General features: G+C 38.9%; 4 protein-coding genes across 7 annotated transcripts; 3 read left to right on the top strand and 1 right to left on the bottom strand.

Annotated features, from left to right (window-relative positions):
• Window positions 1-19,266: 19,266 nt before the first annotated feature.
• LOC104228916 (LOB domain-containing protein 20) lies at window positions 19,267-21,239 on the bottom strand. Its single transcript, XM_009781467.2, has 2 exons — window positions 20,780-21,239; window positions 19,267-19,767 (listed from the first exon to the last, which is right to left on the bottom strand). Exons 1-2 carry the CDS (start codon window positions 21,152-21,154, stop codon window positions 19,399-19,401), a joined length of 744 nt encoding a protein of 247 aa, XP_009779769.1. The 5' UTR covers window positions 21,155-21,239; the 3' UTR covers window positions 19,267-19,398.
• A 13,868-nt stretch (window positions 21,240-35,107) lies between these two features.
• Window positions 35,108-47,250, top strand: LOC104228917 (mitochondrial import inner membrane translocase subunit TIM44-2). The gene is made up of 14 exons (XM_009781469.2): window positions 35,108-35,308; window positions 35,434-35,555; window positions 37,870-37,953; window positions 38,090-38,165; window positions 39,306-39,350; window positions 39,443-39,880; window positions 39,975-40,043; window positions 40,272-40,336; window positions 40,424-40,492; window positions 40,574-40,646; window positions 44,723-44,827; window positions 45,695-45,766; window positions 45,960-46,022; window positions 46,752-47,250. The coding sequence occupies exons 1-14, from the start codon at window positions 35,231-35,233 to the stop codon at window positions 46,881-46,883; spliced, it is 1,491 nt and encodes a 496-aa protein (XP_009779771.1). The 5' UTR covers window positions 35,108-35,230; the 3' UTR covers window positions 46,884-47,250.
• Window positions 47,251-50,616: 3,366 nt separating this feature from the next.
• Window positions 50,617-52,900, top strand: LOC104228918 (spindle pole body component 110-like). Its single transcript, XM_070168612.1, has 2 exons — window positions 50,617-50,805; window positions 51,085-52,900. The coding sequence occupies exon 2, from the start codon at window positions 51,089-51,091 to the stop codon at window positions 52,898-52,900; it is 1,812 nt and encodes a 603-aa protein (XP_070024713.1). The 5' UTR covers window positions 50,617-50,805; window positions 51,085-51,088.
• Window positions 52,901-52,958: 58 nt separating this feature from the next.
• Window positions 52,959-62,677, top strand: LOC104228919 (FRIGIDA-like protein 5). Of its 4 annotated transcripts, XR_011405886.1 has the most exons (7): window positions 52,959-53,655; window positions 57,917-58,092; window positions 58,179-58,968; window positions 59,073-59,561; window positions 61,118-61,293; window positions 61,383-61,816; window positions 61,935-62,677. XR_011405886.1 is itself a non-coding variant. In XM_070168609.1 (6 exons), exons 1-6 carry the CDS (start codon window positions 52,959-52,961, stop codon window positions 61,725-61,727), a joined length of 2,652 nt encoding a protein of 883 aa, XP_070024710.1. In that variant the 3' UTR covers window positions 61,728-62,677. The 4 variants fall into 4 exon arrangements, 3 of the variants coding, with proteins under 3 accessions (XP_070024710.1, XP_009779775.1, XP_009779774.1); XM_070168609.1 differs by having other exon boundaries at window positions 58,200-58,968; window positions 61,383-62,677; XM_009781473.2 differs by having other exon boundaries at window positions 59,076-59,561; window positions 61,383-62,677.
• The last annotated feature ends 9,201 nt before the right edge of the window (window positions 62,678-71,878 follow it).

Here is a 71,878-nt window from a genome sequence, read left to right as displayed (position 1 = left end):
ATCCCAAAATTAACCTAACTCAACCCCCCGATCCCACGTCTTGGAATTTGATAAAATTTACATCAATAGAGTCCTTATCTCCCCACGAGTTCATGTATATCAAAAGTACTAAAATCCGACCACAAATGACAAAGGTCTCCAATCACAAGCCCTAGTTTTTCCAATTTTTAACCCTTAATTTCCATTAATGTTCAAGTCAAATCAGTGAAATAAAACCATAGAAATGAATTTGGGGTCCAAAATCCTTACCTCAATGAAATCCCCTTGAAATCCCTCTTCAAATAGCTCCCTCAAGCTCAAACCCGTATGAAAATGATGAAGAAATAGCTCAAAATCGCGAAGGAAATCTTTTATACCTTCTGGACCAAGCTTTTCGTACCAGCGGTCCATTTCTCGCTCCTACGCAATTGCTTATGTGGTCCCAAGCATCGCTTCTATGGCCACCACTTAAGTCACCTTCCGCACCTGCGACCCTACATCCGCATCTGCGGGCCCAAAGGTGCTTTTCACCTCTTGGATATGTGGTTTCACTCAGCTATGCCTTTGGCCGCATCTACAGCTCCAAACTCTCTTCTGCGAGACCGCACCTACGGTCCCGTAGCCGCAGGTGCAATTATGACAACAATGGGAAAAACTTCAGCTGCCAAAACCCAACTCAAATCTTCGCCAAACCATCCGAAATCACCCTCAGGTCCTCGGGACCTTAACCAAAAGCACAAACCAGCCATATAACACTACCCAAATTTATACCAATCTTCAAAACACCAAAAACAACATCAAATCAACCAAATCACATTGAATTCAAGCTTAAGGTTCCAAAATCTTCCAAATTCTGTTTTTGATCTAAAAGTCTATCAAACCACGTCCGAATAACCTGAAATTTTGCACACACATCCCAAATGATACAACGGAACTACTACAACTCCTAGAATTCCATTCCGACCCCTATATCAAAATCTCACCTATCAACCGGAAAACGTCAAAATACCAATTTCGCCAATTCAAGCCTAAACTCACTACGGACCAAAACACGTTCCGATCACACTCCTAAGTCCCAAATCATCTCCCGAAGCTATCCAAACCATTGAAATTCACATCCGAGCCCTTTTTCACACAGGTCAACATCCGGTTGACTTTTTCAACTTAAGCTTACTCAAAAGAGACTAAGTGTCTCAAACCTTACCAAAACCTTTTCGAACCCGAGCTAACCAACCCGATAACACATAATACCATTGAACAAGACAATAAGAAGCGGAAATGGGGAAAACGGAGTGGTAACTCATGAAACGATCGGCCGGGTCGTTACATTTAGGGCCAAGTGACACCGATTATGTTTTATGAGGGATCCATGAAGGCACTTGTGGGAACCACTCCGGCGCCGAGTCTTTGATTCACAAAATCATTAGAGTAGGGTACTATTAGGATAGCATGGAAAAAGACACTAAGGAGTTTGTTCGAAAATGTGATAAATGTCAAAGATTTGCACTGATGATCCATCATCCCGGGGAATAACTTCATTCAGTCCTATCCCTATGGCCATTCATGTAACGGGGGATGGATATCATCAGCCCTCTACCAATGGACCCAAGTAAAGCTAAATTCATTTTGTTTATGACGGACTACTTTTCTAAATGGGTGGAAGTTCGAGAAGGTTAGAGAAAAAGAAGTTATAGACTTCATTTAGGACCACATTGTGTGTCGATTAGGGATACCTACTGAAATCGTATGCGACAACGGAAAGTAATTCATCGGTAGCAAGGTAACGGAGTTCCTCGAGGAACATAAAATAAAAAGGATCTTATCGATAACGTATCACCGAAGTAGAAATGGACAAGCTGAATCGACGAACAAGACTATCATTCAAAACTTAAAGAAAAAGTTGAGCGATGCTAAGGGGAAATGGAGAGAAGTTCTACCCCGAAGTTCTTTGGGCGTATCGAACGACATCGAAGTCTAGCACGGGGGCAACCCCGTTATCCTTAGTATATGGCTATGAGGCCTTAATTCCAGTCAGGGAACCTTGCGCCAAATTTCGACATGCAACAAAGGAATCAAATCACGAGGCCATGAATACTAGCCTCAAACTATTAGATGAAAAACGAGAAGTTGTGCTTGTTCGGATGGCTGCACAAAAGCAAAGAATCGAGAGATATTACAATAGAATAGCGAACCTTTACCACTTCGGAATTGGGGACTTAGTTCTAAGGAAAGTCACCCTCAATACTCGACACCCAAACAAAGGGAAACTAGGCTCGAATTGGGAAGGACCATATTGAGTTATCGGTGTCATCGGAAAAGTATCTTACAAACTTGGAATGATAGAGGGCGAAAAATTGCCAAACAATTGAAATGTATCATTACTCAAACAATATTATTGCTGAGGTATGAATTTCTCCCTTTTCCATTTGTATTTGATACTAACTTATTGCAGGTGTTTGGTCGAGGCTTCAAGAAAACTCTTCAACACGAAGATCTTAGGTTTTAAAGCATGCGTTGCACTCTTTTTCCCTCAGATCGGTTTTTATCCCGAATGGGTTTTTTCGACGAGGTTTTTAATGAGGCAACAATTATGTTCTACCTGAGAAAAATTCAACAGTATCCAAGGTTTCTTTTCAATCAACCTCGAATACTAGGGGCATCACCTTGGGGGTTATATTTTCGAGGAAAATACTTCATGTCAAAGGGTCTCGATATGGAAACCTCATAATGGGCCAAACGGTTGAATGAACCGTGTCCAAATAGATTAGCCGAGTCCCGATGGAAAAACATGTACGCATGTATGAATTATTCAAAGAAGCATTCTTTCTATATCAAATGCTTTGTGTCTCAAAGAAATTTGCTACTATACGAGTTCCATACTTATGATTTTATAAGAAATGGCTCAAGGTCCAAATATAAATACACCTCGAACACTCAGGTATTGTCATCGACAGTCAACACATTCGAGTTATCTAAACTTGAATTCGTAAGACCTCAAAGAGACACCCCTTGACATAAAGGCCAAGGCCATTGTACTCGGGGACTGACATTTTGAACAAGTTCAAAATATTATCGGGAAATAAGTCCAAGAGGCATACCCTAAGGCTACGGCCAAAATAATGTGGCTCGAAGACGTCTGAATCCCGCAATAAACAACAAGCCTTCAAATACTTTGAAAAAATTGGTTAAAAGGTTATCCCCGACAAAACAATTTAAAAAGGGTTTCTCTCTACCCGACCTCTGCCCTGGGCTCAGCAAGCTTGACCTCGAGCTCGTCAATCCTTCTGTCCTAGGCCGATCTTTTCTCTTTAGCTCCCCAAAGTTGGGCCTCGGCCGATGCCAGTTTGGCCAAAGCAGCCTCTTTCTCTATAGCAAGGTAGTCCACATTCTCTTTTCACTGATCGCAATTGGCCTTTATTTGATCGACCTCCCCTCGAAGCATTTCAATCCTCTCCAGTTTTTGCTGCAGCTGAGACATTGAAGTATTAGCCTCCACAGTTGGGTTGAGTACACCGTACTCTTTCAATATGACAGTTACCTACTTATTTAGCTCGGCCTCATCCTTATGAGCCTTGGCCAAGTCGGCCCGAAGGTCCTTGAGCTCATCCTCTTTTTTACTGCAAAGGAGCTTCAAAGTGTTCCTTTCATCCGAGGTCTTTTGGAGCTCGGACTCGTATTGGATCAGGTCAGCCCTAAACTTGGTGAAAGCTACACAGAAGGAAGGATACAAGTTAGGGTAAAGGGAGAAGAAGAAAAAAATTGCAACGATAGGAATTAATGCTTACTCGATAGAAAAGGCATTGAGCCTCTTTGAAAAGGGTAGATTTGTCGTTGAAATCGGAGGAATCATCGATCCCGGTAAAGCAATCTCAGAAGAGATCCTCTTCATTGGGGACTCCACCCAAGTTAGTCATCTGCAGATCCCGAGCCTCCCTTATGGCCTTTTCAGAATAAGCCGGTAAAGAGGGAGAGTGACATATTGTCACGGCCCTGAACGAATCACTCGAGTCATTCTTCTCAGTACTGGGATCTCGGAAGCCGGCCCATCCAGTGTGTTTGTTGATGGCCGAGGCACAATCTCGACCACGGGCGATTCAAGGGTTTTGCCCGCATCTTTCTTCATAGCCTCTTCATTTCGAGGCAAATTTTCTGGCTCAAAGGGTTGCCAGCTTCAACCAGCCTCCTAGCTCGAACCACCATTGCCGAGTCTTGACCCTCGTCTTCTTCTTCATCATTCAACTGGTGGACTGAGTCAATATCCATAGGAATGAGATTCCTCCTGCGTCTTCGAGCTGGAGCCTTTTTTATCTTGGGTGTTTCAGGCTTCGAGACCCTTTTCCTCTTATTATATTTCCCCGATTTCGGAATCGGGGACTCGGTCTCTTTCCCAGGCAAAGTCTAACTCATTTCAGAGACGTCTCTAATGCCTGTGATGTTAGACTAGAAACTCGTGTTTTATCCATAGTATTACATTCCAATTACTGCATTTTTACGTATGTTTGAGCTTAAATGATAGTGAGTTACACTTAGTACGTGTTTTGTGCCTTGCAGGAAGTGATCCTGAGCTCAAAAGTTAATTTGGAGCTAAATTGATCAATCTGAAGATTTGAAGTCTGAGTAAAAGCCCAATACATTAAGCCGGGATCGTGTTCGGAGGTCGTGTACCAAGTCTGGATGTTAAAAGAGGGCAAAATAAGTTCACTCTCAGAAAATTACACTGCCGCGCCGCATGGGGCAGCGCAAAGCGCGGCGCAGTAGTGTAAAAGGCTGCCTGACAAGAAAAGTGGAGGCTGCAAATAAAGTCCACTAACGCGCCGCATGGTGCGGCGCAGCGTGCGGCTTAGCTGTACGTTTTTTACAGAGCCAAGTCCTATTTCATGCAGGAAAGGGTGTTTCATCTGGTCTCGACCCTACTTGGTATAAATACATATAAAAATGCTATTTTGAGGACTTTTGACATATCTTAGACCTAGGGAGACTATTTCGGAAGGGAGAATACATTTGGATCAATTTTCGGAGGAGATTGGCATCGAATTCTTCATTCCTTCTTCTTTGCTTTGCAATTTAAGTATGCAAATTATTTGGAAAATTGTTACTATGAGTATGAGTAGCTAAATTCCTAATCTAGGGTTGATGGAACCAATTGTTAGATGAAGTTTTGACTCAATTTTGTTATAATCGAGCCGAGGTTATTATATGATTGTTCAACTATGTATTGTATGGTGATTAAATGAATGGGCCCTCGATTAATCGTGTCTAATCACCTTGTGTTGCTTGAGAAAGAATACTAGGTTAGATTGTTGTTGAATAACACCACTTTTGGGTAATTGAAGAGATTCATTACTTGAATTTAAAAGTGGGGTTAGAAATAACGAAACTTTGGTGGGATAATTCGGAGCTGCATAAATTATCAGCTAGAATAGTTCGAGAGAATACTCTAGTAAATTATCGTATTTGATCAACAGATAATTGCGGTAACCCATAGCTCATAATCCTCATAGAGTATTACGGCGAGATTATAGCAAAAGAGTTAAAAATTAATCTAGCAATTGGGGAAATCAATACCCTAGATCTCTCTACCATTGAATTATCTTTAATTTGGAATATTATTAGCTTTAATATCATTTTACTTTAGTTAAACAAATCCCAATATTTATTGATAAAAATCTGCATCCGGGAATTGTTTGAACTTGCACTAGTATCACTAAGAGTTGTAATAGATAGGTTAGTTCCCTGAGGATTTGCCTCCGAACTTGTATACCGGATTATATTTGCAACGACCGTTTTGTCTTTGATAAGGCATAGTTGGGCATGATCAAATTTTGGCGTCGTTGCCGGGGAGCTAACGGTGTTATTTATTACAACTTAGAAGTAGTGCTAGAATTATTAGTTTAGATCAATTTGTACGGCGTTAAATAATTTTTCAATGAAATTCTCACGTTTGAACTCTTGTGTGATTCAGGTGTATGCCTAGAAATTCTTCGAGGACTGGTGAACTGCTTGAAGGACTCTCAGACGCCGAGAAAACATTCAGGGCATTAAACTGTGCCAACAAGAGGAACAAACAATCACAACAAACATACCAACTCGCAACTAAAATGAACAACAGGGAAAACATCAATGCAAATGATCGGGCACCTCTTGTGCCAAATGAAGGAGTGCCAAACGAAGCAGTGGTGGCACCTCTTGTGCAAGAATATGCACTCTATGATTGGGCACAGCCAACAGCTGACAACCTAGCCACCGGCATTGTTATGCCCCAAATTCAAGTGAAGACATTCCAGATCACCAACAACATGATGCTCTTCTGCATAATAAGGGATTGTTCTCTGGGTCACACATTGAAGACCCTCAACAACACCTAAAATATTTGTTGTCAATTTGTGTGACCAAAAGGCAGCCAATATATGACCCCAAAAGCCATCAAGCTATTACTGTTCCCATTCTCTGTGACTGGGGAAGCTCATACTTGGCTAAATTCGCTCCCAATAAATTCCATTGCCACTTGGGAAGAATTAGTCAATCAGTTCCTCAACAAGTTTTACCCGCCCAACAAGACTGCAAGACAGATTGATAAGATATTACAGTACAAACATAAGCCCACTAAGACCTTGCAAGAAACTTGGGAAAGATTCAAAGGGATGCTAATGAAGTGTCCCCACCATGGTATTCCAGACCAGATGCTCGGCCATAGATTCTATGTGGGGTTAGCAGACAATTTAAAAGCCAATGTAGATGTTTCAGCTGGGGTGCATTCCTGAGCAAGACATTCATAGAGTGTAAAATCCTTCTTGACATGATGGCCCAAAATTGATGACAAGAGGTACGACCCTGAAACCAATAGTGCATTCAGTTCCTCTTCACCCAAATAATTCACATGCAAAGAATATAGTCACACTCATGACTCAAATGAGTATATTGACAAAGAAGATTGATGAGATGGGTACAAAGCAAGTGCATATCGTTGACACAACAAATGGAGGACTGTGTATACCTTGCATTAATCAGTCTTATATGTGTTCATGGAGTGGAGAAGGTGACAACCAATGGTTAAAAGAGGATATGAATTATGTCAACAATTTTGCGGCCAGAGGCAAGGAGGACAACAATGAGGGCTAGCACCCAACCAGCAGTACAAATTGAACATGCCATAACCCGGAGGTATGCGGCCCCAAGGCCAAATGGTGCCATATCAGAGACAACTAGGCTATCAACAGCAGCACCAACAACAATTGACATATCAGCCACCTCATCAACAAAAGGACAACAATATGGTAGAAATCAGGGGTATGCTCCAACAACTCATTGGAACAAATGGTAAGATACAGGAAAAGTTAGCAACGCATGACTATGAAATTAAGGATATTGAAACTCAACTAGGGCAGCTGTCCATGGCCTTAAATAACCGCCCCTAGGGAACATTTCCAGCCAATACGAACATTAACCCCAAGGAGCAAAACCCGAATCAGCTGATGGCAGTAAGTCTCCACAATGGGATAGATTTAGACATGGAGCAAGAAGTTGCTCAATCTAGAAGAGAGACTACACCAGCCACTCCAGTTCTATTAGCGATAGATGAATCAACAGAACTTACTGAAGTGGTGGTTGAATAGGCTCAGGTTGATAAGGGTAAGGCTAAAGAAAGTGAACAAGTTGCAGAACAGGTGGTACCTTTTGTGCCACAAAATTCTAACAAAGAACAGCCAGCAAGCAATGGACAAAGAGCGATGCATGCATTATTCCCTCAAAGACTAGCAAAACAAAAGAAAAACGATCAATACAGGAAATTCATGGAGATGCTTCGTAGATTCAATTGAACATCCCTCTGATGGATACTTTGAGGGAAATGCCAGGCTATGCAAAAATGATGAAGGAACTGATGTCACAGAAATTTGACTTTCAGGACCTGTCCATAGTAACTCTAACACAGACATGCAATGCGGTAGTAACAAGATCCATGGCTCAAAAGATGTCTGATCCAGGTAGATTCATTATTTCGTGTACTATTGGGAGTTATGCTTTTGCAAAAGCATTGTATGACTTAGGAGCTAGCATAAACTTGATGTCTTTGGCAATATATATAAAACTGGATATTGGCAGAGCTAGACTGACTTTGATGCTGTTGTAATTGGCTGACCGCACAGTTAAAAGACCGACGGGGATTCTTGATGATGTGCTGGTACAATTGGGAAAGTTTGTATTCCCTGCAGACTTTGTTATTCTGGACTGCCAGGTAGATGAGGAGATACCCATCATTCTAGGGAGGCCATTTTTAGCCACTGGTAAAGTATTGATTGATTGTGAAACTAGGGAATTAAAAATGAGGTTGAACGATGAAGAAGTAATATTCAACGTTCAACAATCCATAAGGAGACCCAGTGAATATGCAAATTTCTCACTAGTGGAAGTTGTGGATGTGATCCTGTATGAAGAAGATGACACCCTGAATGCCAAAGATCCATTGGGAGCTTGCTTGACAAATTTAGAGGAGATGGATGGTGAAGGGTTGGCAGAGTGGGTCATGTCACTCGAAGGACAAGGATTCTGGAAGAAGGAACCTCAGTTCGAGCCCCTCAATCTAAAAGAGATAGCTACACCACCTACAAAACCATCAATAGAGGAACCACCACAGCTGGAGCTAAAACCGCTTCCACCCCACCTCAGGTATGCTTTCTTGGGTCCCAATTCTACTTTTCCTATTATTATATCATCTGGTTTGCTTGCTGTGCAGGTAGAACAATTACTGCAGGTGTTGCAAGAATGCAAAACCGCCATTGGTTGGACCATGGCAGACATAAAGAGTATTAGCCCAGGCTTCTGCATGCACAAGATTCGTCTAGAAGAAGGGCACAAACCTTCCAGGGAACATCAATAAAAGCTGAACCCGAATATGAAAGAGGTAGTGAAAAAGGAGGTAATCAAGTGGCTGGATGCGGGCAACATCTTTCGCACCTCTGGTAGCAATTGGGTAAGCCCCGACCAGTGTGTACCGAAAAAGGTGGAATGACAGTTGTACAAAATGAGAAGAACGAGTTGATCTCAACTCGTACAGTCACAGGGTGGAGGATTTGCATGGATTACAGGAAATTAAACGTAGCCACCCGAAAAGACCATTTCCCCTTGCCCTTAATTGACCAGATGTTGGACAGGTTAGCTGGGTGATCCCATTTTGTTTCTTGGACGGATACTCGGGGTATAATCAGATCTCAATAGCCCCGGAAGATAGAGAGAAAACATCATTCACATGTCTGTATGGCATCTTTACCTTTCGGAGAATGCCCTTTGGACTTTACAATGCACCAGCCACGTTCCAGCGGTGTATGTTAGCCATTTTCACCGACATGGTCGAAGACATCATAGAGGTGTTTATGGATGATTTCTCTGTGGTAGGGGATTCATTCAAAGATTATCTTCACAACCTTAAAAGAGTGATCAAACAATGTGTGGAGACAAATTTGGTGCTAAACTGGGAGAAATGCTATTTTATGGTACAAGAAGGCATAGTGTTGGGGCATAGAGTGTCCAAAAAGGGGATTGAAGTAGACCATGCAAAAGTTGATGTGATTGAGAAGCTCCCAGCACCCACTTCAGTGAAAGTAGTGAGAAGTTTCCTTGGACACGCCGGATTTTACAGGCGGTTCATCAAGGATTTTTCAAAAATTGCTAATCCCTTATGTAAGCTGCTTGGAAAAGGCCAGCACTTTATGTTTTCTGATGATTGCAGGTTAGCATTTGAGGAGTTGAAGAAGAGATTGGTGACTGCACCCATCATTATTGCACCCAACTGGGAGCAACCATTCGAGCTGATGTACGATGCCAGTGATTACGTTATAGGAGCGATTTTGGGGCAGCGCAAGGAGAAAATTATGCACCCAATTTACTATGCAAGTCAGACGCTTAGTGGTGCATAACTGAACTACACAGTCACGGAAAAGGAAATTCTCGTTGTAGTATTTGCCTTCGACAAATTCAGGTTATACCTGATTGGCTCGAAAGTTGTTATTTATATTGACCATGCAACCATTAGGTACTTGATAGCAAAGTAGGAGTCAAAGCCCGCTTGATTCATTGGGTTTTGTTGCTACAAGAATTTGACCTGGAGATTCGTGACCGAAAAGGGACAAACAACCAAGTAGCAGACCAAATCTCGAGGTTGGAAGGGTCAGAAAAGAGAACGAAGGTTGAAGATATCATTGAGATATTCCCGAATGAGCAATTACTTATTGTGACAATGGAGGAGGCACCATGGTATGCTAATATTTCTAATTACTTAGCATGGGGTATTGTACCTAATGATCTCTCCTCAATTTAAAGAAAAAAAATTCCGTGATTGTCGGGCGTATTATTGGGATGAACCTCTATTGTTCAAAATATGTGTTGATAACATGATTCGGTGGTATATCCCCGAGGAAGATCAACCCTCTGTTTTGAAGGCTTGCCATGCTTCACCATATGGTGGACACTTTGGAGGAATTCGGACAGCAGCAAAAGTGTTGGAATCAGGCATGTATTGGCCTACATTGTCAAGGATGCCCATGCTTGGGTCAAAAGCTGTGATGAATGTCAAAGGACGGGCAACATATCCCGTCGTCATGAGATGCCAATGACCACAATCCAAAAGGTGAAAGTGTTTGACATGTGGGGGATCGACTTTATGGGGCCTTTCGTCAGCTCATACGGTAACAAATATATACTAGTTGTCGTTGACTATGTTTCCAAGTGTGTTGAAGTAGTTGCCCTCCCAACCAATGATGCGAAAGGGGTGACCAGTTTCCTAAAGAAAAACATTTTCACATGTTTTGGCACCCCCGTAGCCATAATCAGTGATGTTGGCTCTCATTTTTACAATAGAGCGTTTGCACGCATGTTGGAGAAGTATAGAGTCTGCCACAAGGTAGCCTCACCATACCACCCACAAACAAGCAAGTAGGTAGAAGTGTTCAATAGGGAAATCAAAAGTGTCCTCTCAAAAATAATGAATGCAACAAGAACTGATTGACAAAGAAGCTGGATGATGCATTTTGGGCATACCGCACAGCCTTCAAAACTCCAATTGGTATTTCACTATAAAAGTTGGTATTCGGAAAGGCATGTCACCTTCCGGTTGAGCTTGAACACAAAGCATTGTGGGCATTACGATAGCTGAACTTAAACATGGAGACAACGAGCACCAGCAGAGTTAATGGATTGCATGAGCTTGAGGAATTCTGGTTCTAGGCATTCGAGAGTGCTAGACTATATAAAGGAAGGAGGAAACTGATGCATGACAAACATATCTTGAATCGAAACTTCAAAATCGGAGAATTAGTGTTGCTATGTAAATCAAAATTGAGGTTGTTCCCGGTAAGCTGAAGTCCCGATGGTCAGGACCGTTCAGAGTGGTGAAAATGTTCCCAAGTGGAGTTGTGGAGATCGAATCTGAAGATAGGACGAACAAATTCATAGTGAATGGGCAGAGGTTAAAACATTACCTTGGAATGACTGAAAAGGGGGATAACATGGTGATAACGTTGGAGGAGCCCCCACAAATGAGGAGTGATGACATGAGCATGCGTCGAGCCGCAACGTGAAATCAGGCGCTTGTTGGGAGGCAACCCAATTTTTAACCTTACTAACCCATAATTGTAGTTTAGGATTATTAGAATTTAGGAGTTGTGAGACTTGATTGGGCAGGTACAAGCATGAATTGGATATAAAATAAGAACATAATAAAGTCAGGGTGCAACCCGTAAGCTAAATGTCAAAAATAAAGCGAACTCTGTGAAAAGTGACCTAACATACCGCATGGGGCATCGTGACATGCGTCGCACTAGGCCAAACGGGTCTGAGAAACAAAATTACACGGCCTATGATATTTTACACTACCGCGCCGCATGGGGCGTCACACTCTACGACGCAGCAGTGCAAATATTATTAAAAAAAATCTTTTAACCAGCTCGTTCACCAAAACACCCCCCCCCCCACATAATATATGACCCAGCCCTTTCCCCAAATCCCCCACTCTCTTTTCTTCTCAAATTCCTCTCCCACACACACCTCTCATCCCTTCCATTCATCCTCAAGGTAAGTGATTCTCTACTCTTCTCTTTTCTTTGAGTAATTTATTGTAGTGAGTAGTATAACTTAATTTGAACTAAACCCTAGGTAGTGTAGTGGTGCTAAATATTTTTCAATTTATTTGCTTATTTTGGCCATGGTTGGTACTAAACTTGTTGGGTTTCCATCGTGCTTATACTTGTGGAAGATTTTAGTATGTCTTGATGCTTATAAAAATATTTAATGGTGAAGTTGGGTGGAGGTACCTTAAAGGCCAAAAATTGGTGGAATATTTGTGCAAATTTGGAGCACTTTGTGCCCTTGTTACATTGTGGTAGTGGTAGGATGGTTGATTGGTATGGTTGTGTAGTAATCTTGGAAGAATTAAAGTTGAAATTATGAGGTAACTTTGGTGAATGTCATGTGCTTGATTAAATGCCTCAATGACATAGGAAGTGCCATTGTAGCTTAGTGGCGGATAGTTGCTATTAGATAATATGGTGCTAGGTGCTAATTGGAATATTCGATTCATGATTTGTGCTTGTGTAGTGTTGTGTTGTACTTTAGGAAGTTTGTAAGTAGTGCATTAGTATAACTTCTTTTATTTCTCTTCTTAGTTACTAGATTAGATTCTTAATTTTGTATGTTAAGCTAGCAATAGTCCGTGGTTTTGTGATTGTACCATTATGTTGGTGGTTGGGTGGGTTGTTGATTGCTTGTAGCACACTTCCAATGGGGTAGTCTGAGTCCCTGATATACATTTTACTTACGAACATGCCAATAACATAAGTGTGGGGTGGTTACCCCGTTTGGTCTTGTTTTGGCTTTTGTGTTGTGGCTAATACTATTTGTCGTGTGCAAGTATAATGTCTCGCCGCCCGAGCAAATACTCTAACACTGGTTCTTCTGAGGTTGCTTCTAGTAGCCGTCATGATGGGAGACGGGAACCTCCCCCCACCCCAGTCGAGGAGAAAGAGGAGCGCATTGACCCTAATGCGGATGAGGTGTCAGCATGCAAATATGGTATACGGGTTGTTCCCGCTCATGCTCGACACTGGTTTCAGACATTTGTCCCGTCGGTGAACCCGGACCCTGAGGTTGCTATTGACGATAGGAAGTTGGACCGCAAATACATTCGGGCTTTGGGTTTCGACAGTCTGTTCTATCCGGGTGATGCGGTGAATGTGAACCTAGTCAATGAGTTTTATGCTAACTGGCAACCTGAAGCCAGCCTGGATGCGGTTTACGAAGTGCAGGTAAGGGGTAAAGTGATTCCATTCTCCTCCCGGGTGATCAATCGGATTATGGGATTCACAGAGCATTCCCACAAGCTCTTTTAGAGGTTTCTCTGTCTGCTAGACTATCTGGCTATCCACCGACTGTTATGTGGCGCTGAATCTTCTACCGCATGGACACGGGATGCGAATGAATTCCACAAGGACATGAAGAAGGCAACATTCCAGTGGCCAAACAGGGTTGTTTTGCGGTTGATTAATGCCAAGATCACGCTCACTCAAAGTGACACTAATATCCCCCGACTGAAAGTGTGTTTGATCTATGACCTGTTGACTCGGATGCAGTTTGATCTTGGTAAAATCATGCTTGAGCATATGTCTAAAGTGCGACCACTTGGGGCTCACCGTCTACATTACCCGAGTATGATCACTCAATTATTACGAGCACACCTTGTGGAGGAGGAGTACCACTATGACATGACTATTCCAGTGTCTTACCCTATTAGGATCTATGATGTTATGTCGGTGATATACCCCCTTGCTATTGTTGTTAATTCGGACTAGAGGATGGTCCACGTTGAGGAGACACTACAGCTACTGTTTGCTATATTGCGCCTTCGTGCTGCTCGGGGGGAGGCCGACTTGGAGGAGTTGCAGCAAGATCACCCCCTTTCTACTATCACTCAGTAGTTGTTAGGGTTGGCGAGAGGAGGACAGCTGCCACCTGATGAGGATGTGAACTCCATTCCCTCCGATGATGGGGAGTATTTGTGCATCTTCGAGGGTGCTGATGATTAGGCCTTAGGCCTTAGGGAGTCACATTTTCACTTTTGATTTTATTGTTTTGCCTTGGGACAATGCAATCTCTTAAGTGTGGGGTGGAGTGCTCCTATTTGATTGTATTTGTACTTTTTTTTTATTTGCCAGTTGGTTTTGTTTGATTTGTTTCTTGCTTTCTTAGACAATTGGTCTGTAAACTATAATTCTGAATTCTATCGGGCATGTAATAGTTAGTAATTAAGTATATAGTTCGACTCTTCTCGATGATGGATTTCGTCGACTGGTTTCTTGAGGGAGATGAGTCGAAATAAAAAAAATCATATATGTGAAAATCCAAAAATATGTCTTTTTTTAGGTAGTGTAACAATTTCCCCTTGGTTTTTCTTTGTGTCGCGGGTTTTTTTCAAGGATTTTAGTTGAACCGGGTGTAGTTAAATCTTTTTATATTTTTAGGAATTAAGAATCTTTAGTTAGGAAGCTAAGTTGAATGATCAATTTCCCTTGATTGGATATGTCTTGAAAGTAGTAAGGGCCTTAGTTGTGACACCTAGGCTCAATTCTTGACTCTTAAATAAGTGCCCTAAATTGTATGATCTTAACCTTGCTTAATTGCTTTGATTAGAGTGTTGATGAGTCCAATCCTGAGTGAATTATGTGCCATGTGCGTGTGAGGTTTGTTGTATTTTGTGCATTGCATTTGATGTCTAGAACTTGCCCGGTGTATTTGCAAAGCGAAATAGTAGTTTTTTCAGTCTTGGAAGTGATATAGGCGTTTTTTAGCCATATATATATATATTATACCCGCCTAATTGCTATGTATCGTAGTTAACCCCTTTAAACCTGTAATCCTATTTCTTTGGAAACCACATTACAAGCCTTACCCAATTGTTTGAATTAACCATCTATTTGAACCTTTTCACCTCTCATGAGCACTTGAATTGTTATGAACTTTGTAAAATTTAAAGTGTGGGGTGGTTGGTTGGGATTTTGAGTGGAACTAATGGAATAAGGAGAAAGGTGCATGGTGTTGGAAAAAAAAGTAAGAGCCACTTGAATTGAAAAAGAAAAAATATATATATTCTTTGATAGTAGTGGCTATTGACGTAATTGTGCTTAAAGAAGTATGGAGTTAATATATATATTGATGTGAAGGTGGAGTTATGGTTTGACATAAGTACGGGTTTGAATGTTAAAGTATATGTATTAAAGTGCTTAAAAAGGTGTAGTCACTCTTATAATGAAATGTATCTACCCGACTCATAACCTACATTACAACCAATTAAAGTCCTACTTGATCCTAGATTGAATGAGCTTGATTAGTAGAGTAGTACACTACGGGCAAGCCTATGGTGCATCTTTTGTGGCATATGAATATTATTTCTGAGAGTGAGTGAATTCTTTCTATCCTGAGTTCCTAAGTGTTTTAAATTTTATTCTGTGGAACTGCTCTCTTTTGTTGTGTGAGGGCACTTGATTCATGAAGGAAAGGTAATATCATTAACCTCTATGTTAGAGTAAGTGGGCGAGTGACTAATGCATGGTACTTTTGAGTCGAATCTTGAGGGTGGGATGTTATGATAAGGTGCTCAGTCTACTTTAATTATTCCTGGCATGATTTATCAGGGAGGTTTGATAAAAGGTTATCCCTAGGTGTAGTGTAGTTCAAATGCTCGAGGACGAGCAATTGTCTAAGTGTGTGGTATTAATGTTAGGCTAGAAACCCGTGTTTTAGCCATAGTATTACATTCCAATTACTGCATTTTTACGTATGTTTGAGCTCAAATGATAGTGAATTACATTTAGTAAGTGGTTTATGCCTTACAGGAAGTGATCCTGAGCTCAAAAGTTAAATTAGAGCTAAATTGATCAATATGGAGCTTTGAAGTCTGAGTAAAAGCCCAATACATTAAGTCGGGATCATGTACCAAGTCCGGATGTTAAAAGAGGATGAAATAAGTTCACTCTGAGGAAATTACACTGCCGCTCCGTATGGGGCACCGCAAGGTGCGGCGCAGCGGTGTAAAGGGCTGCTTGACAAGAAAAGTGGAGGCTGCAGACAAAGTCCACTAACGCGCCGCATGGTGAGGCGCAGCGTGCGGCGTAGCTGTACGTTTTTTACAGAACCAAGTCCTATTTCGTGCAGGAAAGGGTGTTTCGTCTAGGCCCGACCCTACTTGGTATAAATACATATAAAAATGCTATTTTGAGGACTTTTGACATATCTTAGACCTAGGGAGACTATTTCGGAAGGGAGAAAACATTTGGATCAATTTTCGGAGGAGATTGGCATCGAATTCTTCATTCCTTCTTCTTTGCTTTGTAATTTAATTATGCAAATTATTTGGAAAATTGTTACTATGAGTATAAGTAGCTAAATTCCTAATCTAGGGTTGATGGAACCAATTGTTAGATGAAGTTTTGACTCAGTTTTGTTATAATCGAGCCGGGGTTATTATATGATTGTTCAACTATGTTTTGTATGGTGATTAATTGAATGGGCCCTTGATTAATCGTGTCTAATCGCCTTGTGTTGTTTGAGAAAGAATACTAGGTTAGATTGCTGTTGAACAACACCACTTTTGAGTAGTTGAAGAGATTCATTACTTGAATTTAAAAGTGGGGTTAGAAATAACGAAACTTTGGTGTGATAATTCAGAGTTGCATAAATTATCGACTAGAGTAGTTCGAGACAATGATCTAGTAAATTATCGTAGTTGATCGAGAGATAATTGTTGTAACCCATAGCTCATAATTCGCATAGAGTATTACGGCGAGATTATAGCAAAAGAGTTAAGAATTAATCTAGCAATTGGGGAAATCAATACCCTAGATCTCTCTACCATTGAATTATCTTTAATTTGGAATATTATTAGTTTTAATATCATTTTACTTTAGTTAAACAAATCCCAATATTTATTGATAAAAATCTTGCATCCAGGAATTGTTTGAGCTTGCACTAGCATCACTAAGAGTTGTAATAGATAGGTTAGTTACCTGAGAATTCGACTCCAGACTTATAAACCGGATTATATTTGCAACGACCGCTTTATCTTTTATAAGGCATAGTTGGGCGTGATCAGCCTGCATGAAGGAATATTAGGTATAAGTAAAGAAACGTCTCCAAGAAAGAGTAAAGCATCAAAAGCTTAAAAGATGAACTTACCATGATGTTTGGCTTCCCATCTGCCCCTCGCCAAGTCACGCCAGCGGTGCTTGTTATACGAGAAGGTCATGGCTAGTTTTCGGACCCACTCTTCAAGGTCGGTGACCGCATGGGGCATCCTAGTGACCGCTGCAAAAAAGATGAAGGCATCACGCAATGCAAAAATGGAATACGAAAGGCTACTAGGAAAAAACTTCACTTACGTTCGGGGTTCCACTTCTCTGGGAACGACATTTTCTCCTCTGGGATGATGTCGCAGGTCCTCACGAACTGGCTCATCCAACCCCGATCTTTATCCTAGTCGTTGCTAGGAAAAAAGGCCTCGGTCGCCCAACGTTGGAGCTTGATCAGCCCTCGAAAAAGCTTAGGCCGATACAATTGGATAAGATTGGTTGAGGGTGAACTCTAGCCCTTCGGCCTTGCTGGAGAAGTAATGGAGCATGATCACTATGCGCTAGAAAGAAGGGTGGATCTGGCCGAGGGTGACCTGGTACCTCTTGCAGAAGTCGATGACGACTAGATCGATGGGACCCAGTGTGAAGGGGTAAGTGCATACACTTTGGAACCCCTCCATATGAGTGGTGATACTCTCCTTGGGGGCGGGGATCTGTACCACAATCTCTCTTCATGGCCTCGAGGTGTTTCTCCTTATCGAGAAAATATATCTCAATACGTGCTCGCATCGGCCTGGGATCGTAGGGGGATTCTCGACTTTGAAGTCATTCTTTATAACACAGGGGTCGGGGACAATCTCATAAAGGGCTGGCACTTTATCATCGGCCGGTCGGGAAGAAGAGAAAGCTTTCTCCTTTTGAGAAATGGTTTTGGAGGTTTTCGCTATTGATTCAGGTTAGAGGAAGCAAAAAGAGATGGAGTTTGATATCTTTTGGCGCTAAAAGGATGGGAGCAACATGTAGTGAAAGAGAGATGAAGAGAGGGAGAGATAAGGGAAGTTTGAAGGTAGAAGCAAAATTTTTATTCGAAAGGATCCCTGTATTTATAGGCAAACGGTGACGGTTCGACGGTGCTAGTGGTCGACCGCCACTGACAAATATTTAATATTTTGGAGAAAAGAACCGACGGGACGTTTCAGTCACCTCGAGCACTTACGTCACTGGGATGACATCACCATTATGGTCTCCGAAAATCGGGGTTCAAGTTGTTTCTTATCATTTTATTCTAAGGAGTCACTATCTGCATATGGTGAAAATCGGTGCTACCCGATTTCGTTCTTCAATGAAAAAGATGACACCACTTCGAGAGGTCAGGACACCGAGCTCGGGGTCGAGATTCCTTTCCAGTATCGAGGTCGAGGTCGAAATCATTTGCCGAGGTCGGAAGAAAGCATACCTCGAGATAATACCGTTATGATTCAGTAACAGAAAGAGCGAGATTCCCGTAACGTCCCGAAGATCACGACGTAAATTCCAAAACGGATTTGTCCTTGGCGGTTAGACAGCTGTCCAATAAGATTCCTTACTATAATTAGAAGTGTACTTTATTTAGGACTCCCCTATTTTATAAAGGGGAGTCCATACATTTGTATCAGACCATTCATTGATAAGAGAATATACATTGATCACTTTCTTGCTTACTGTTCATCAGAGTTGCCTTATAATTTACTGTTCTTACTGACCCAACTTGAGACTGTCATAGCTCGAGGTCAAGATTTGGCTTGCATACTGGTTTGACTTACTTTATTCTTCAATTTATATATTTAATTCCTTGTTTATCAATTGGTATTGGACTAAATCACATATTTTTAAAACCACAATATAAGTTTAATTGTTACTCGACTTTTAGGGTAAACAAAGATAAAAAATAAAAAAACAGCCCCTTCGGGGAAGGGTCACACCCCAAGATGTGATGTAGGTAGTCTTTCACGCTTCGAACCCATGACCTATAAGTCACACGGAGATAACTTGATCGTTGCTCCAAGCTAAGGCTCCCCTTAATCTTTTGTTTGAAGATGAGCATGAAATATGCTTCTCACTTTTCACCCTTCATTATTTTCGTGGTAAAACAACACAAAGCTCAAAATGAAATTCAACAATGTAAATCCTTACTATAATATATAGCATATGTAGGTAACTTTCTATCGACATGGTAAAACATTTCAATTATTGGTAAAATGTTAACAAGATTTTTAAAGCGTTGTGTGTGTGTTGGTGTTTCTTTTTTCTTTTTTTTTCGAACGCGTTTCATTCAATGAAACATTTGATTAGTAAAAGCAATAGGATGACTCTCTTCCTCCTCCTCATCCTCTTGATGAACGGGATCAAAACTTGGAGAGTTATTATTAGGGACAGTTGTAGCACAGGTATCATCAGGCAGTTGATCAAAAGCAGTGGAATTGAAAGTGTTGGCACTGTTAATGTTGTTGATGAGGTTGTTGTTTGAAACAGAAGAGTTGTCTGAGTAAGTTGGCTGTAGAATTGCAATGTGATGTTCTTGGTGGAGTTGTTGCTGAAGATGATGTTGTTGTTGTGAAGTTTGTAAAGCATTTTCCATTGCATATCTGTTGTTTATTAGTTGTGTCTGCACTACTGCTAGCTCTGCTTGTAAAGATGCCACCTACAAAATTCATGCAATTGTACTTGCTCATATCAGTCCTTATTATTTTACTCTTATATTGTCTGATGAGTTTAATTTCTTTATATCGATGATGTATAGCTTTTTACCATATTAAGTCAAAGTGGTCTATAACATGAATCAACCTACAATATGGCTAATTTAGTTATTACTTAGGAATGAAAGTAAGTTAGTACTTCTACAACCAGGTAAAAGTTGCTAACAATGGATAGTTTCATTTACATTAATTACTAGTGTATATAAGTTAAATCATTGTATATCGCAGTTTATAAATTATCTAAGAATTACTTTTCATAGTCCGGCTTTTTTAGTTAGACTTCATTTTCATTTTCATTATTGCCGTGTTTTACCAATGTATGTATTTAATTCCTCAGGTGTGCCACATTTGTCTAATGATTAAAGGCTGGCTTGACAACTTTGTCAAATAAGAAAAGGCTGGCTTAATTAGCTGGTAATGAACCACACTGTTTTTTTTTTCTTCTCTTCTTTAAAATCTGGGAGTACTATTCTAGGACAACGATTTAAAGGTAAAACCCTGCACTTGATATACACAAAAAACCTCACGCTACCTCAGTTATTCATCTTACTTTAGTTGAAAACGATCAATTTTAACTCCATTCATTAACCTTAAAATTAACAAACATAAATAAAAAATAGTACTATTCATCAAGGAAATGACAATATAATCTTGAACTTAATTAGCAGTTAGCATTACCGACCCGGCCAATTGGAGTAGTCTAACGTAGTTAATTTAAGCAAGATACGAAGTTCGTCAAAATCATGTGGTGATCCTACGCTGCCCCTTCCACCAATTGGCCCAAAAAATTAGACTGAAAAAGTGGTATTCTCCACAGGAAAAAAGGTTACTTCAAAAGTTAAAGTTTCGTTACAATTAATAGAAATAAAAACCAGAATATCAATAACTAATTAATATTACCACCAGAATGACAAATTATCACATTAATTAATAAAGATTATATCTAAAAGTAGTGACCTGTTGTTGCAAAGCAAGAATGGTCGAAACACAACCATAAACAGGATCCGAGAGTCTAGCCTGAGCTTCATAAGTTATAGTAACTACCGCATCATGCCGCCGGTTAGCCGGAATATGCAACAAGAGCTTAGACACATTACTTGCTCCGAACACCTTGTGCACGGCCGCGAACCGAGCTGCGCCTTGGTCGGAGCCATAATGGGGTGCAAAAATGCATCCACTGATGCATTTTCTTCTCAAGAACTTGCATGCACCACAAGGAGCCGTGGAAGCCGGCAGTATTGCCGAGGCCAGTGGCTCCACGGCTCCGGTAGCACGCTTTCCAGGACCCTTACGTCGGTTCTCCGATGTGCCATCACTAGGTGGCTCATCCATGTGGTGGCTTTACTAAATGGAGAGTGAGAATTTTGTTAATGGTATAGTAAAAGAGAAAGGGTGTTTAAAGACTTGTGTTTTATAAGAATAAGAATGACGAAATGCATGTAAGTCTCGTGAAAGGTTGGCAAAGGTAGAGACGTTAAGGTTGATGAGAGCTGAGAAATATGGGGGTGGGGGGTTTGGTGGGGGGGATAGGATTGTACTTCTTGAGTGTGAGGAGCACGTGCAAAGAGAGTGTTACTACATGTTCACTAAGTTTCAATTTAATCTAACTAGTCGTGTCCATGTTCTTATTTTAAATCCAATGTTTTCCATTACTCTTTTAATTTTTATAAGAAATAAGAAATTTATGTAAGTAAATATGAAAACAATCTCTTGCACAAATAATACTGCATGCAATAGATTCTGGTAGTTCAGCCCTTTTCCAGATCCCGCGCATAGCGAGAGCCTAGTGGACGGGGCGGCCCTTTAAGTAAATATATATAAAAGAAATAGTAGTATTTTTCAAATTTAACTTATTTTATATAATATTAAATTGAGATAAGCTTATAAATATATATTATTGCACCCCCAACTACTTAAAATTGAGGCGTAATTATTGTTTTTGTTGTTAGAATAGTATTACATATATAGGATAGTATATGTGGGAGGTTGGGGAGTTTTGTTAGAGGAGGGAAATGATGGGGAGGAGCTGTCTCTCAAGGCAGGACACAAGATTTTTGCTGCCCGCGGCGTGCGGGAAGGTGGAAACCACGTATTTAGTTAACATATCATGAAATCAATACTTACACTAGTTAGTACATGTTTTCTTTGCAGTTGTGACAAAGCTAGATTGCATAATCACCTACCATATACTAAAAGTAAGGCTATATTGTGGTCCGGTCCCGGGCCTAAATGGGCTAAAGGGGCCGGGCCAAACGGTCCCGGACTCTAGCGGGCCGAGCCCAAGCAGTCCTGGGCTTAACGGTCCTAGAGGGTGGAATCGGCCCACTGTGGGCCTAAGCCCACATGGTCCCGGGCTAAATGGGTTGGGCCCAGGGGCCTAAGTGTTCCGGGCTATTTTTTTTGAATTTTTTTTATCTAAGGCAATTCTTGTAAATTATATTATATAATTGTGACTTAAATCTTCTAATTCAAATTTAAACACAAAAAAATTGTAAAGAAATATTCAAGGAATACCTTATAATTTTTATTATTACGACATTAACAAAAAAATGACAATATCTTTCTTAGTCTTCCTCCCCCCAATGGAATGAGCACAACAAGGTGCTAATACCACCATTAAAAGGAAAAAAAAACTAATGAAGATGTGCTAAAATACAAGTTACATATTAGTCTACATATTATCTCTAACAAATTTCATAAATCCTTCAAGGTTCGGAGGAATTTCCGTTGGTGGTGGCGGAAAAGAAGCTTGTTCATCACCGCTTCCGGGCGAAGCAACATCCTCCGCAAGTTCCGCTAGCATTTCTTCATAAGCTTCGTCTATCTCCGATTTTGATTCAGCAAGTCCAAAATTTCTTCTTTCCGAGCTGGTCCAATCCCTGAAGAGTACTGATTTTTCCAAGCTCTCTCTCATAGACGCACTATGATCACCGATTTGAAGTCTCGCTTGACTGAAAGCGCTATCTGATGCCACTATTGAAACTTGAATACTTAAAATATCTCGAGTCATCCTTGAAAGAACAGGATAGTGTTTTTCTTTGTCTTTCCACCATTCCAAAACATCAAAGGAGCCGTCGGGATTCTCTGATTCAAGTCCATGCGACAAATAAACTTGAAGCTCATTTAGTTGTGAACTATTGCCAATATTATCACCTTGAGAACCCCTGAACTCCATCCAAGAACTAAGTGCTTTTAGGCCCGCAGTTCTTTTAGATGATTGCGAACTAGACGAAGTAGGAGTTGAAACATTTGGTCTAGCATGATTTAAGGCAAGTTGATAAGCATTATAAATTATTTGAGCATTTATTTTAATTGAGGCTTTTGCATCTGCAAGTGTAGCAAATTCCTCATCTGAAAGTGATAAAACCTTATAAATATTTGTATACCAAAAGTGAGGTCTTCCTAATTTCATGGTAGGATTTAACATGGCAGCAACACCAAAAATAGGGGGGATAGGAAAAAAATATTTTTTAAACTTATCTTTCATAGAATTAATAGCAAGTTGATAAATTACCTCACCCTCTGAAAATTGAGTAAACAAATTTGCAAGTGCTGCAATATAAACTAAACAGTTAGAAATAGTAGGATAATATTGCCCATATAGTTCATTTGTAGCAACATGAAATTGTTCTAAAAAGTCTACAAGAATTTTTAACATTAGTCCAATCCTGATTTGTAAGGTGCTCATCATTATCAGCATCACCACCACCAACACGAGCATTAAACATTGCGTTTATTGGGTTTCTATATTCATATGCAACAACTAAACTTTCATACATGTAATTCCATCTAGTTGGACAAGTTTTAGGAACTTTTTTTTCTCTAATGCCAAATTCATCACATTTTTTAAAATATTCTCTAAGTTTACTTCTACAGTTTGAATAAAAAAATCCAATTAAGAGCCATTTTAACCTTTTCAATTTCAACATTTAATATTTTCATACTATCACCGACGATTAAATGGTAAATATGATAAATACATCTAACATGGAAAATATTACTAAATGCAGAATTTAGTGTAATTGTAAGCAAGCCTATAGTATTAGTGTTACTAGAAGCATTATCCATTGAAACTGACATTATTTTATCTCTAATGCAAAAATATCTACAAATATCTGCAACTGTGTTAGCAATAAACTTACCTGTGTGACGTGAATTAATTATTCTATAAGAAATAATGCGCTTTTGTATTTTCCATTCCTTATCAATCCAATGAGTGGTAACAGTAAGATAATCACAGTCATTACTACTTCTACCAATAGCAGTAGTAATAGCAAAGCAACATTTTATATGAGTAAATAAATAGCGCAAATATTGTTTATATTCATATTTATATTTATAAATATCGCTCTTTACGGTTGTGTGAGGCCATCCTTTATAAGTATGATTAAAAACTCTTCTAATATGATGCACAAATTGATGGTTAGAAGGAAAACTATATGGTAAGCACATAACAGTAACCATTTTTGCCAATTCTTCACGATCTTTATTTGGATCGTAATATAAAATGTCACCGGTAACAGTGTTAATTCCCGGTTGAACTAGATTTAACCTGGTACTAGGGTTAACCTGAGTACCTACACTTGTCCCATCTTGCACAACTTTCATTTGAAGAAATCTAGCTCTATCTTTAGGGTGTGTCTCTATGTGTCTAGTCAAAGTACTCGTACCGCTACCGTCTCCAGTAAATTTATGAGTCATAAAAGTCCCCCAAGTTTTACACTTAGCCTTATTCGGATCTCTTAGTTGAATAAAAAAGTGTCAAACAAGAGATGTTTCGCACTGTTTAGAAGGTTGTCTATTAAAAGTAGGGGTTACTACAATAGGGTCAGGCGGTGCATCATTTGGATTATTATCAGTTGGGTTAACAACATGACTAGTAGGTGTATCATCTAAATCCGGTTGCGTTTCATCTAAATCATTATTTTCCTCATCATTTTCATCGATAGTTGGATTACCATAAAGAGTATTCATGTATTCATCATTTCATTGTTGACATAGTGTAATATCTTGGTAAAATTGACTATCGGTAAATTAAAAATAAGGGTTATCACTATCAAGAATAATAGCTGGAGGAGGACGGGTAACACGTCTGGGTCAGGAGGTCGGGGGAGGAGTAGTAGCTTGGTCACTAGATTCACCAATTTTAGATTTCACCTTACCACCAAATATTTTTTTCAAAGAAAAGACCATATTAATTATAATTATACAAACTAAAACAAACAAAACTATAATATTAAAACTTAAGAGTTGGAACGAGTTTTTACCGAATTGACGAACAACTTCTTGAAAATTGTATATCGTTGAAGACTTGAATACTTCAATTCACCAACTTCACAATTTTTCACAAATTGCAATAATAAAGTAAGCAATTATATAAGAAAATTAGAGAGAGATTTATGATTTTGTGAGTAAAAAATAAAAGAATGAGGGGGTATTTATAGTTGAGAATATGGAAAAAGTGTAATTATAAAAAGTTTGGGGTTAAAACAAAGTTTGGGAGGCAAATGACTATTTTTTAAAAAGCCAAACGGCTAAATTGGCAGACCAACAGCTAGTTTTTAAACTTCCAACCGTTGGCCAATTTTAAAAAAAATTAAAAAATAGTTGTTGGGCATGTTAGGCCTGGTTGAACCGGCCCAGGCCCGCCAGCTTGTCCCGAGCTCGCGGTCTCTCCATGCTGGACCGGCCCACAGTGAGCTCCTAGGATCGCTTGGGATCGGACCATACGGGCCAACCCGTTTAGCCTAAAACCCATGTGGGCTCGCGGTCCCGGACCGGTCCCGGGCTGGACCCGGACCACAATACAGCCTTAACTAAAAGTTTATTTTCTAAAAAGTTTTGGTTTTTAAAACTTCGACTATTTTTGGAGGTTTCCACGAAAGAAATCCCTTGAAAAAGATTGCTGCTTCAATTGGTAACTTTTTTTTGTTTCAACGTTCTTATAATTAATTAAATAATTTAAAATGTGGGTAAACATCAATTTTATTTATAACAAATTAGGTATTACGTTCTTTTAAGAATATATCTCTGCTAATAAGAGGTGTCTAGATGATTACTACAAAGTTAAATCATCGGTTACGAGGCCTTCCGTTAGGTCAGGGAAAGCCGTACAAGCCCGTACGCCAATATAAGGTATTGAAAAATTTCGACGAGTATAATTTTATGACTGAAAATTAAATGCATTTTATACATAACTAGTTAATGAATCAAAGTGCATGATTTCTTTATTTCTTAATTAGTAGAGAAAATTTGTTTACCGTGGAAATGGTAATAACAAATAAATTTGTTGATGAGACTCTAAAAATATGTGATCTATTTTTATGCTAGTTGTTAAGCAGTTGATGCTAGATATGTGAGATTTAGAGACCAAATAAAGTTAAGGAGAGAGCTATAATCAAACTGATAGGCGAGTTATTCGGGGCCTCGGACTTGTCGATTCTGGGCCTCGAGGTCGATCTCGGGGCAGGCTAACAAAGGCTCGCTATGGTCAATGACAAGCAATAAATGAAGAACAAATATGAAGATAATAACTAAAGGCAATAATATTAAGAGAGTGTATTAGAGAGCAAAGAGAATATCTTTGTATATTTCGTGTGGAGTAACTGGGGCAATAAACCTTACAAAGTGACAAAGACCCCCTTTATATAGGAGGAGAATCCAATCATAGTACAACAAGCATTAATTACAAAGATAGGGGGGATGGGACAACTAGATGACACTGGGTTCTGCCAATACTAGCTGCATACCTAGGGAACTCCCCATTCCCATCATGACCGCGGCCAACATTGTCCACGGGTCGGGCGTCGACAAACCTCGAGGGAGGAAACTCGACCACATCCTTGCAGACTCGAGGCTTCGAGATGATCTTCTAAAATGCCTTAATGACGAGAAATTGGACCCTCCGATTTCGCCGTATACAGGTAGTCCCTGTGTTTCCTAGAACGAAGCGATAGGAAACAATTTTGAGCTGCTTTTCCGAGGGCATCATCGCCATGACGTCAGCCTATCAGAGCATTAAATGTCATGCCCAAAAAACCGCGCAAGGGTCGCCGTCAAACGTGACTATCGAGAAACCCACGAACCGCTATTGGCTCGTCCCTTCCGCTGCCCATATGTTTCCTATAAATATAACAACCATTTGATAATCCTTACTTTTCCAACATCTTCAAATTCACGAATCCAGAACCATCTCCTTTTGCATTCTTTCTTCTTACTTTCATAGAGAAAATTGCACCATCGCAATGGCCAGAACCTCCAAGACGGTTCCCCGGCGGGACGAAGTCGCCTCTTCATCTCGGACGTCTAAGGGGAAAACAAAAGTGATACCCACCCTAGGACAATGTACTCCCCCTGATCTTGACATGTCAAAAAACTCTACCATCGATAAACCTCTTCTGCACCGGGTCAATGCGAGCATGTGTCCCGGTATATCAATGTCGTAACCAATATAGGGAAGGTGAAGGGAGACTACCGATGGAGAGAGGCAGTGGAGGTGGAGATTCACGGCCCCGATGAGAACATAACGGATTATAAAGCCGATTTCCTCCATGTGTATACTTACCCCTTTACTTTGGGCCCGGCCGATCCTTCCGAATCCTCTCTCCCGGAGATATATCCGGTTATCCTCGACTTTTGCGATAGATACCAGGTGACGCTCGGTCAAATCTATCCCTCTTTTTGGAGAATAGTCTTGATGCTTTGCCATTTCACCGATAAGGTTGGGGTGAGACCTTTACCCTCAAACATTTGATTAGGATGTACAGCCCCCGGTTCTACCGAGGCTTGATTAGGCTTCGTCACCGATCCAAAAAATCATTTTTCTCGAGCACCGATGAGGACAAAGATCAAGGATGGATGAGCAGGTTCATCCGGGTTAAAACCTCGGACATCATTCCGGCCGGGAGGATGTCTTTCCTGGAGAGGTGGAATATACGCCGTAAGCATTTTTTTCCTTCGGACATGTGTTGTGATCTTCTTTCCTTTCTTCCGAAAAAAAGACCACTTTTTGGTTTCTACAGTTGTCGCTTGGTATCCTAAAGCGGTCTCGGACCTGCCGAGGTGGATCAAGCAGTTGGATAACAAGTTCCCATATATTGCCCGATCTTGGACCGACCTGGCTAAGAAATGGTGGGTGGCCAAGAACCATGGTAAAGTTTCCCTTGCCACCTATGTCTTAGCTTTATGTTTCTTCCTGTACCCTTTGTGCTGATAAGTTGCATTCGCTATGCTCATGCAGGCCTTGGCGAGAACATGGTGATGAGACCGCCTCCTAGTGGCGAGACGGCTGTTTCGGAGCCTGCCAAGGGTAATAAGGGCAAGGAGGATACTGACCCCCTTGTAACGAAGAAACCTAAGTCATACAGGCCACGAACCGCCACTAAGATCACAACTTCAGCTTCCGAGGCGAGCCTCGATACCGGGGACGAAAATAATATTGAGAGTGAATGCCGTTTGGAGGAGAGGCTGAGGTCGGATGCGAGAACCCCACAGGTACTTCGACCGGAAGCCGCCGAATCGGGGATGGCCGACTCAGGTCAGTCCCGTACGGCGTAGACCCTCGAGGAGGGTGCTAACGTAGTTCCCGATCCCCCGACCAGATGTGGTCTTACGCGTTTGGTCGATGCGACCTTTAGTGCGGGCTGGTAATCATGGCTCTTATGCCTTGGGTTGAAACGACCATTTATGCGGGCTGGCGACTATGACTCTTATGCCTTGGGTCAAAGCGACCTTTTATGTCGGCTGGCGACTATGGCTCTTACGCCTTGGGTCGAAGCGAACTTTCATGTGTGTGGCCCTGAGGCTCATTAGGCTAGCGACAATAGCTCTTACACTTTGCTCTTAGACATATTTAGTTAACTATTTTGGGTTCCGTCTCCGAATCGGGTTATGAATCGAGCTCATTTGACCCTCAAGTTTTGTATTTGTGCGGGCTGACGACAATGACTCTTACGCTTTGGGTCGAAGCAACCTTTTATGCAGGCTTTAATTTTCCCTCGATAAGGATTTTTGAGATAGTGTTTGCCCGGCTCTTCAATGGCTTATAAAAGCCTCGATTGTGAGTCGTTATATGGCGATGATCGAGCACCTCGGGAGGTTTTGGCTCGGAGGCTGAGTATCTTGAAGCTGATGTTTAGGAGCTGACATGGTCGAAACCCTTTTGCCTGTATCAAGGGTAGCCTATTTAACCGGTTCTTTTTGAAATAGGTTTGAAGTAATTGAAGGCCTGTGATTTTGTAGCAACGGCCGGGCGTCCCTAAGTCGCGTTAGTTTGGCTGGTACAGCCGTATGACTGTAGTCATTTGTGCTTGGCCGGAGCCATTTTGATCCCGAGTGAAGTAGTTTAGGCGTCTATATCTAGGGTATGCCTTTTTTAGGGGTCTTACAAATTCGATATATAGCCTTAACTTCGGGATCGAGTTTATGCCTGTAGTAAGGTCTTACAATTTTTTCATGCCTTTGAGGTCCTACAGTTTTGGATACTTGGTACAAGTACTGTTCATGTCTTGCTTGAGGTCTTATATATATTGTTGTTACCTTATGTAGGTTTACGAGACCGAGTTTTCCCACTCGGGGTATTATGACCTCGGGTTTTCTAATAAATGGAGATTAGCGACAGTCCCCGAGTCGTCGAGGGTATTCTCGCTCGGGAGCCGTTACTCGTAAACTTGATATTGCCTCGTTGAGGGCTTATGATTTTGGTGATTTTGACCCTGAGGTCATGCGGCTTTGGAGATTTTGACGCTAGTCCTTGAGTGTTTGGGACACTTTCTACCTTGAAGACGTTTAACAATTTTCATGTTGCCTTATTGAGGGCTTACGAGTTTGGAGTCCTGACCTGGAGGTCGTTCAGATGTTGAATTGTCAACGCCAGTCCCCGAGTGTTCGGGACGTTTTGATGGAGGAATTATTTTTGCGAAAATGCTAAGTTTCCTTTAGAGCATGAGATGCTTAGATAAAGGTATTCTTTGATTACATGACACAAGTATACATACTTTCGTCGTCGGGGGCCCGACCATACGGACACGGTTCGTTAGACCGTTTGTCTCGGTACATCATTTTCCTATTGGGACCCCGTTTGGCGTTTCTTGGTTCTTCCGAGTGAATGACCTCCCTGGGGGGATACCCTCTAGTGTTCGAGGTTGATTGCAAAAGAAGCCTGGAATACTTGTCGAGTCTTCCTTAGGTAGCATGTAGATGTTGCCTCGTTAAAAACCTTGCCGGTAAAACCTTTGTCGGGATAAAAACTCGGTCAAAGGAAAAGAGTGCAATGAATGCTTTAAAACCTTAAGGTCTTCGGGCTGGGTTAGCGCTTTGACTACTTCGATCGGGCGCCTGCATGAGGGTTAGTATGAAATATAAAATAAGAAGGGAGATGGTTATACCTCGGTGGCGATGGCACTTTTGATCCTTGATATTCGTTTGGAGGACGCGGTACAGTTCTTTATTCGGATACGGCCGAGGGCGTATCTCGTGGTTGCTGCCTTAAAGATCATATGAATGACATGTTGCGGCTCGTCTGCCTTATCTTTTTTTATTGTTTCCCTTTCTCGAGACCGATTTTTGGCTCGATCGCTGAGGAATTCCCAAAGATGACTGTTGTTGAGTAACCGAGCCACTTCCTCCCAGAGTTTCCGGTAATCTTCGGTCCTGTGTCCGTGCGTGTTGTGATATTCGCATACTAAATTGTAGTTACTTTGTGAAGGATCCGATTGTATAGGTCTGGGCCACCTGGCGTCTCTAATTTTTCTGATGGTGAACACGATGTCTGACATATCAATGTTGAAGTTGTATTCTGATAAGCGAGGTGCCTCGGTTGGTCTTGCGTCCCTGTCGAACCTGGGTCTGTTGATGAGTCCGCGAGGATTCTGTCATCGGTCTATCCTTCAATCATTACGAGGTGGGTTGTGCCTTGGGGCGTTCCTTCTATCTTCGGTGTATGGTTGATATCTTTCTTTGTTTGGCTTTGACTCCTTCGCCAAGAGCCTACTTGGATATACTGAACCCGAGGGGGCTCCCAGTTGGTCATCCTTGACCCTGATTTTTGACTGATATCGGTTGTGGACGTCCGACCATATCACGACGGGATATTCGACCAAATTCTATTTCAACTACTTGGAAGCCACCGAGCTTCATTCATTTAGCCCTTGAGTGAAGGCTTGCACTACCCAGTCATCGAAGACCGGAGGTAGTTCCATTCGTTCCACTTAGAAGCGAGATACAAACTCTTGAAGCATTTCGTTCTCCCTCTGCTTGATCTTGAACACGTTGCTACTTTGATGATATTGGCATGTGCCAACACGGAAAATAAGTCTATGGAGTTAGGAGCTAGGTTGTGATACCACATCATGACCCCCTTTGAGAGCATTTCCCCGAACTTCTTTAGTAAGACAGACTCGATCTCATCGTCCTTTATGTCGTTGCCCTTCACTATGCAAGTGTAAGCAGTAACGTGCTCATTGGGGTCTGAGGTCCCATTGTATTTTGGGAGTTCTGGCATTCTGAACTTCTTTGGAATGGGTTTTAGGGCCGCTTCATCTGGGAACGGCCTTTGTATGAACTTCTTCGAATCCACATCTTTTAGAACCGGGGGAGCACCCGAAATTTGGTCGACCCTGGAGTTGTAGGTCTCGACCTTCTTGTCGTTGGCTTCTATCATTTTATCGCCTGATTCGATCCTTCTGGTGAGGTCCTCGAGCATCTTCATGATGACAGGATCGGCTATCGACCCGTTATTGCTCGATCTCTCCGACACTTGTTCGGCCGGGAGAGCGGTCCCCGGTGCTACCGTGCTAGGGGTTTTCTGGTGACTTTGCAGCTGAGCGATAGCCAGTTGTTGTGCCTACAACATTTCAAAAATAACATGAAGGCTAACCTCCCGTTCTTCCCTAGTTGGGATTTTCTGAGTTTCTTGTGGGTCTCTTTAGTGCACGCTCCTGTTGGTGTGTGAGCTTATATCGACCTGCTGGCCGTCGCGTGAACCTATGTCCATTGGAATTGGTCTTGGCGCGTTCTCGAGGTTTCATGGTGGCACATCAACATTTGGAGCAGCCACACCGTTCTCTCCGTGGTTTTCAAGATTGTCGTTTTCAACTCTATTTTCCGAGCTAGACATTTTAATCTGAAATCGAAGATCTTGGGCAAGAAAAAACGTGAAGGATAACTTGCGTTATGTAATGAAACCAACAAGAAAATAATCACTATTATTTTAGCCCTACGGTGGGCGTCAAACTGCTTACCGTGAAAATGGTAATAAAATTAAATTTATCGATGAGACTCTAAAAATACGTGATCTATTTTATGCTAGTTGTTAAGTAGTTGATGATAGATATGTGAGACTTAGAGACCAAATAAAGTTAAGGAGAGAGCTATAATCAAACCGATAGGCGAGTTATTCGGGGCCTCAAGCTTGTCGATTCTGGGCCTCGAGGTCTATCTCGGGGCTCGGCTACGAGCTATTGAGGGTAATCGGGGTAGGGCTAACAGTTATAAGATAATCAACGAAGGCTCTTTATGGCCAATGACAAGCAATAAATGAAGAACATATATGAAGATAATAACTAAAGGCAATAATATCAAGGGAGTATATTAGAGAACAAAGAGAATGTCTTTGTATATTTCGTGTGGAGTAATTGGAGCAACAAACCCTACAAAGTGACAAAGACACCCTTTATATAGAAGGAGAATCTCATCATAGTACAACAAGCATTAATTACAAAGATAGGGGGATGAGACAACTAGATGACACTGGGTTTTGCCAATACTAGCTGCATACCTAGGGAACTCCCCATTCCCATCATGACCGAGACCAACATTGTCCTCGGGTCGAGCATCGACGAACATCGAGGGAGGAAACTCGACCACAGCCTTGCAGATGATCTTCTGAAATGCCTTAATGACGAGAAATGGATCCTCCGATTTCGCCGTATACAAAATTATTTTAAACATCCTTTATACTATAATCGGATTGTGGATAACTCAAAATTTTCAATATCACTTAATGCTTTATCACCTATATATTAGAATCATACACAATACAAGGGTGAATCTCCTATTGTAAAACCAACTGCGTATAATGCCATAGTGATAGTGTAGTTTATTCTAATGTTATAAAAGGTAAAATGAAGTTCACAAAATTATAGTATAATACAAAAATTCCCCTTAGGAAAGCCGACGTTCGAATATCGAAATAGGAGGAATAATTTAGGATATTTTACCTCTTATATCAAAGCTTTACACTTTTTTATTATAAATAAAAATTCTTTTAAATTATTATTTTTTATAGCTATTTTTTAGATTTTATAGCAAAATATGTACTTATGGTCACTTCCTACCATTAAGTCATTAAATATGATGTCTAAAAATTTTTTCACTCTCGTTCTTTCAGTTTATTCTCTCTCAAAATCACCGCATAATATCTTATTTCTCTCTCCATGATCTCTCTCCTCTCTCTAAGCGACATGGAGGCTTAGCAGTTGCCATGGCCGTTTTCAATATTTTTTGCTCCAAATTTCTCTCCCCAGCTCTCTCCTTTATCAGCGCCATTGTCTCTCTCAATTTTCAATTTTTTTTCTCCAAAATAGTTGTGGTAAGTGTTAAAATTTTTGGGTTTTTGACCGGTTAAAGCTTTTCTTTTTCTCTTCTACATTTTTTTAAAAATATTCACCATTGTTAATTCTGCAAAATACCCTCTACAACACTCAATTTCGAAGGGCCATCTTTCGATATTATAAAAGCTTTGTTAGGTTTTCCGCAGAATACCCACTAAAGCAATCAATTTCGAAGGGCCATCTTTCGATTTGCAAATCGCTCAAGATGAACCTGTATTTGCAGGTTCATCAGCAACCATTGAAGTCGAGAGGAGAACAAAAATACACACTGACCCTAATTGTAGATGTATTTATATGTATTCTAGTTCGAATACATTGATTTTTAGTTGTACAGTGGTTTTCTCTTCTTGTATTTATATGTATTCGATAAGGCATACAATTTTTCTTTTATTTGGTATCGTGATTTTTGACTGTTGTATTTAGATGCATTTATATGTATTTGAGTTCATACAACAATATTTTTAAATACATTGTTAGTTCTATCATTTTGATGTTATTCTTCAATTAGTTATGCATTCAATCTAACTGTATTCATCTGTATTTTCAACCTAATTGTATCCATCTATATTTAAAATAACAATACAGTGTAATCAATAAAATACTCTCAATACAAATAGAAAAATAATGAATACAACCAGTGAAATATACTCAATAAAGTAGTAATACTATGTATTAGGAATAAATAAAATATTGTGAATCCACAAATAAACTTGAATACATTGAACACAACTGTTAGATACAACAAAATACAAACACTAGGTTTATTATGAAATATGCAGGCAGTATGTTACTATTTCAGGTTGTATCGGGCATAAATTTATGATGTATTCATATACAGAAAATCGAACAAAAACACTAGGTTTATTATGAACCTCGAACAATGTTAGGAAAAAAAACTCGAACAATATCAGAAAAAAAAGAGGAACCGAAACTCGGAAGAATGCTCTGTTTTTTTTTTTTTTTTTGATATTTAGTGTCTGATAAATCTTCTCATTAATTGGATTGATAATGTTGTGGGTTATAATTGATTTAGGTGAGTTATATTAGGAGTGTATCCCATTAAATTAGCAGCTTTCTGTTATTAAACTACTAGAGAGACCTATTATGACGTTGTATTCATGAATATATGGTATGAATACACGTGAATACGTGGCTGACAACTGGACTGCCCTATTTTTTAACCGATTTTTGCTACTGTATTCATGACAGTAGCTCGAATACATTACCATAACAACTAAAAGGTAGCCACGGAAAGTAATTATGTATATGATAGCAAGTAAATAGCCACTAAACAATAGTCATATCTGAAATTACTCTAATTTATCCATTGAAATGCGATTTGTTAAAATTTTCTCATGAAATTATACTCCCTGACCCTCAACTAATACACTAGTTTTATTCTTTTAAAAAAAAGCAGTAATATTTTTACTAAAAATAGTTTAACATTAAACAATTATCTTATTATCAATAAAAAGTTTTATAGCCATTCAAATATTATGATATATTGATATATGTAATACTAGAAATTTTGAATAATTTTTATTTCTTTCTTAAATTGCATGTTAGGTCCAACAATGACAGGTAAATTAAAATGGAGGAGTATATAATTATTTTTTTCAAAAAAAATATAATAAATCGTGGTTTCTTTTTGGTGCTTATCGTGCGGCCCAAACCCCTATTCTCCTATTAGGGCAGGAAAAGAAGACAGAGCTTACTACAGACCTTCGTTGGTTAAGACGCAAGAAGAAGAAAAGTTGTATTTTTTGTTCAAAAAAAAAAAAAGGGCAAAGGGCTCCAAATGACCAGCAGAAAGCTTGTGCGGGACTTGTTTATCTCTAAACAGCCTATTTTCTGCCGAATATTAGCACCACAACAGGTATTTGTTGGGGGGGGGGGGGTTGTTGTTTGCTGTCTTGATTGTGAAGCTATTGAATTTGTGTTTAATGGGTCTTGTTTCCTTTTTTAAAAAAGTTTCTTATTTTTAAGTTTGTGTTTGTAAAGGTGGTTTATGGTAGAGTTGCAACAAATTTGAGGTTGGTTGGAGCAGATAGGCATTATCCGGGCATTCGTAATTTTGGTGTATTCAATGAGTTCTCCAAGAAGGTTAAAGGAGAAGTTGATAGGTATTTGCTATTTGCTATCTCGTATTGCATTTTATTTCAATGCTGTAGCTATTACTTAGTTATCTTTTTTTTAAGTTGAAAGATTGTAGCTTTACCAATTTTTTCTTGGATAATTGTAGTAAAGAAGAAAAAAGGGATTTTGTGCAAGCTGGGAAATTTTAATACTGAGAATTAAGAGCTCATTTTTTAAAAGGACAGTAGAGTCTGGGTTAGCTTACACATGGTCGACTAATTCTACCGAGTACCTGCTACCTCCCATTATGGTAGGTATCGGGTAACTCTGCTTTAGGCAGATTGGAAGAAATCACCTAGTTGTTTCTGCCTTCGTTGAGATTCAACCTGTTCACTTTCCACTTCTTTGACCGCTAGGCCACATCCTTGGGTGCAAATTAGAAGTTCCTTTTTGTAATGATCAATGTTGGGCTTGCTATATCTAGCTCAAAGTCATGGTTGGAGGAGTTGCTATTAGGATATTTCTTGTATAAATCAGACATCATTTCATTAATTCGCTAAGGTGCGCCACAAATATAAAAAAAATTGGGGTATGTAGGTTCTTTGATCTCCCTTAAAGCATACCCATCTATCTACACAAAGGAATTCTCCACGCCTAAGTATATATGGATAAAAACGAGATATTTATATGTATTAAGTTTGCTTGGATTCATCCTCCAGTTCCTTTGGTTCCAAATGTTCCAGAAAAAGCATAACGGACGCTTGGGTGCAAGCCTCTTTGCTCCCCAATTCTCCATCTTTCCATAGTCTCCAACACTATCTTTGGGGTTCCCGCTGCCCAATCAACGTTACATTGAGAGAACTTAAATGCCAAATACTATGAAGCTACTCTATTGTGTTACAGCAAGTTAACAACATATGCTCGGAGCCCTTGGCACATAATTCTCCAACTTAAAGAAATCTTTTTCTTCTTTATGAGATTATCTTTGTAAGTGTTGCATTCCCAGTGACACACCCATGTAAAATTTGCAACTTTCTTCGGTGCTTTAGTATTAAAATCTCTTTCTACCCTGGCTTCTCATCTCCTCAATTAGGTAGACATAAGGAATAAGAGTTTTATGAAAATATACATGCAGACCCTCTTTATATCATCCTAGCCTTCCCACATTCCTCCTCAGTGTAACTGTAAAACATCTTTTTGGACACTTCCACTTCCTAGGATACTCAATCTGAATAGCTCTTCACAAGCTAAACTTCCAGTAATTTCCTTGATTGATTTCTATGATCATGTCAGCTGCAAGCCCACAAGTGCATCCTATCGTTAGCAATAGCTAACACCAATGGACATAGATTGCATCTTAATGCCACATATTCAACCAAACCTAGCCATTTCCAATGGCGAAGCCAGTGAATCTCGTGAAGTCGTCTTTTTTCTTCATAATCCCTGTTTGCATGTGTACTCAGTAAAGGGCTAGTTGCTTCATATGAAAGTCATCCTTTCATTTTTTTGATAAGATGCAAACTATCTGAATTAGGTTTACTATCAGGTTCCTGTGCCTTGTCTCTCCCACAAATCCTCATTTCCTCCATCATTTCATCCATGATAATAGGTCTTGCAAGCGCTTTCCTTTCATCAGAACTAATAGTTCAAAAGGGAACTTTATTCAGCTGTGGTTTCAAATCTCCTTCTCAATGTACAAATGCTTGCATTTATAGGATTATTCCTTCTCTAATGTCTCTCTCCTATGAAACTTTGAAGCCATCAATCGTAATCCTTTCAATGTAATTTTATGTCCCACAAGCATCGACTATTCTATAGAACAATATAGTATTGTTATCTCCTTTTGTCATATTTTACTCCATTTCACTTTTTTGCCATTAATGATCTTCCTAGCCTTAATCCTCTCTTCAAATTTCATTCATTTCATTTCGTTCCAGGAGTTGCAATTGTTGGACAAATTTTGCTATGCTCGTGCCACTTTATTCATATGGAACACTTTGATGGCAAATTTTTACTCTAAATTTGTTAATGAGTAGTAGTTGATTCTCCTGAACATATTTGGTGCACTGTTTTAAACTTTTGCTGCACTAAACTCTTTAGAAGATCTGTCGAAATGCAGTATGAGTAACCTGATTCTGAGCATTTCTTTTTTCTTTTCTTTCTTTCCCTTTTTTGGGGTGGGTGGTATGGGACTATGGGGACATGTTGGTATCTTTAGAAGTGAGAAGGTAGAGAATGCACTTATTTCTCAATGTTATGACTAGTAAAAGTTTAACTGTTTGTGTCACCCTCTCTATCTATTTGCGCTAATGCTTTATTGGGGGTGTCATTGGGCTTATTCCTCAATGCTTATGGCTGCAGAAATCAAGAATTCCAACAGTCAGTCAAGGTACTGAAGGAGAAAGCAGAGGAGTTGAAAGAGGTGAAGGAAGATCTTAAAACAAGGTGTCTTTTAGATTTCCTGTAAATATATTTTATAGTAGTTTTAGCCTTTTCCTTAAGGGGCTGAGACATACTGTTGTATGTCAAGGCTGGCAGAACTTCCAATGGGGACCCTGAAATGGTGAACTGGCGAATGCAGAACGAAGCAGACAACTGAGCAGCTTTACAAGCATGTGGATGGTGTTTGGACGGAGGCTGAAGCTACGGCAAAAAAGGTAATAGTGCAACCTCCATCAGTCTCTCTGGTGCTGGTCTAATATTTGATTGCTGAATCATGAATGAGATTATTCAAAATGAATGCTTCCAAGCATGTGTTTTTCTTCAAGACTGTTTTAGCATCTGTTCATGGCTGTGCAAAGCTTCTTCTAGGTATTTGGATGGTATCCCAAGTTAACTCTTGTTAATCCGTTGCCCTTTTTTCTGATAAAATATTAAATTTTTTGTTAAGGGGGATCCAATGAATGCAATAAGTAAAAAAGCACCTCCGCCTCCCTTTAAAAATGAAGGGAGCTAATGAAGTCCAGTCATTACATCTTTTACAAACTTTTAATTGCACCAACAAGTTAGATTAACTAGTCATTTTGCTTTCAATGTATAATGGCGTGCATACACTTTGCGAACATTCTTGATTTCTTTCTCCTTCATTTTGTCCATATAATACATGCTAGTACAGTTCCCCATATCTTGCGATTGAGCTTCCCTTTTTTTCTCCCTGTCAGCAGCTATAGACTGCTTTTAGAGATTTGTGCATGGCCTCTCTGTTACAAATAATTTGAAAAACATGCCCCCACAGCGCCTTTGCAGCCTTCCAGGGAATAAATAGGTGATTCACAATTCCCGCTTCTGTTTTTACACATGTATCATCTCTTACGCATGCTGGATCCTCTTGTATATTGGGGTTTTTCCCTTTTATTTAGTAAAAAGCAAGTTGAAAAGCATGTCAACTCCTTCGCAGCCTTCCAGTGAATAAATAGGCGAGTCGTGACTCACAATTCCAACATCTGTTTCACAGATGTATCATCTCTTACACATGCTGGATCCTTTTGTACAGGGGTTTTGCCCCGTTTATTTTGCAATATTATTATTTGCAATAAAGTCTTCTACATAGGTTATCGTGTGTCAAGCACCAGGCATTGCTATGCAGCAAAACATGAGACTTCTATATTAGGTTATCATGTGAAGCTTTTTCCTGTCACTATTCCATCTAATTGTATCTTCCTCTTGTGTGGTAGCTGAGATCTTTTCCAAGAACTCGAACGAAGATATTGATCTTTCAATCTCCGAATCATGAAAGTTCCTTCAAAACTATTAAGTTCTAGTCACTGTTTTTTGAGTTCATGTAATTTATCTTGTAGGTTTTTTCCAATGTGGAGGAAAAAATTTCTGCTACTAAAGAGGAGGTTGGTTAATTTTCACCTAGCTCTTCTTAGCACATTTCCCAATTATGGTCAACTCTTTAAAGAGATGATAGTTAACCCTGATTTGTATTTAGGTCAAAGAAAGTTTTGGGATGGGGAAGCAAGAAGCTCCAGGATCAAGTGGTCATTCACATACTTCTAGTTCAAATACCCATGAGAGTAGTGAGTCTGCATCAGCAAAAAATCAACAGGAACAGCAGCAATCTGGTTCCAGTGATGGTGCAGAATCAGTTTATAGCAAGGTTAAGTCTGCTGCTTCATCCTTATCATCAAAAGTGTCACCAGCCTTCCAGAAAATTAAAGAAGCAAAGCCTATTGACTTAGCCAAGAAGGGATATGGCATCATATTGGATGAGTTGAAAGGTACTCCAGGTAAGAGAAAGCGCCTCGAATATTCTGCTCCCACGCAAGAAACTTCAGCAAACTTTGAGAGAAGCACAAGGACTGATGTTGCTGTCTTACCATCAAAGCAATCGAAATGGAATAAGAAATGGGAGGCATTCAAGGATAAAGTAATTTTCTTACTTATTAGTCCCTGTTGAAATGCAGGTGAACTTGTCTTTTGCCTTTTGTAATCCTTTTTCCATGAGTTTTTATTATTCTCAGATGCAAGGTCACCCTCTTTTTAAGCGCTTCACTGGCATGAGTGAACCTGTTGTAACAAGAAGCCAGGAGGTACTTTTCAGATTCTCAGTAGAATTTTATCTTTTCTGCTCGTAATAATTTTCATTTATTTTTTTCCCTCTGTTATATTTGATCCAATGAGGATATACATGGCTTGATCTGGAATGTGTTTATAGGTGAATATTCTTTAGCATAAAACTTTTAGCTAAGAGCAGAAGTAGTAAATCTGGATTTAATTTAATATGAAGTTATGTAAAATATTTATGTGCCGAATGACAGATTGCAGAAGATATTCGTGAGAGATGGGAAACAAGTGATCATCCCATTGTTCACAAAATCCAAGAGTATGGCTACACATTCAAATTTTAATGCTGTGTTCTGGGTAGAGTTCAATTTAAGATCAGCTTATAATTTCCATGTTAATGTTACAGTTTAAATCAAACTGTGGGGGGAGAATCATCAGCTGCAATGTCATTTAAAGAGATTCGCCGCAGAGATCCGTATGATTACAACTTTCTTTTGCTTGATTTTCCATTATCATTTTTGGCTTGTTTAAGAAATTTGAAATATGTTTTGTGAAGGTCGTTCTCTTTACCTGAATTTGTTGCTGAGGTTCAAGAAGTGATTCGACCAGTTCTTGAAGCTTTCTTCAAAGTAAGTATGCACAAGTTCATTAAATAAAGCTTATAGACACATCTACACTATATTTTGTGTGGGGTGAAAATGGGAGAGGCAGAACGAAGGGTATGGGTTAGTCATTTGTTTGGTCCACAACTAAGAGTGAATGGTGCAACCTCTCCACGTCTAGCTTTAAACCCCTCTGAAGTTGGACACAGTGGAGAAAGTATATGTCTTGACAATATAACCTATGGGTGTTAGGGGGCCAGGCCGGTCCGGTCTGGGCTAGAGGAATATGAGACCGGCCGGTCTTGGCAACGGTCCGGCTATCGGTTTTAAATTACCGGTCTTAGCCGGTGAAAAAGTGAACCGGAACGGTACCTGGCCTAATTGGCCGGTCCGGTCTTTTTTTTTTTTTTTTGATTTTGTATAACAATCGTAATTTATATTAAGATAAAGTAAAAATGTAAAACATTAAAAACTAACTCATAAAGAGAATGTTTGAATAAAAACTTCAAAGGCTTTAAAGTACTATATTTGAATATTTCATTAAGAATTTAAGATAATACAATGAACATGAAAAAAAATTAACTTATAGTTTGCAAGTTCTTTTTTTAATTTAAATTTGCAAATTAAAGTTTACATTTAACAACAACTAAACTAAAGAAAAAAGGGTAAATTCAAATTTGATTTATTAAATATAGTCTTCAAACTTCAAAGATTTTGCATTGCCCTAGTAAGTTCTTCATAGTCAATATGAACTTCTTGGCCATCTTCTGGAGTGTTGAATTCAGATGGGTTACCATTTGTTAATATATTTCCAAGTTCCTCGTCTTTTGGTTTTTCAACATCTTCACGTCTTTGATTTCTTCGCTTCGATCTAATCCAATCTCTGAAACATACTAGAACTTCCAAAGAATTGCTTCCCAATGAGTTACGGGTGTCTTCTAGCTGTTGTCTTACTTGACTAAATGCGCTCTCTGATGCAACGATTGAAATTGACACATTTACATGTCCTGAGCCATTGCCGAAAGAACAAGAAATTGTTTTCATTTTCATGCCACAATGCCAACAATGAAAATTCCTTTGTGCAAGTCTCCGTTTGCTTTTGCAAGTATAATTGAAGTTCATCAATGTTCCTGCTACTGGTTTGAGTGGAAGGAAATGTACACCAAAAATTAAAACCATCAAGGTTTTCGTCTTCATCCATAATAGCAGATGTTGAAGTAGAAGTAGTACAATGAAAAGTGGGATCAACATTTCCTACATCATTAGCAACATTGTCAATTAAATTTGCATAACAATTATATAATTGTTGTAAATAATCATTTAGCTTGTTCATACAAGAATATATATCTGGGGTTTTAGTCAGTCCAATCTCCATATAAGTATATAAAACATTGATTAATTAGCGACAATTAGATATCTTAATAGAAGGATTTAAAACAAAACCAATTTAGTAAACCGGAGGAATTGGAATGAAATATTTTTGAATTTTGCTTGCATTTTTTCAACAGCATCCTTGTATTTTTCTTCTTGAAATCAGAGAGTAGAAGAGAAATTTCAGCTATATGTACTAAAACTATAGTAACAGTAGGGTAGTAAGCTCCAGAAAACTCAACTGTAGCTATATAAAATTTATGTAAAAATTTAACATCATTATTTGCCTCCCAAGTATGAATTGTTAACATACATGTTGGATCAGTACAATGCGCATTAGCAACTTCAGTTATAAGCAATTTATATTTGTAGCAACATCTTAAAAATAAGTATGTATAATTTCACCTAGTAACAATTTCATGTGACATGAATCTGGGGTTAAGGTTATGTTCGATACACTTAGCCTTAAATTCCCTAATTCTAGATTGTCTATTATTTTCTTGAATAACACCAACTGCTCTTCTAACATGAGTAATCTCAGTAGAAAATAAATCAAGACCACTTTTAACAATTAAATTATAAACATGACATGCACACCTAACATGAAAGATATCATCAAGTGGTGGTTGCAAATGCAGTTTTAATAGTGAAATAACGACATCAATGTTAGAAGCATTATCAAAAGACATACACTATACTTTTTTTATTGAGATTGTAAAATGCAACAACTTTGCAAATAGTACTCCCTCCGTTCCAATTTATGTGAACCTATTTCCTTTTTGGTCCGTTCCAAAAAGTATGACCCCTTTCTAAATTTAGAAATAATTTAGCTTAAACTTACAATTCTACCCTTAATGATAAGCTTTTATAATCACACAAATACTCTGGGCCCCTTTTTAACTTCTTTAAGACTACAAATTCCAAAAGTCTTTATTTTTTCTTAAACTCCGTGCCCAACCAAATAGGTTCACATAAATTGGAACAGAGGGAGTAGTACTTATCGAAACAACAATATGATTCTTATCTTAATCATATTTAAAAGTGATAATTCGTTTTTGTATACAAAAAATATCATCTATCTTCCATCTAAAAAAAAATAATTCTATCTCAAAATATCATCTATCCAATGACATGTAATTGTCAAATAATCATTTCCATTAACAGCATGGCCAATATCAAAAGTTAGAGAAACTCTACAAGGAAGGTGGTCAAACAAATAACGTATGTATGTCTGATATTGTCCATGAAGCCTAAAGATATCAGATCTACAAGTACTTCTAGGGATACCTTTAAATAAATGATTATAAATCCTTTGAACATACATAACAAAATATGATGAAGCAAAAAAAAAAAAGTTGACAACCCAATGCAATCATTTTTGCTAACTCCTCACGGTCCTTCATTTTATCATATTTCACAAGTCCTCCAGTATTAAGGTTTAGAGTTCCTTGATTTTCATCTAAATTAGAGCCTCACTCTATAAGATGAGTAATTCTCATATGTCTACTAAGTAGTTCCCCCTAAATTTCCTCCAGTCTTATGTTTATAATCTTCTTTACAAATTTTGCATCTAACTCTATTAGAGTTATCTATTTCCTCAAAATATTTCCACACTTTACTTCTCTTTTTCCGGTGACCAGTAGTCGGGGCCACTGGTGGTCTACTACTAGTGCCCAGACTACCACTCCTGCTACCAACTCCAAAACTGCTAGGTGTAGGTGGTGTCACATATTCAATTTCTAATTCATTATCTTATATACCGTAATCTTCCTGTAATTATTGATAATCTATATTATTATCAGGTGATGTTTCAGAAACATGTATAAAGTCATTTATATTACTACCAGAAGTTGAAGTAGCACCTCTTTTTCTATTTCCCCGATTACCCGATTAGCAACCTTATTACAAACTCGTTTTGCAGCATTAAACATATCATGAAAATTTAACTACTATTAAAAATTAATATGCAAAAAGTTGCATATGCAAATAAAATATTAAATAAGAGAAAGAGTTGGAATGAGTGCACCGAATTCCACAATAATATGAACACTTCATGATTTTTGAAGTCTTGAAATTGAATTTCGCAACTCCGACGTTACCACGAATAAACTTCAAATAATACGACAAATATAATTCCAAAAAAATGAGAGCCAAATAGGTGATAGCAATTTAGTTGAAGAATGAGAGAATGACTGGGGTCTATTTATAGTTTTTCAAAGGGTTAAATTAGTAAATAATAAGAGTGTTATTTTAAAAAAAAAAAGGGTTATTCTTGCAATTAAGGCCGTTGGTTGACGGTCAAAATTGGAGCTGACCGTTGTCAACAGTCAAATGTCATTAAAAATAAAAAATAAACAAGCCGTTTGAACCGGTCTGGGCCGATCCGGTCCACCGGTTCAAATTTGACAAGATATTACCGGAACCGGTATCCAAAACACCACCGGCACAGGCCTGTTCAGCCGTAATCCCACCCCTGCCCGGCCCGTTTACCACCGGTCCGGTCCGGAACGGGCCATCCCGGCCCGTTGGATAGATTTAATATAACCTCAAGGGACGGATAAATACTTTAGGAGTAAATCAATAGATCCATCTTTTTTGCGTTACCCTCCCTTTTCCTTCCTTGAACCAAGCACAATATTGTCTTTTACTAGTTGAATCTTCTCTTGTTGATATACTTGGTATTTTACGTTTTTCATCTTCTTTCAACGATATCTTGCTTTCTGGCTCATTAGGGAGATACAGAGGCGTTGAAGAAATATTGCAGCAAAGAGGTAATTGAGCGGTGTAAAGCAGAGCATCAAGCTTTTGATAGCCAGGGTATGATTTTTGATAACAAGGTAAGAAAAATTCAAGTTATTGTATTAGCCTCCATTTTGGATATTTTGCAAGTACACTTGGGGGGGGGGGGGTAACAATAAATGAAGTGTGCTCCTCTGCTCAAACTTTCTGTGTTACAAATCCATTCTCATAGATTTCTATGAGCATGTCAGACAAGGACAAAAAGCTAGTAAATTTAATAGAACTAGAATTCTTTGGGAATTTAAAAATATTTGAGACACTTTTCTTACTGCTGTAGATGATTTACGCTGATGATCCATGCACTTATCCTTGACTAGAATTATCTCACTTCTGTCTTGAAACCTGTTCAACAAATCTAGAACTTTGTAGGGTGCCATTTTTTTGTTTTTTTATATGCTCTATTTTTGTTTATTTGGAGGTTATAGCCCGTCATTAGTTACAGTTTTGCTCACTCTGCATACTGCTGTTTACTGTTTCTTATTGATCTTGATCTAAGTATTGGATACTGCATTTCTGCAATAGTCCAGTGGCCTTGATTTGAAGTCATCCCAGATTTCCACTTTTCGCCGTTGGAAAGATGCTAAAACGGGAAATTCTGCATGAAACTTGTGACCTCTCATTTTGCATCCCATGGTATACTATATTAAGGGGCCGTTGAATAGCTTGAGTTCAGTACTAATTGGTTTCTCTAGTGTCAAGCTTCCCTTTTCCTCTCCTGTGGTTTCTCCCCGTGCTACTGGGAATCTCATAACCTACTGAAAATGAGCTTCCGTGCTTCCCCCTTCCCAAAAGAAAAGGGTGGTGTTGGACAAATGCAACTTTTATATTTCTGTGCTTCTATCACACATAAATGTCTAAACTATACTACTATATGATTAACCTCTCTTTCTCTCTTATTCATGCAGATTTTGCATATTTCGGATGTTGAAGTACGGGAGACAAAAATGATGGGAGACAGTCCCATAATCATTTTGGCGGTAAGTATCTCTCCTTATTCTTTTTTGATGTACAGTCACATAATCATGTTGGCGGCAAGCATCTTTCCTCATTTTTTTGATGTCTGGACCAATGCACCTCTTGAAAGGGTTTTGTACCTAACAATGACTTTAAGCATATAGTGTATGTGAATGATGGAGAAACCCTGATAGTAATCTTGGTTAATTTTCGCAGTTCCAAACGCAACAGGTCTACTGCATACGTGATAAACTTGGTTCAATTAAAGAAGGGGGAAAGGTAAGTTTTATCCCCTTTTTTAGATTGTTATTCTCATGTCCTACATTGACTATTCAGTTATTTGACCCTGCTGGTCAATTTGGTATTTCGTATCGAATTGCATCATGAACAAACGTCTTGATGTCAAATTTGCCTTCTTCAATCCCTGTGGTCAAATTGTCATTTTTCTATGTTAACTAGTGTGATCTTCATACGTAAAAGCACGTTACTACATGTGAACTAAAGATGTTAACAAGTTAAAAAAGGGCAGCCCGTTGCACAAATGCAGGATCCGGGGAAAGGCTGAACTAAAGATGTTAACAAGTTAAAAAAGGGCAGCCCGTTGCACAAATGCAGGATCCGGGGAAAGGCCGCACCCCAAGGGGTGTGATGTAGATAACCTACCCTAATGCAAGCATTAGTGGCTTCTTCTACTGCTCAAACCTGTGACCTATAGGTCACGCCGACACACTTTACCGCTGTTAACAAGCAGCGATCAAGAATTTCTGAATTTGATGACTTTAAAAGCTTATTCATTAGACAAGATTCATTTGTTGAAACATCTTTGTTTTTCTATGGTAAATTATCTGTACAAGTCCACCTTTGCATATAGATCAATTTAATTTTAACATTTTTTTCTGATACACCTGAATCTGCTATAGATCAATCTGTAGTAACTCATCATCAAAGCTATGGCTTCAGAATCTGATTTTTAACCCTGGTATGGCTAAAATTTCTTGCTGTGTTTAGGATACAATACACACTGTATACTACGCTTGGGCTATGCAACTAGTAGAAGCAGAAGAGCTCGGAGAAGGAGCTTTCCACCCTATTTGGAGGCTTAGAGAGATGCAACAATTTGGTGTTGCAGCTCTTATCTAATCAACTTTTTGGTTGATCCATGGGAGTGTATAATGTTGCTTCCCGCGCTTTCTTCATGTTCTGGCACCGACTCGTGCAGAAAAGTTTTTGCAATAAGCTTTTGCCTTTTCCACAGTTGGACCGGAATCATGATGTATTCAAATTAATTAGTTAGGAGTTATTTTCACCATTCTTGTGAATGTACTTGAGCAGCCCCTTCACATTGCATGAAGTTCAAGTTTGAACACTGAATAAATAGAATATTCATGTTAGTTATGTATTCATTGTATCCAGGAAGTTAAGCTAGCATTTGACCATAGATTCCCAAATTTGTTTTGAAAAATTTGATTTGGGTGAAGTTTGGTTTGAAGATGAAAATTTATTTGGACGTATGGTTTCAAAACATATTTTACCTTTTTCTTGTTGAAAAAACAAGAAACATGACTTATACCCACAAGTTTTAAAAACTATCACAAATACCCAACAATACCTTTATTAATAACATTCATTATATTATCGCAAATTATAGTCCTAAACAAAAATAGATGGTACAAATTATCATTTTTATAGTGAATTACACAATATGTATAGTTCACAATATGTATGGGATTTGGGTTCTGTGAATTTGCCAAAAAGTAGATAAAATTTATGGTCAAATATGTATTTGCCAAGAAAAATACAAATATATTTTGGCAAGATTTATGGCCAAACGGGCCCTAAGATTAGTGCGAAGAGGGCAAATTACACTGATATATTCCAACTTTGTTTTAAATTACTACTATGACCTTGTAGTTTGTGATATGCATGAATCCAGAAAATATAGAAAAAAATCTGTGTGACCTTCCTTTCCTAAGGTTTGGTGATACTTGTGAAATCTCTTATTAATGGATTGAAAGTAAATTAAGAATAAAGAGAAATGATCATTTATTTTAATTGGAGTTCAAGAGGTACTTGTTAAAATTTGAGGTCGTAGAATTCAATTGGAAGGTGAAAGTCTAATCCTAATATTTTGAGGAAAGATAAAGTGCGTTTATTCCTTGTTAAATTGGGTGAAAACTATTTACATTTCCCAAGTTTGCTTTAAAAATTAAACTCTCCTTTCTCTCGCAATCACAATAGCCATACAGTCGAATAATTGAGTTAGACGGGGATAACAGTCGGCTCGCTCGATTCGCAGATTGGTCCGACTCGTAATGCACTTCTGACCCCGGAGGAACTACATCGTTAGGATTAGAAAATTGTTGTGATTCTTCCTGAATAGCTTGGATTCTCCCGTCGAGAGTCACTTTGAAATTATTACCCAAACTCTTCCGATTGAATATGATAAAGCCTATAAAACATAGAGCTACTATCATTTCTTCATCCTTCAACTTTGAATAATTGTCATTTTGCTCCTCATATCAAAGGTGACTTCTTAAAATGCCTATTTTAACCTCTACAATTTTTATCACTTATTTTAATTCTTATATATAATGATATTTTCTTATTTTAATTTATGTTATTGACTTACCTATAGATAAATTTTAAAAATATTTTGGAAACCAAAAAAATAAGAAGTAGTAGTCAAGCATAATGAGTTAATGATGTTCATTAGTGAAATAAATGAGAAAAATAAAAATTACAATAAATAATTTACTCGTAATAGCAATCAAAACTCAATCAATTTATAAAATTGAGAATAAAAGAGAGTGAACATTTTATAATATACAATGCATGTAATCAAAATATAATGGACGAAAAATAGAGGTAAATGTTATAATAAATTTGCAAAAATTATTATTTACACTTTACATGAACTTTAATTATATTTCTTTTTAAAAATCTAGTAATAATAATTAGAACTCTAAAATTTATATACACATAGAGAATAATAAAAATAGTGGAACTTAAAATTACACACACCGACATACATTATTTGCATTTTAATATACATAATATTAAAATAATAATAATAAAGTAGCAATATATTTTGTAATAAATTTATAATATGATTATTTTATTTATATTGTTAGTGAGATTAGATTAAATATATAGTAAGATATTTTTTTTTTAAAAAATATGAATAAATACCTGCATCAAAAAATATTTAAATAATATAAAAAAATATTACATATATGGGGAGTTGAAAATGTCAAGGGTAAAATAAACATTGTGTAGGATGAAAGAATGAAAATGACAATTGTTCAAAGTTAAAGGATGAGTTTGATTCTTAGGGGTCGTTTGATAGTGTGCATAAGAATAATGCTGAATAGGGTGTATTAGTAATGCTGGTATTAGTTTTGCTTGCATTAGTTATACTGGTATTAGTTATGCTGACATATTTCTTATCAATTGTTTGGTTTGATGTATTAAAGCATTGCACAATTACTAAAAGAATTATTTGTTTACAAAAATACCCTCAAAACTAGTCCACACTCTAATTTTTTAAAAGAAATATATGTTGAGAAATATTTTTATATGAAAAAGTTTTTAAGAAAAATATTTTATTTGTCTACCTATATCGTAAAATAAAATTAAATATTTATTTATAAAAAAGGAAATATGCTAAGTATTTATTTATTTGCTAGGGATATAATTTTATTTCTCACTATTTGGATTATTTTGAACTTGCATTAATATGCTAACTAGCATATTTTAATCAAGCATAAATTTTGAAGAACAATTTTGTCTTTAACTAAGCGAATGCATGCATTAAAACTCATTGCATTGCTAATACTATTGGGGTCGTTTGGTAGGATGCATTGGATAAACTAATGCATGCATTAACTTTGTGTATTAATAATACATTGTTTGGTAGACATTTTGAACTTATACATTAGTTATGCAAGCATTAGTTATACATCCTATTTGGTATTATCCTATGCATAACTAATGCATAGAAAATAATGGTATTAGCAATGCAATGGGTTTTAATGCATGCATTAGCTTAGTTAAAGACAAAATTGTCCTTCAAAATTTATGCTTGATTAAAATATACTAGTTAGTATATTAATGCAAGTTCAAAATAATCCAAATAGCGAAAAATAAAATTATATCCCTAGTAAATAAATAAATACTTAACATATTTCTTTTTTTATAAATAAATATTTAATTTTATTTTACAATATAGGTAGACAAATAAAATATTTTTTTTAACTTTTTCATATAAAAACATTTCTCAATATATGTTTTTTTTAAAAAGTTAGAGTGGACTAGTTTTGAGGGCATTTTTATAAACAAACAATTCTTTTAGAAACTGTGCAATGCTTTAATACATCAAACCAAACAATGGATAAGAAATATGTCAGCATAACTAATACCAACATAACTAATGCAATCATAACTAATACCAACACTACTAATACGCCCTATTCAGTATTATTCTTATGCACCCTACCAAACGACCCCTTATTTTCTATGCATTAGTGATGCATAAGATAATACCAAATAGGATGTATAACTAATGCATAGGTTCAAAATGTCTACCAAACAATGTATTATTAATACACAAAGCTAATGCATGCATTAGCTTATCTGATGAATCTTACCAAATGACCCCTTAGAGTAAACTTGGGGAATGTAAATGATTTTCGCCCTTATTAAATTAGGTACATAAATATTTTATATTCAAAATTTAAAATACAAATTAAACACTAGATAAAGCAATATTAAAATTTATAGCATACCTATTTCTTCTAATATCAAATCAAACGAGTTTTACGAGTTACAGAAATAATACTAATATTAGTGCAATAGTGTGTAATGTTTTAAAATATAAAGAGTATCATATATAGATCAAAATTCAAAACAGATGAGCTAAAGATACATCGACCGACTTCTAAACTAGATAGTACTATTTTGACGAGGAATTAAAAAAAAAAAACACACAAAAAGGAAAATAGAAGAAAGCGAAAAGTAAGGCAGATGGACCCACGTCATTCAATCGTCAAAACAGCCGGAATCCGTATGCATCTCTTCTCCCTTTTAGATTAGAAGCGGAAACTTCCTTTCCCCTTTTCCAGTTCCGTTTTGTTTTTGTGTTCTCTACCAACCCTTCTACTGTAATTTTTAACTTCCCATAGGAGTTTTCCTGCTTCCAAAATATCAGTTTTCAAACAAAATTCTCTGTTTCGGCACTCTTGTTAACTGTTATTATTGACTAAATTCTGAGGTTTTCTCCTCTCTGTACTGTATTAACTGTTAAATATCTGTCTTTTTTTTGTTTGTATGTATGTTGGTGAAGCAATATGGGTGTACTGGAAAAGATATCGGAAGCATTGCATAACAACGAGAAGAAGACGGTGGAGTTAAGTCAAAAAATATTTAAGTTAATTTCGGAATGGGGAACTTTTGAGAAGGACTTAGATTTATCCAGCAAGTGTTTGAAGGAATGCTTCAATGAGATGGAATCCAAGGAAATGCATTTAGGATCAGTTCAAGAATCAGTGGCGGAGAGCTTGAAGGAACTCAATGCTATTAGGGAATCAGTTGAACGAAAACGCGAAGAAGTTGAGAGGAAAGAGGAGGAATTGGAGTCGAAGTGGAAGGATTTGAGTTTGGCACGAAAAGGGTTTGCTGAGACTGTGAAGTTAAGGGAGGAGAAGCTGAATGATCAGGAGAAGGTGGTGGAAAGGCTTTGGGATGAGGTTAAATTCGAGCGGAAACAAACAGGCGATGTGGAGGAAAAATTAATTGAAATTAGGTTGAAAGAGAAGAATTTGAATAGGATTCAGAGTTGGATTCACCATGAAACACATGCCCTTGAGTTGAAAGATCAAGAATTGGCTGAAAAGATGGAAGAAATTAAAGTCAAGGAACATAATTTGCAGTCCATGAAGAAGGAACTTGAGGATAGGGAAATGGGGTTGGAATCTTTAAATAAAGAGCTGGTGATAAAGGAATGTATGTTGGATAATGTGAAGAAAGAACTGAGGGTGAAGGAGAATAACTTGGATTATGTGAAAAAGGAACTAAGGGAGAATGAAAATAACTTGGAACCTCTGAAGAAGGCTCTTGCTGTTAAGGAAAGTAGGTTGGATGGTGTGATGAAAGAAGTAAGAGTGAAGGAAAGTAAATTGGGGATAATGAAGAAAGAACTTAGAGAAAAGGAAAATAACTTGGAATCTATGAACAAGGAACTTGCTGTCAAGGAAAATAGGTTGGATAGTATGCAGAAAGAAGTAAGAGTTAAGGAAAGTAAATTGGAGATTTTGAAGAAAGAACTTGGAGAAAAGGAAAATAACGTGGAATCTGTGAACAAGGAACTTGCTGTTAGGGAAAACAGGTTGGAAGGTGTGAAGAAAGTATTAAGAGTGAAGGAAAGTAACTTAGACTATTTGGAGAAGGAACTTAGAGAAAATGAAAAAAAATTGGATTATGCAAAAAAGGAACTAAGGGAGAAGGAGATTAACTTGGATTCTTTGAAGAAGGAACTTACTTATAAGGAAAACATGTTGGATAGTATGAAGAAAGAACTGCAATTGAAGGGAAGTAACTTAAATATTGTGATGAAGGAACTTAAAGAGAAGGAAAAAGAATTAGATTTTGTTAAAAAGGAGCTAAGGGAGGAGGAAATTAACGTGGATGTGGTGAAGAAGGAACTTTCTGTTAAAGAAAATATGTTGGATAATATGAAGAAAGAGTTGGGATTGGAGGAAAATAACTTAGATATTGTGATGAAGGAACTTAAAGAAAAGGAAAAAAACATGGATTTTGTGAAAAAGGAGCTGAGGGAGAAGGAGAATGAATTGGAGTCGGTGAAGAAGGAATTCAAAGCTGAAGCAGATAACTTGATTGCTCTTAGGAAGCAACTTGAATCTAAGGAGGTCTTCTTGTCCTCAATGAAGAAGGAACTTGAGCACAAGGAGAAATTTCATGATGTAATGAAGAAGAAACTTGAACTCCACGAGGAACACTTGAAGTCATTCAATGAGAGACTCAATTTGAGGGAGAGAGAGCTTGATTCTATTCAAGAAGCATATAAACAGCGGTTTGAAGAACTTAATTCAAAGGAGAAGAAACTGGATTCACTAGAGGAATTTGCAAAAAAAAAACTATGAGGACTTTCAATCAGAAAAGAAAATATTCCTGGTAGAGCAGGGACTTTTTGAGCAACGCATGAAAGAAGTTATACTTGGAGAGGAAAGTGTTAAGGATAGATTAGAAGAGCTTGAATCAAGGGAGAAACATTTTGAGGATAGGTGTAAAGAGCTCGGAGAGAAAGAGAAGCAGTTGAATGCTATTCCTAATGCGCACATAAAGTCAGAGCCTGCGGAAGAAGTAGCACTGGACAGGGTCAATGCTATTGTAGGTAATTCTACTGTTACAAGTTTTGTTGTGATAATGGATGGAAAGAGTTTGCAGATATTCTTAAATGAGCATGAGAAGGTGCTGGATTTGATGTCTGACGAAGTTTTTAAGGCTCTTCAGATGTCTCCTGACCCTGCACAACTGGTTCTTGATGCAATGGAAGGTTTCTATCCTCCCCATTTGAGAAAGGGAGAAACAGAGTTTGAGGGCAGTGTTGCCCGACGGAGCTGCATTCTGCTGTTAGAGCAGTTAATTAGGGTTTCCCCAGATATTCAGGATTTTGTGAGGGGAGTAGCAAGAAATATTGCAAGGGATTGGAGGGTTAAGATGAAGGTGACAAAAGGGAACCAACACGAGATCTTGGGGTTCTTGTATCTTTTGGCTGCGTACAATTTGGTTTCTTCCTTTAAGGTAGATTATCTTATGATCCTGCTGGAGATTGTTGCTAAGCATGACAAATTTGCAGAATTATGTGGTTCTCTTGGTATGAAACAGAACTTACCTGGTAAGTATGTTGGTATTTAACTATTTATTAGCATCCATCTACCACTTCAAAGACACATCAGAAACGATTCCTGCCATAGTTTTGCTAATATGCTTCCAGGCTCCAATACCATATGATGCTGAATTCACTTTAGTGATCCAGTGACATCGCTCAACATGCTTTGCTTTGATAATTTCCTTCCAGCGTGCTCCTTGTTCATCGCCATATCTCCATAGCCATATCATAAGAAGGCTTTTAGGTTTCTTTGATAAGAGTAAGAATCTATTGGAATCAAAACATCACAAAGATTGTGCTTGTGAAAAAACTATACAAATCGTGCATCAGGTTGATAATGTCATATGCATTTTGTACAAGGTCCTGATTACATAAAAATTATAACAACATAGCCAGTATAGTCCCAGAAGTAGGATTTGCGGAGGGTAGAGTGTATGCAGACCTTATCCTGCCTTTAAGAAGGCATAGAAGCTGTTTCCGATAGCCCCTCAGCTCAGTAAGGGAAATGGGAGAGGCAATAACAAGCAAATCGATCTGACAACCGAAGCGAAAATACAAAACTAACACTAGGTAATGCAAGTAGAAAACCGAAGAAACAACAAGTAGTAACAGAAATTTAGGAATAAAAAAATACTCAAAAGACATTTAAGTGGTGTGTCAAAGCCACTGTTACAAACAAGGATTACACTCGGTTACCTAACCCTTTACCTTTATTCTCAACTTCCACACTTTCCTATCCATGGTCATGTCTTTGGTAAGCTGGAACAACACCATATCTTGCCTAATCACCTCTCCCCAATACTTTTTTGACTTGTCTCTACCTTTCCGTTGGCCCTCCAATGCCAGCTTTTCACACCTCCTCACCGGAGCATCAATGCATCTTCTCTTCACACGCCTAAACTATCTAAGTCTCGCTTCCCGCATCTTGTCCTCCACATGGGCCACACCCACCTTGTCCCGGATAATTTCATTTTTAATTCTATCTAACCTGGTATGCCCGCACATCCATCTCAGCATCCTCCTTTCAGCTATCTTCATCTTCTGGACATGAGTGTTTTTGACTGGCCAACACTACTCCTCATACAACATAGTGGGTCTGACTACTGCTTTATAGAACTTACCTTTAACTTTTGGTGACACATTCTTATCACACAAAACACTGAAAGCGAGCCTCTATTTCATCCACCCCGTCCCAATTCGGTGTGTGACATTCTTGTCGATCTCCTCATTCCCTCGTATAATAGACCCAAGGTACTTGAAACTTTCTCTCAAAGGGATGACTTGTGAATCAAGCCTCACGTCCACTTCCCAAGTCGTGCCACTGAACTTGCACTCCAAGTATTCTATTTTGGTCCTGCTCAACTTGAAACCTTTAGACTCCAGGGTCTGTCTCCAAATCTTTAATCTCTCGTTAACACCACATCGCGTCTCGTCAATCATTACAATATCATCTGCAAATAACATGCACCATGACACCTTTGTAGAATGTGACGCGTCAGTGCGTCGATCGCTAGGGCAAACAGAAATGGGCTGAGGGTTGACCCTTGATGCAACCCCATCATAACCGGGAAGTGTTTCGAGTCCCCTCTCACTGTGCTAGCCCGAGTCTTAGCGGCAACGTACATGTCCTTAACAACCCTTATGTATGCAACAAGAATGCCTCTAGCCTCCAAACATCTCCACAACACCTTCCGCGACACTTTATCGTAAGCCTTCTCTAAGTCGATGAACACCATATGTTAATCCCTCTTTCTCTCTATATTGCTTCATGAACCTCCTAATAAGGTGAATAGCTTTTTTAGGTCTGCCATCTATGTCGAATAAGTGCGTCGTCCAACAACACTCTACCTTTCTCATCCTTGATGCACTTCACTTGGTCCAGATCGCAGGCCTTCCTTTCTCGAACCTTGGCTAGCCTGTACAGCTTCTTGTCCCCTCCCTTGCCTCCAAGTTCTTCATACAGACGCTCAAACGCTACAGTCTTAGCCGCAGTAATTGCTAACTTAGCTTCCTTCTTGGCCACCTTATACTGCTCCTTGTTCGTCCTCTTATCCTCCTCGTCCACACTCTCCAACAGCTTCAAATAAGTTGCTTTCTTGGCTTCCACTTTACCTTGGACCTCAGTGCTCCACCACCAGTCCCTTTTGCGGCCACCAGATGGACCCTTCGAGACCCCCAATACCTCCCTAGCAGACTCCCTAATGCAATTCGCAGTCGCGGTCTACATATCACTCGCATCCCACTACGCTTCCATGCCCCCATAGCCAACAACTTATCCCTCAACTCCAGAGTCATAGCTCCCTACTTGATTAATCTCCAAATCCATGACCAGGAGCCTATGCTGGGTCGTGAGGTTCTCACTCAAGATGACCTTGAAGTCCGTGCACACACAGACTTTTATCAGATTTTCTGAATAGTCAATTTGAGTCTTGGCTGCCGAACTTTGGAAAGTAACCAAATATTCCTCCTTCAGGAAACTCGAGTTAGCTATCACCAAATCAAACGCCTTTGCAAAATTCAACAACGAAGTTCCTCCTCCGTTCCTAACTCCGAAACCAAAGCCTCCATGCACGTCATCGTAACCTTCAAATGCCTCCGCAATGTGGCCATTGAAATCTCCTGTTATGAAAAGCTTCTCAGTGAGCGGGATACCACGCACAACCTCATGGAAGTCCTCCCAGAAGCGCCTCTTTAACCTACTCGTCTAAGTCCACTTGGGGTGCGTATGCACTAATCACATGTAAAGTAAAACGCCCAACGACTAGCTTAATACTCATCAACCTGTCGCTCACCCTCCTATCCTCCACCACTAGCTCCCGAAGATCCCTATCAACCAAAATGCCTACCCCATTCTTGGCCCCACGCGACCAGAGTACCAAAATATAATCCCGTCTACATCCCGTGCCTTATCTCCCACCCATCTTGTCTCTTAGAGACAAGCTATATCGATCTTCCTCTTATGGAGAATTCTTCGCGAACTCTATAGACTCCCCCGTCAAGGTATATATGTTTCAATACCTAACTCAGCCTGGAAGCACCCTTACCCCCACCCTCCCCCCCGAGGACATGACCTTACCCAACTCTCTTCCTTTTCTTTTTAATTTTTATTTTATTTTTTTATGATTACATAAAAGTTGAAAAACGAAAAAGATTTATTCGTAGAGTCTAATTACATTTTCCTTTTTGCATAAGTGGACTTTTATTATTTATTGCTAAAATCTGATTTCCATCCCTCCCTCCTTCTTTGGCAGCATAACCCTCTCCCATATCACCTGATGAAACTTGTTTTGGGTGCAATTCCCTTCATATAAATATTTTCTTCTGATTTTGTCCAATTGCTTATGAACTTTTTTAGAGTTTGGAAATATTGACATGCGATAGGTGAGAATTCTGTCAGCATCGGATAATTATATTACTCTGTCTGCAAACTGCCAAGTGTCCAGCCTTCTCTTAAACTTTTCTACTCCTCCCTGCCAAACCTTAACTGATTTAAACATAGTTCCCAAGGCAACCCCAAGTATATAGTAGGAAATTGTCCTATCTTGCACCCCATCATTTCTGCCAGCTTCTGTATATTTTGGCACTATGTTGAATGGACACAACAAAATTACTCCAGTTTCATATGTAACCTAGATATGGCTTAGAAACGCAGAATCACCCTTAAGTAAAGCAATTGCAACTTTTCAGCTGAACAAAAGATTAGTTTATATCATCTCATTAATGATCTCTTTGCCTAGAATTACTTGAATTTCTTAGCTCTTGCACTATCTTGAAAGCTTCCTTGTCTCTTGATGTTAGAAACTGTGTCTATTTCTATAAAGACGATTATTTAGAAGTATTAATTCTTTCTTACCAACTATAAGTACCTTATTTCACGTAGATATGGGGCTATATTCAATCCTTCTCATTTTGTCCTTGAGCTGAGGGTCTTCGAAGGGGAGGTCTGCGTATACACTACCCTCCCCAGATCCCACTTGTGGGATTATACTGGGTATGATGTTGTTGATGGGGCTATATTCAAACTTTGAATGTATGCCACATGTGTATAAGAGTAATGGATCTAGATGTGGACTTGTCAAAATAAAGATGAAAAGATTGTGCACTTGTTCATGTTTTAGCAACCACTCCTCCTTTTCCCGATAGCTACACACCTCAAAATCCAGCAGTTAATTTATTTTTTTCTCCTCAGCAAGATCTGCAGCACTGCCCTTGCATTCTTTGGGAAAGTTTGTTTCGAACTAAAACAACCTACTCGTTCTGATTACAGGTTTTGTCCAGAATCTTCTAACCCAGCGACAACATCTTGAAGCTATTAGATATGCTTATGCATTTGAACTTGTGGACCAGTTCCCACCCACAGCCATTCTGAAAAATTACGTGGAATATGTTGAACGTAATTATATGAATGTTTGCCAGAAAGAGACCTGCTCATTCGAAGAAAAGGTATTATGCCACTTCTGTTGCCAATGTTCTAACCCCCTCCTTTAAGACTCATTTTTATAATGTTTAATTTGACATTTTGCAAATAGATTGAGGCCATTGAACAACAGGTTGCTTCTATTAGAGCTGTTATCAGATGTATTCTGAATTACAAACTTCAGTTTAAATATCCGATAGAACACCTTGAAGAATGTATAGAAGTGCTTACAAGGCAGAAGGAAGATCAAGCTGCATTATGTGTCATTTATGAGGCTAAAACGCAAGAGCAAGCGAATGTGAATCAGATGGGCTCTACTAATCCATCTAGTCCCACAGGCACCAAGGCCCTCAATTCCGCATCATTCTCTGCTAGAACCCCCTCGTGCACTTTAGGTCATTCCAATTCCATGGCCATTATCCTTATGAACATGAGTGGAGAGGATTTGCAGAATTTCTTAAACAAACATTTGAAGGAGCACAAGTTGTTGCGCAGTGAAGTCTTTAGTGCTCTTCAAATGTCGCTGGACTCGGGGATGCTTGTGTTGGAAGCACTGGTAGGGTTTTATCCTCCAGACTATCAGAAAGAAGAGATTGAATTTAATCGTAATATTATCAGGCAGAGTTGCATCCTTTTATTAGAACAGTTCATGGAACTTTCGCCGGAGATTAAACCAGAGGCTAAATTAGAAGCTAGCAAGCTTGCATTTGCCTGGAAAGCAAAGATGATGGGTGAAATGGAAAACCATTTGGCAATCTTGGGTTTTCTTCTTCTTGTAGGTAGCTACAGATTGGCTTCTGCCTTCGATAAAGATGAACTTGAGAGTTTGTATCACAAGGTATCACCGCATGTGAATACATCTGAAATCTGTCACGCCCTTGGTATTTCAAATAATACTTCAAGTAAGTAATCAAATCTAAGAATTTTGTAGATGGTATTGTCAAATTTTTTCCTAGAGTTTGTGTTAATATTGGCTTTCCAGTAAGTGATGATCTTCCTTCTATAGAAGAATCGAAGAGACACAAGGCTCAAGGCTATACAGATGAATCTGTTTGCAACAACATGGATATGAAATGCGAAGGACATGATGTAATCTGCAATTGTGCCTCAAGTTTACTTCGTACATCAGATCCTGCTTTGCTTGTACTGGATGCTTTCCGGAGTTGTCATCCCACAAAATTAGGGAGGTGTGAAAACTTCCCATCAGTTATGCGGAGCTTCTCTGATCTGTTGGACCAGCTGAGAGAAACTTCTCCAGAAATTAAACCTCATGTTAAAGCGGGGGCTATTGCATTTGCAGTTGATTGGTATTCTACATTGATCGGGTCCCAGCTAAATACATCCGAGTTCTTGGCATTTGTGCAGCTTTTAGCTATTTATAAAATAATAGACTCTTTCCATTCAGATGCACTTTTTGGTCTTTTGGAGAAAGTTCAACCAACTGAAAGTGTTGTTACTTTGTTCAAAATCCTTGGGTTGACAGATAAGATCCGATGTATGTTCCTCTCTCTTTCTATTGTTTGTTTCACTTTGAAATGTACTTGCCTGTGTACACACACAGTCACCTCCTAATATGAATAATGTGCTGCACTGCTGCTTGTCATATGAAGGGTCACACATTTCTAGATGTGTTCATTTCTCATTTATGATGGAATTTTGCTTCCTATTTTATAATATTATTGCCTTTTTAATTGATTATTTAGATCCTGTTATTGTCCTTTGAGGGGACTGAATTTGTAGGATTCATCTTGTTGTTTTATATTATGCATACTACAATTTGATCAGACATTCTATGAGTAGCATTCATTTTTTGATGATTTTTTCCTGTTGTAGAAATTGGTTTTACTTCTTCCAAGGAACATATGGAATTACTCCTTGGCGACCGTGATCTTGACATTCGATAGGTCTATGCTATTAGCCGAAATAACCCTATCTATGAGAGCCTTCTCACATAGTTTATAAAGCAGCAGACTTGAGACAGGTTGACTGCTAGCTTAAAACTAATCGATTTAGGATGAATCAACAATCATAAAAGGTTGCACAACCACATTTGACAAAAGGTGAAAGTAGCACACACAGTGGATAAAATAAGAGAAGTTCGCTTGAGATAATTTAGTCATATCCTATGTAGATCTTGAGATGTACTGGTCTGCAGATGTGTAACCATGGTGATTGAAGGTGTTAAGGGAACAAGGTAGACCTTAAATCACACAGAAAGAGGTTTATCTCGAAAGACCTATAATCTCTTCGGATCCATCCGAACTTAGTGGAAAATGGAGTATAATGAAAGAAAAGATCCATATAGCAATACCAATTAGTTGTGATTAAGGCTTCGTATTATTATTACGCTTACTTTAGGTCCAATATTAGGAGTTTATCTTGTTAGGATTTGTATGTCAGTAGAAAAGATAGAGAACATCTAGTGTCAATGAACTTCAATTGTTAAATATTGTTTAAGACGAGTTTAAATAGAGTGACATGGATAGTGAGGATTTATATGGCGACCCTGACTAGTTTGATTGTGAAGCATAGGTGTTTTATGTTATTTGCTGAAAGAAAAGGTACCTAGTGATTGAATGCTTGAATAGCATCCTAGTCTTTTGAATTGTATCTCTTTGGCATTTTTGAAGAGGAGTTCTGATCTCATTTCTCAGAATAAAGTTGGTGAGAATTTTTGGAGCTGATAAACCTTTGTTTACTTTTCGTTTATTCTGTGATTTTTCCAAATCTTTTGATGTACAATATAACTAGAAAATGCATTCAGCTGAGTTATTTTGAGGGTGTGGTTTGATATTTTACATCATCAGCATTGGCTAAAATTCTTGTTCCTTTAACGTGCAATCTCTATATCTGTGACCCGATATTTGAACAAAAAATTAAGTTGTTACTGTAGCTGATGTTTTCATCTGACTCTTGTAACTTCAGTTGACAGGGAACATTTTACACTACTCACTTCGTTTTTACTGAATATAACCAAAGACTGAACAACCTTTGGATTTATCTGACTGATATTTTCTTTCCCCCTTTTTTTTTGTATTTTTTGAGTTACAGGCTTCGTCCAAAATCTTATAAATAAAAAGCAGTGGATGGTGGCATTTACTTATGTCTATGAGTTTGATCTTGTTAACTTGGTTTCACCAGTGATGCTCCTGAGGGATTATGTAAGACACTCAGAAGAGATTGCCAAGAAAATACTTCATGCTGGAAATAGTTCTCATCGAGCCCAAGTATGTAGTGTTCTCTTCCTCTTTGGCAAATAACTTCATGATCATTTCTTCTGAAATCCAAAATCAAGTTTGATCTATCTTTTTCGCAGATGAAGGCTATAAATTATGAAATAAATGCACTAAGAAATGCAGTTAGACATATTGTGGATCGTGGTCTTCAGTCGGAATATTCACTTTCTCAACTTCAAGAACAGATCGAAAAACTTCAATGTCAGATGTCAAACTCGAGTCAATCAAGCTCAAATCGAAACTTTATTGCTGAGTTCCGACAAGTTAAAACAAATAAAGGAACTTGCAGATCTGCTCCAATTGCTCAAGTGCGAAAAGAGCTCATGAAGAAACGTTCTGCCCCAGCTGGTGACACTGATTTTATCCACAGGGCTCGAGGAAAACAGAACTTTAAGCGCCATCGTCATTTATCCATGAGGAGATGAGTTGTATCAAGTGTTTTATTGACAATCCCTCACGGTTATGTTCTTTACGAGCATTGTGGGAGTGGGTTGTGGAGGAATATTTTGAGGGGGTGAGAATAGTTTAGTGCTAATGTGTCTCTTGGGTTTTGGGGGGTGGGGGTTACGTTTTTTGGGGCACTGGCGGTGTGGGGTTAACATTTTGAGGCTTGCTTTTCTAAACATTTGCAGAACTTGCCAGCAGGAGGTAACAGTTCAACGAATCCGGAGGCTATAGGATGGAATTGCAAGATTGGAAGTTGTCAGAATTTCAAAGCCGCATTGAATTACTTCACAAACAAAGCACATCACATGACTGCCACTATATTGGAGGTTTGGGAACCTTGGAGGGTTTTCTGTTAACTTATGTTATGAGAATCTTTTGACTAGGAGGAGGTAGCTTCTCCTTACATCTCAGTACATCTAAGTTTGGATCCCTAACATATCGAGAAATGTGTGCCTTTTTATTACCTGGTTAGCCACAAGAGGGATGATTTTGACGGCTGAGAATTTGAGGAAGAGGGAGATTACTTATGTTTGTTAGTGCTATATAGGTAATTATGGGATTGTTTGGTATATCTCTGGTGATGCCGGTTACTGTAAGAAATGTTCAACTGGAAGATGGAGATGAAGACGTAAGGCGTGGGAAGTTAGTCCACTAGCACTCATGTGGGTTGTTGGCGAGAAATATGAGACTTGTTGAAGGGGTAGAAATTGATTTTGCATCATTGATAGCCTCTTATCCTTTTTTCTTGGTGCACCCATGAGGCTCCTCGTTATGTCGAAGAGTGGGTGTCATGTGTAATAAAAAAACATATCTTTTTGGTAGGTTTTCCACTTTTTGGTGTACGTCTTGTGTATAGGTGTTTTAACTCAAACTTTCGCTTAAGTTATGTACTACCTTATAAAAATTGCCCTGTCCAAGCATTTCCTGAGCTCACTTCTTTGATGCTTGGATTAGTAGAGTCCGAAACTTTTTTGATGATTTTTTGGACAAAAAATACTTTTCTACTACTTAAAAAAAAAGTTACATAAATGAGTAAAATGCAGTACTATACTGCCAATTACTTTAACGAAAATTTAGCCGTTAAAGTAAAACACAGTATAGTACTGCGTTTTACTTAATTATTTTTTGTAATTTGCAGTACTATATTGCGTTTTACTAAGAAAATTATACTGCGTTTTATACTGAAACGTATTATTATACTGCTTTTTACTTTGGTTTTTGGTCCCACAATGAACTGACATAACAATAATTCAATACATAAAACGTTGTATTGTACTGCATTTTACATAGAAAAATTCTACACCCCAACGTCGGACTTGCCTTATTTAAAGGCGTTTCAAATTTATGAAAATTCATTCAATACTTTACTTCAAACTTACGTTCATACTTCTCTCTTCTTCTTATCAATCATTTTTTTACAATGTCTGAAGTGGCAAAAATAAGGGTTTCACTATATTGGGGGGGGGGGGGGGGAGGTTGTGTTGGAGAATAACTCTGTGAGGTATAGCTCACCTTCACAATGTCATGTTAAATTGCCGCTTACTATGGAGTACGATAAATTGGTATTGTTGTTACGTAAAAAAATGAATGAGAGGAGGCGTTCGGTTAACCTTAAAATAACCGGTAGATTTTCGTATTCAGTGACTCCGCAGGGGTTTGCTTATTATTCTGAGTTTAACATCGAGAATGATGAAACTCTTAGAGATTTTTTGCGAATTCCGGATGAATACAGGGAATTTATTGTAATAAAATTATTGGAAATGTACGTCAAGGTGGAAGACGTTCCCAATAATGAGGGCGTGCATAGTAGGGATAACCCCTAGTCATCGGGTGGTTATTCTGGAGCAGTTTTTGCCGGACAGATTGCTGATGAAAGAGCTTGCCTTGATTTAAACTTGTCACCACCGGCGAATGAGCAGCCACAAAATAATTTTTTGACTTTATATAATCAACAAGACGACTGGTAAACTTCAATTTTACTACGCTTTAGCGATGTTTATTTTATGTTTTAATTGAATTTGTATTAACACTCATATTTTTCATAGGGGGTACCGTCCGGATACGAATTTTACAAGTTATGACCCCGCCCCTAGTTGAAATATGCGTAGTTCTGGAGTATTGGACCACAGTGGTCCATCCGGGAGTCATCACCAACAAGAAAACATCCATCATGAAACGTCAAGACAGTACGACTTGTAAGTAAAGTGATATTGCGATATCTAAAGTATTTATCTCGTTGGGTATATTATCATTTTGTTATTTTTGTGCAGCGAAAACGAGATTCTTGAAGCTCCTGACCTCACACAGTTGACCATAGATGACGTATTTACTCGTGATTTGGCAGATGCGCAGAGTCAGAAAGATGATAGTGATTATGACAACAATGCGGATGAGTCTGGGGATGACACACCCTTCCATGATGAGGGTGATGATGAGGAGAAAGTGAATGTTGAACCTGAGTTGACGAGAGAGCATGTTCCTTCACTCCCGCTAGACCAAGAGTGTACGAGTCCCACGTGCCATTTCATGAGCAGAATATTCCCTACCTTGATAATTTGCCAAGCATGCCGAATGTGGATTCCCTCACAAAGGATGATGATGAATTTCGGTCAGCGATGTGGAATGAGTCTAGACCAGTTGTTCTGACAAAGGGCATGTATTTCCCTGATAAAGCTCGCTTAATTAAGGCTGTAAAAATCTACAGTATAAGAGAGTGCCGTGAGATGACGGTAAGTAAGTCAACTACGGAGAAATACAAGGATGTATGCCGTAGAGACTTTATGGGTTGTCACTGGATGTTATGTGCCACCAAGAAGAAATCAGGTTTGTGGAAAGTGGGTAAATTTATTAGCGAGACAGATGTGAAATAGACACATACAATGAGAATCACTTCAACTTGGATGTGAACTTGATTTCTCTTGTCTTGATTCCATATTTGGAAGTGTCCATTAGGTTCAAGATTAAAGAGTGTATTACAGCCGTCCACCAGGAGTATGGTTGTACTATAACCAAAAGAAAGGCATATCTCGGTCGCAAACGTGCCTTTGAACTTATTTATGGCGAACTGGGATAAGTCTTTTTCAAATCTGCCCAGGTACATGGCCGCACTGCAACACTTTAACCCCGGGACTGTTGTTGAATGGAGGCGTGAGCGGAGTCCGGACAGACCCGAATATATTTTCAACTATGTGTTCTGGTCATTTAAACCAGCAATTGATGGTTTTGTGCATTGTCGTCCTGTTATTTCCATAGACGGTACTCATGTCTATGGAAAGTATGATATTAAGCTTTTGATTGCAGTTGCAGTAGATGCCAACGGGCAAATATTTCCACTAGCTTTTGCCATATGTGCCAACGAAAGTGAAGAGACATGGACGCTTTTTTTGAACCACTTGAAGCAGCACGTTGTCAAACATCGTTCAGGTATTTGTCTAATATCTGATCGGCATGGTGGTATTTTAAGTTCTGTACGTCACTTGCCTGAATGGCAGGAACCATATGCATACCACCGTTACTGTGTGCGTCACCTGAAGGCCAATTTCCAGAAGAAATATCCTGACAAGGCATTGCATGACTTAATGTGGATGGCTGCAACTGAGCACCAACAGTGCAAATTCACGAGACGCATGGAAATGATCCGGCAGTTAGAACCACGAGCCTATACTTGGTTGATGGGGCATGAGCTTCACATGTGGACATTGCATGCTGATGGCGGAAGACGATGAGGAGCCCTCACTACAAACGTGTCGGAGTTATTCAACGGCTTGTTGAAGTCTGCCCGTGGATTGCTTGTCACTGCCATGGTCCGCATGACATTCAAACAGAGTGCGGAGAGGTTTGTTGAAAGGCATGCAGCTGCATCAGCATTGATGGACAGGGGTGTTCAATTTATACCAATACCCATGAGAAGATTTGAAAGGTCCAGGAGGCGAGCACAGTGGCATTCATTTCTTCAGTACGATCATGAACAAGGTGTTTTTGAAGTTAAGACCGTTATCCGCGGACACCGTAGGAATAATCTACAGACGGTAAATGAAAATAGAGGGTTATGTTCATGTGGGAAATGGACCATCTACCACATGCCGTGCGCACATGCGTTGAAGTGCTTTCAACAAGTTGGATATGAGGCAACACACTATATTGATAGGCAATACAGTGTTGTTGTATACGTAGACACGTATAGTGGGAAGTTGCAGCCATTAGGTGCTGAGCATTATTGGCCGCCGAAACCTTTTAAGATGGTATGTAACAAGGACTATTTGCGCAAGTTGCAAGTGCAAAAGAGAACGCGTATACGGAACCAAATGGATGTTGGTGACACCGTTTATGCGCATAAATGTGGCATATGCTCGCAAACAGGACACGACCGTCGTAAATGTCCTTCAGGTGGTGTGCGTGGCAGTGGTAATCCGGCTCCTGGTGCAAGTTCGTCGAATGTACCCAACTATCAAGGATACCCCTAGTCTTTTATTTTGGTATTGTTTTTTGTAATACGTGTTTGTACTTGTGTATGTTGCAATATATATCAAATAAAATTATGTTCCACTATTTGGAATAAGTGAAGAAAAAGCTGTTTAATTGTAGGAAAATGTAAATAAAACATTACTACAACACAAACACAAACATAACAGACCAACATAATACAAATACATGAAATATGAAAAATACACTAAACACATACATGCCAATGTTTAGTCCCGGTTGCCATTTTTTCTCCGCTCCAACCACTTAAATCGTTCTTCCATTCATTCTTTTTCTTCTTCTACCTCTTTCAGTTTCGCCTTCACCTCCGCAAGTTTCCGTTTATATTTTTCTTTTCGTTCCTTTTGTGCTTCACAATTCCATTGTGCTTTCCATTTTTCTTCTCCCACCTCCTTCAGTTTCGCCCTTATTTCTACAATAATTCTATCGCTTTCTATTTGTGTTTCCCGTTGGCATAAACACATATTATGAAGAAACTACAATTGTTCTTTGTAGCATTCCTGATAACATGGTTCATCAACCCATTCCTCAAAATCACAAATAGGTTCGCCGGGAACCTTGTATAACTGGTTCATACAGCACCAGTAGCGGCGTCCAACTTCACCACCGTCCCAACAATTTTGCATCGAGCATTCTTTTCCACAGTTGCACTTTGGTGGACGAAGAAGTTGAGCCATTTAATGAAATATTTGCTTTTACTAATTTTGAGCACACAAAATAACTACAATGATGCCGTTATTTATAAGCGAAACCAAATACATAAAGCGTGGTATAGTACTGCGTTTTATGGAGTTGTCTTGTCGTTCTGAAAAAGATGAAAACCACGTGAAAAAAATTTAATACATAAAGCGTGGTATAGTACTGCGTTTTATGGAGTTGTCTTGTCGTTCTGAAAAAGATGAAAACCATGTGAAAAAGCTGGTTTATTGCAGAAAAATTTAATACATAAAGCGTGGTATAGTACTGCGTTTTATGGAGTTGTCTTGTCGTTCTGAAAAAGATGAAAACCATGTGAAAAAAACTGGTTTATTGCAGAAAAATTTAATACATAAAGCGTGGTATAATACTGCGTTTTATGGAGTTGTCTTGTCGTTCTGAAAAAGATGAAAACCATGTAAAAAAGCTGGTTTATTGCAGAAAAATTTAATACATAAAGCGTTGTATAGTACTGCATTTTATGGAGTTGTCTTGTCGTTCTGAAAAAGATGAAAACCATGTGAAAAAATTTGGTTTTAGTTATCCTTTGTGCAGTGATGGTTTTAGTTCTACTGTTTGTTTTTGTGTTATGTTTGCAATATTTGTGTTTCTTGTGTACTGTTTAAGTAAAACTGTTGTTCAAACGCAATTAAAATAAAAATGTTGTTAAAACATAATTGTTATCATTATTTACATAATGCACTATTTACACAAACTAAAAACCTAAGTAAATCAGTAAGTCCCGCAGCCTGTGTGATTCAGTGTTGCTGCTGGCCTGAGTCGCATCCCCTGTTGCCCGGGTACACTATCTGGATCATCATCATCAAGCCGCCTCTTTATGTGAGGATGTGCAGCAGCATCGACACCACAGCTGGCAGGATCGGAAGAATAGGCCGTCGGCCGTCAGCAACCTACAAAACAAGTACTAAACTTAGCACGTGACAAAGTATATTTGTATTGTACGTGTTAAGTCAAAAAATATTTTCCCACCATGGTCTCGTCGGCCTCCTGAATATATGCATCTGTGGTGTCCTCATCAAAGCATGTAGTGGCCTCAAAGATGGGCTGGGACGAAACCTTCATAAGAAAGTTAAAAATTAATTAATGGCAGCTCATTAAGGAAAAGAAAACAAATTGAAATTTTAAAGTAATACAAACATACATGCGCCTGTGGTAGATCCGCATCAACCGCCGGGGATGAGGCATAACTTAACCTGCGCCCGCCATCCACGTCCCGGGTGGGCCAATCCTCAGGTGCGGTAGATGGGCATGCAAAGTACTGGTCTACATCCCCGTCGAATGTACCTGTGATCGATAATGCTCTTGACGTGGTGACCTGCGATACTGGCAGAGATAGCTGAAGGCTGTACGAAGGCATGCTGCTGGAAGGCTCATCTTCCCGAGGTATATAACCCGACTGATCATCTCCAAGCGCCTCAACTCTAAAGTCCTCATCATGTCCCTCAACAGGTGGGTCGACAGGTGCCTCAACGCCCCCTTGCTGGGGACCACCTCCTCGCCATCCCCGCGACCCCGTGAGGCACCCCTCCCTCGTGCCCTACCTCTGCCTCGTGGGACACCCCTACCCCGATGGTAGTCCTCTGGCGCCGCATACTGAGCCTCGTGGTCCAACCTCGCGGCATCTTTTGCCTGAAACAGGGTCCGACGAGCCAACAATGCCACCCGCCGGCCATAGTCAATGACTGCAGGGATGTCGGTATGCTGCTGCATCTTCTGTCCCAACTGGTAGAGGTGATGATGCCCAATAGCCTGTGAAATATTTAAAATATTAATTAAATAACGCTATATCACAATTATACGATATTAATAAGCCAAAAAACATACTAGTGCCTCATGTCTCCCGGCGTATGGTCTGTAGCGCTCGCCAAGTACATGAATGGGGTTCCCGATAATCAGTCGGGTCTGACGGCGGTACCATGACACATACATATGAATAGTGGCCTCTTACGTAAATATAGGTGCTGGCGGAATACGGCCAGCTCACTGCTCCTCCCAAATATGGACCTGCTGCTCTAGCCATCCCATATATATATCGTCCAGCCTGTCACGGTCATCCCGCTGATAGTGTATAGCCACCCATCCAGGCTCCCTCGGTATAGGCTGGGGACGGTGAAATTGGCGAAGCACACGCTCTGTGGCATGATACTCAACCATATCGAAGAAGATCATCGGGACGGAGGTGCTCCAAAGCAGTCGATCGACTGACCAATAAAAGGGCAGCTGAGCTAGCAACTCGTCGTTGTATGGCGTCCAGATGAACTACCAAATAATAACATAAAAGTGAGTATGCGCAACACAACTCAATTTAAAACAAGTAAGTGTAGGTACATATTTACCTGTCCGTCCACCATCATATCTAGCACATCCCTGATAAGGGGGAGATTATGATGAGCATCGGTCCCTCGGTAGTTCCCACGCCGGAGAATCCACCTAGAAGCTAGAGGGAGAAACGGATAAGCCTCACCAGGCGCAAGTGGTAGTAGAGGTGGCTGCAACGGCATGATCCGCTGCCAGGCCCAAACCTAAGATAAAAGGTTGATGTAAAATTTATGAGTCATTTCGACCATATAGAATTCAGAGAAATGAACAGAGTATTCGAAAATGTTGTCACCTGTAGGAGGGGCAGAAAACCACATATGTCCACCGCTAGGCCCATGCTCTCCCAGCACATGCTCCTATACAGGTATGCGAAAACAGCAACACCCCAACTGTACTGGGGTAAACCATCCAGCTGCTGAAGATGATGGAGAAAGCGCATACTCACTTTACTCCCCGAAGTGTTCGGGAACAAGACACACCCGAAAAGCAGGAGCAGCGCCAACCGCGTGTACCTCTCAATATGGAGATCCTCCGTCTCGCCGGTAATGTCTGGGTGCAAAAACGCCATATGATCTCTGATGGCTGACAAAGCAACGCGACTGCCCCCAGCGTCACCTGAGGTCTATAACTAGTAAAATGCCTCATCATATCCAAAAACTGTGCACACGTCATGGATCTAATGTACTGGGGCAGTGCTACGACCCGTCCATCTACGCGCGACCCGTACAAAACCTGAACATCCTCCAGCGTGATGGCGGCCTCTCCAGTGGGCAAGTGAAAAGTGTGCATCTCCGGTCGCCACCGCTCTACCAAGCCCGTGATGAAAGACCAATCAAGCTGCATCCGTCCAAGCTCAAAAATCGTATAGAAGCCCGTAGCCTGTAGGCGCGCGACTACGCGGGCATGGAAAGGATGCTCCCCGATGAACTCCCACAAATCGTCAGGTCTCCTGGGGCAGAGAGGCTACATCGATAGCTGTCCCTCCCATACAAAGGAGGACCTATGGTCGCCCTGGGTTCCAGGCTCGATATTTGAGGCCCGGTAGCACCGAGTTATCCTTAATTATTATGCGTGTTAATTTCAACATTTTTAGAATTGTGTGTGTTAGCTTAATAAATTAAATAATTAATTATGTTTAAAATTGGACTGAATAATTATGTATGGGTTCCAGGCTCGATATTTGAGGCCCGGTAGCACCGAGTTATCCTTAATTATTATGCGTGTTAATTTCAACATTTTTAGAATTGTGTGTGTTAGCTTAATAAATTAAATAATTAATTATGTTTAAAATTGGACTGAATAATTATGTATGGGTTCCAGGCTCGATATTTGAGGCCCGGTAGCACCGAGTTATCCTTAATTATTATGCGTGTTAATTTCAACATTTTTAGAATTGTGTGTGTTAGCTTAATAAATTAAATAATTAATTATGTTTAAAATTGGACTGAATAATTATGTATGGGTTCCAGGCTCGATATTTGAGGCCCGGTAGCACCGAGTTATCCTTAATTATTATGCGTGTCAATTTCAACATTTTTAGAATTGTGTGTGTTAGCTTAATAAATTAAATAATTAATTATGTTTAAAATTGGACTGAATAATTATGTATGGGTTCCAGGCTCGATATTTGAGGCCCGGTAGCACCGAGTTATCCTTAATTATTATGCGTGTCAATTTCAACATTTTTAGAATTGTGTGTGTTAGCTTAATAAATTAAATAATTAATTATGTTTAAAATTGGACTGAATAATTATGTATGGGTTCTAGGCTCGATATTTGAGTTAATTTTACAACATATATTAATTTGTTACTTTTGTAAGTTTATTGTTATAAATTAAATAATTAATTTTGTAAAGTGTAATTGGATAGAGTTTGCAGTTACTACATACTTAAACTACATAGACTCTACGCTAAAAGGCTCTACATTTTACTACGCTAAAAGGCTCTATATTTTACAACACTAACAGGCTCTATATTTTACTACGCTAAAAGGCTATTTATTTTACTACGCTAAAAGGTCACTATTACATATAAAAACAACTAACATAAAATACAAATATGAACAACAAACAAAATAAATAATATTAATTTTTTAACAATACAAATAATTTATCAAATTTTAACAATTTTTTGTACCAAAGCTAATAAATCAATCCGGGTATAAATAAGATACAAATTTAAACACAAACATAACACAAATTAACATGGAAACACATTAAACAATACAAATATGCATGTACTATACGAGTTTCGACATAAACAAAATCGAAATACCTCGATTTAAGTTTTTTGAATTTGATTGAAATCGAATTTTTGCACCCGAAATAAGGAATCCAAAGCTTGTCTTGTATGTGGGACCTACACTCCTTGCTCTTTAGGTGACGGGTGGGGCCCAAATTTTTTTTAAAGTTTGACGCGGGGGGGGGGGGGACCAGCAGAATCGGAATTTTTTAAAATGGTGTTCGTCGGTTTTGTGGTCCAAGGAAGAAGAAGGGGGTTTATTTTATTAAAGTTGTTCGCAGTATTATATTGCGTTTTACTTAAAACGCAGTATAGTACTGCGAACAGCTTTAATAAAATATAGCTGGGCCCAGATTTTAAGTAAAACGCA

The sequence above is a fragment of the Nicotiana sylvestris genome, chromosome 1 (assembly GCF_000393655.2).
Source record: "Nicotiana sylvestris chromosome 1, ASM39365v2, whole genome shotgun sequence".
Taxonomy (NCBI): domain Eukaryota; kingdom Viridiplantae; phylum Streptophyta; class Magnoliopsida; order Solanales; family Solanaceae; genus Nicotiana; species Nicotiana sylvestris.
The sequence above is the reverse complement of the archived record's forward strand: the minus strand, read 5'-3'. Positions and strand labels throughout refer to the sequence as shown.

What these genes read in the sequence shown, in the direction of transcription:
- LOC104228917 (XM_009781469.2), top strand. Translation starts at nt 35,231, where the DNA reads ATGACCAGCAGAAAGCTTGTGCGGGACTTGTTTATCTCTAAACAGCCT. An exon ending in CTGAAGCTACGGCAAAAAAG is followed by an intron (nt 38,166 to 39,305) that starts GTAATAGTGCAA and finishes TTTATCTTGTAG; the next exon opens with GTTTTTTCCAATGTGGAGGA. An exon ending in CAATTAAAGAAGGGGGAAAG is followed by an intron (nt 46,023 to 46,751) that starts GTAAGTTTTATC and finishes TGCTGTGTTTAG; the next exon opens with GATACAATACACACTGTATA.
- LOC104228918 (XM_070168612.1), top strand. Translation starts at nt 51,089, where the DNA reads ATGGGTGTACTGGAAAAGATATCGGAAGCATTGCATAACAACGAGAAG.
- LOC104228916 (XM_009781467.2), bottom strand. Translation starts at nt 21,154, where the DNA reads ATGGATGAGCCACCTAGTGATGGCACATCGGAGAACCGACGTAAGGGT. An exon ending in TTCTTGCTTTGCAACAACAG is followed by an intron (nt 19,768 to 20,779) that starts GTCACTACTTTT and finishes TGAATTTTGTAG; the next exon opens with GTGGCATCTTTACAAGCAGA.
- LOC104228919 (XM_009781472.2), top strand. Translation starts at nt 52,959, where the DNA reads ATGAAAGAAGTTATACTTGGAGAGGAAAGTGTTAAGGATAGATTAGAA. An exon ending in TATGAAACAGAACTTACCTG is followed by an intron (nt 53,656 to 57,916) that starts GTAAGTATGTTG and finishes TTCTGATTACAG; the next exon opens with GTTTTGTCCAGAATCTTCTA. An exon ending in CCTGCTCATTCGAAGAAAAG is followed by an intron (nt 58,093 to 58,178) that starts GTATTATGCCAC and finishes TTTTGCAAATAG; the next exon opens with ATTGAGGCCATTGAACAACA.